Source organism: Pezoporus occidentalis, unplaced genomic scaffold (genome assembly GCF_034315485.1).
Source record: "Pezoporus occidentalis ecotype Australia unplaced genomic scaffold, CSIRO_AGI_Poc_V1 ctg59, whole genome shotgun sequence".
NCBI classification, from domain to species: Eukaryota; Metazoa; Chordata; class Aves; order Psittaciformes; family Psittacidae; genus Pezoporus; species Pezoporus occidentalis.
Window position 1 is genome coordinate 1,335,735 of NW_026915932.1, and position 72,089 is coordinate 1,407,823.

The window sequence follows — 72,089 nt, forward strand, 5'->3', positions numbered from 1 at the left end:
TTGCTTTTTGTCACTCATCTGCACAAAAGTCAGTGGTCAAATGGATATTGGAAAAAAAGAGAGATCCCAACTTAAGAGGTCTATATGATACCACTGATTTGAGAATGCAGATCTGAAAAAGCTGATAGTGAACTCTAGAAATAGGGGAACAAAGGCAAAATGTTCCAAAAAAGAATAGGTTAAAGACATGACAAGGCAGCAACAATGCAAAAAAAGGATAAATACAGCATGTAATTTCCTCTCCCATACATGTATTTAATTAAGAGATTAGGACATAGCAGGTGATTTAGTAAATGTTGCAAAGATAATCAGAATAAAATGCTTACAAAGAGATTTAAATAATAGGAAATCTATCCGGGCTCTGATTAAAAATAATATCATGTGTCACTAAGTTCATGTTTCCCTTAGACTGTATATCCAAAAAGTGTTAATTTTCATAAATTCTCAAAACTAAATTGGCATATGACAAAGTAGTATTTGGCAATGATCAGACTCAGGGACAGATGCCCTCCACAGTATTTAGCACTGATTGCAGCACAGTGATGTCTCAAGGCTAGATAAAGAATTTATCAGGGTGAGAAGCAGGAAGGAAAGAAAAAATCTTGAATATTGCATTAATGGAAACAGCAGGCAGGTGGCAATAACCAAATAGCTTTAATTGTCCAAGGAGCTCATGGGAATCAATTTGCTGTGATTATTACCCACATGTTCTAAGGAAGAAATAGCAAATTAACTAGAATGACACAAATGGTAGTAAAATATACCATAGGATTCCTGTAGAGAGCTCACAGCAGTTCTGTCCTCAAGGACACACTGGTTTAGGTAATTTTGTCCTGGAGAAAACGGTGGAGATGGCAGTCAGGCAACAAGGCACAGTTATTATTAGTACATACATGCAATCTGACCTAGTAGACCAGTTGTATTTTGGTTAGAGCAAAAAAACTGCAGATCTGGATTTATTTCACCTTTAAAACACCATCAGATTATTTAATATCTTGCCATGAAACAGAATATTGTTATTCTCTTCCCTTCTTGCCTATATAAAGCCATACTAGGAGACCACTCTAGATCACCTATCTCCAGACTTGGCTGACCTAATAGATTGTTAGTTTTCCCATCCATCCAGTTTTCTGCATTAAAAAAAAAAAAAAAATCAAAACCCAACAAAAAGCATATATTTAATTGAAGTTTACCTGAGACCTACTAAGATTTTGAGAGATGGCTGATTCAGAGCAGCTAGTATTCAGCTAACTCACTTCATTGAGAGATGATATGGGCAATATCTTCAGCCTTTTGGCTTGTCCACTTCAGAGTTGCATGAGGAACTCTAAGTGGGATTTAGCTGACTAAACATAGGCAATTAGTGCCACTGAAGATGTCTTAAGCTCTCTCATCTGACTTCCACTGTTGCTGCGGTTGGGCACTGGTTATCTTCCAGGTCTGCAGTTCTCTTTATCTGCAGAAAAGATATGTCATGCAAAGGTATTTGAAAGGGCAATTAAGAGTCCCATATTTAGAAAGCTGGATGCTGTCTCAGCCTTCTATATGCAATATGGGTGCCTCAATCAATATACTGTAGGCTCTTCAATAGCTACAGTTTCCAACAACAGTCTAGGGATGAATTTCTCTTAAGTATTTGCTATTAGCGTTGCTCTGTTCTGCATAAACAAATATCCCTTGATAAAGGAAGGACTGGTTTCCCAGACCAAAAGGTGAAGTATTTGCTGGGGATACACCAGTATCTAGAAATACTTGGTGTTTAAATTCTTGTTCTGTATCAGGCAGACCAGGTTTGAACCCGAATCTTCCATATCCTCAGGAAGTGCCTTAATCATTAGGCCTTCAGCTAATCACAGGCCCCGAGTGAATTTGTGCCAGACCTTGATTATTTGAAAGTATGCATTTCTGCAGAGAAGCTTTGATTTTTAAAGAAATAAGAGTTCTAAAATGAAAAATAATTTTCAATGAAAGCGTCCTAACTAATTAAGACATTGATTGCTATGGGTATCTCAGACAGGATATTCCCTCTTCTTTCAAACGGGAACATTCAGGAAATAAGGACAGAGTTTGTCTTTGGGGAAAAAAAAATAAAAGATTAATGATTGGATCTTTGCTTCTCAAGAGAGAAACTTTTAAAACAGTTTAGAATGGTTGGGATGTCCAACTAGAAAATCCCGTGCTGCATAACCAGACTCATTTCACAGTTCAACTTTGGGTACATAGATAGCTCAGATGCCAGGCTTGCTGGCTTTTTATTATTGTTTGTTTGCTGGTTTCTTTCCCCGGCATTTCCCCACATTTTCCACAGGGTAATAGCTAAATGTATTCTAGTGAAGCATCTGTGCAACAGCCTTCAGCAAATGTAAAATCTACACAGTCGATTTAAAACTAATCCTAATTTTTATCTCTGAAGTATTAATTGAAAATCATACAATATACATATTATTTAGTTTGCCTGACAATGTGCTAGGTCTAACAGACATACTAAAAAAGCATACATTAACATTAAACTCTGGAGTAATGGAATCAATTTATAGATTCACCTCAGCATATAGATTTTGGAAAACTTATTTTAGAGTCTGCACTGGGAGCATATTTAGACACTTGAAACGTATCATACAGTTTTGATTTATGGCACCATTAGCTTAAAAAAATGCACAGTAGTTTGGAAGATAAACTTCATATACCACATATCTCAAGTAACTCATGTAACTCTTTCTTCCCCCTTTTTTATATTAAAAAAAACAACAAGGTAAAACAAACACCTTCCATTCTGTTTCATTATGCTCTAAAATCAGTCTTATAATTTAAGTATGTCTGATGGTGAGTCGTCACTTATGAAAGCTTCAATTTTTTGCACTAAATAAATAATTCTTAATTATAGCTACCACTTCTGACAACTATCCATCATTCTTAAATAAGCAATAGCATGTAATTACAGAATATACAGTAAAGAATTTTGAAATTAAGTACTAGAATCATAAATAAATTGCCTGGTTTTCATATCTCAGCAATTGTACGAAGTATGACAGGTTACTCAACGCTTACACACAGTAGGTGATATCTTAGCATATCCTGGTAATAGCAACATTACGTGCAAATAGCCTTCTCTGTGTTTGTGTCTAGAAATACCTCATGTTGTGATAACAAAATTACAATTTAGAATTGAATTAACTTTGTGTTTTAGAATTGCCTATTCTGAAAAGAGAACAGAATTTAGGAGATAAGGAAACAAAATATCTGTCTTTTCATTCTGCAAGATATTTGTGAATAAGGGCAGACTTATTGTCTTCTCATACTTTAGTCATGTGCACTGACTTCTGACACATAAGCCAAATCTCAGTATAAGCATGAAGATACTTAACTGGTGGACTTTCACAAGAAGAGCACTCAGCTGACAAAAAGAAGAACCGTAGTGCCTTAGGTACATTTCACATTTCTTCAGAATCCTCTGTTTCACAGCTGTTGTGGGGCAGGAATAAACAGTTGCAGCTGTATTCACCATAACATCAGCTCTATTGGAGGCGGCCTAGAATTCAACATTACTTCTAGTATGTATGAATAACTTGGAAGAGACTGTCAGGTGGAAATCTCATCTTTGCCTTTGCACTCAGCACAGTCTCTCCAGTCTCCCAATGAATTTTCTTTCCCTTGTGCCCTTATTGAACCTGTTCATTGTCAGCATATGCTGTTGAACAGGAATATTTTTACCCAACAGACAGCAGATAAAAATACATCTAGGTTATTACCTGGTAAAACAATGCCTAGGCCAGGGTAACACAGAGTAACTTCTGTAAAACCAGCCAAATGAAGATCTGCTTTGCTGATTTTTATGGATTATTAGAACATTTGGTTTTGGTTGTGCTTTGAGAGAGTGGCAGTGGATGGCTGTTACATTCATTATGACTGAAATGTGGATATTTATCTCAAGAAAAGGCATGGCAGAAGGAAGATGCATTTCTATTCACTAATATAGTCCTCTAATGAGATGAGATGTTGTGCTTTGTATTTGTGTTTGCTTGAGGTATATGTTTCTTAAAAAATCACAAACTTAAAATGTGTAATCTAAAAGATGTACTCTGGTTGAAGGAAGTGTGGCAATCTGTGCCTGAAGTGAACTGAGACTCTTAATTCTTCCCACTATGTAAAGATAACAATAAGTTTAATTCTGTAAAATGCATAGTAGCCTAGTGCTCTAGGGTCTAAATCTGATGTCATTGATGTCTGGTGTAACTTTGAAAATATTCTACTAGGAAATATGTTGTGGGAGGAAGACTGTCAATGTTTAGCACCTTGTTTCACACCCTGCTTAACATCTTTTGGTTTTTTTTAATGATAAAAATGTTTGCAGAATTTTCATTTCATCATGTGATCATTTCCACTACAGCTGAGATACCACAAATAAGGAGCTTTGACAGTGAGCTACCAGAGTTACTCTGGTTTTAACAAGAGTTTGGGAGTATTTCATAAAAATTCTATTATTAATTATCACTTATAACTAATGCTACATAGCTAAGGAAATAAATACAGAAATTATGGTGCAGATCTTTTAGTCCAAAAGATCTCTGCAGACTTTTGAAATAATGTTGGCACAGACATTAGGAAATCTGTATTCTATGTGATGCATACTTACAAAGCCTCTCTTGGTACTCTTTTTTGAAAGGGCTGAAGATCTATCTTGATGAAAACCTTGACTAACTGGGAAAACATCCAAAATGTTTTGCAGAGTATGTTTGAATTTTTTGCCTACATCCAGTTCAGGAAGCTTTGGGAATTATGAATAGAAAATGAGCTCTTTCTGAGTTGGTTAAGAATACAGTAAAAATCAGCCTTAATATAGAGATGAGACAAATATTTAATAATAATTATTATATTAATAGGGAGAAGCATAAAAATAGGTTAAATTTAAGAATTTTTAAATGTTGTATATCTTGGTTCCATGTTTGACTTTTCTCATATTTGCTTGACGCAGCAGTGAGCAGTCTATAACAGAAATGGATAGATTGTGTTTATTGCCTAGGCTGATGGTTTTTATATTATCCTTAATACATTTCTACAGAACAACCTGATATTTAGCATAATTTTGTATAAATGTTTTATGGGAACTGGAGGGTATTTATTTATCCCAATTCCTCTGGGAACTGAGGGTAAAAGCAGTGAAACTACAAGTCTTTTGTAGGTGAAGGCAGATGAAAGAGATTTAAAGCAAAACATGATTTTATTTGGAGTAATGCATGTTTGAATTTCACTTAACTGTAATAGCAGTTTAGAATTAAAAAAATGTAAGTTAGGTAAAGGAAAGAAACCCAAATTATTGCCCAGGGAGAATATGGCAGAAAGAATTCATCCATTTTGTATTTTGTTTGGCAGCAGTAAAGGACACAAACTTAGAAGAAACTAAGTTTTGTTAGTTCTGCTTCACATAGAAAAACACTGTGCTGAGGTGAGAGCTGTTTTCTTGTTATACCGATGTTTTGCTATTTACTGAACATAAAAGGTAGTAAAAAGGGGGGAACATCCTAATATTTTTGTACTTTTAGCATGCTTTTCTAATATGTGTAAATATTCTTTTATACCTTTTTCTGCTCCTATTTTTTTTAGACCAAAATAAAGTGTAAAAGCTTTCCAAAGTTACTAATGAGCAAATGATAACTGAACATGATGGAATAAAGAGGAAATTTACCAGTGCTCTTTTCAGTATTATTACTGGGTAAAGCCTTAGTGCAGCTAATAAATTATTTGGGAAATATACTATTTTACAAATACCTTAACATTTTATTGGAACACTTTGTCTGCTGTGGCTATGTCAGTAAAGCAGTGTATGCTAAAGCACTCCTGATCTTTTATAATGCAGATACCTATGCCAAATGAAATAAACAGGTGACGTGCTGTGTACAACTGATAGCACGATTAACAGTAACCAATTTGTTGTGCTGTAAAAGCTATGTAAATAATTTCAGGATATGCTCCTTAAGGTTTTAAACCCTGTTCATATGATAAATATTTGTTTCCTGTAAGGATAGTTAAAATGTCACTGCTTTAAAATCTTGTAACCTTCAGCGTTGGAAACAAACACTCTGAAATCCATTTGGAAGCTGGCAACATTTAATCGCTAGAGGAAAAAGCTCCCATTTCTAGCTCTGTGGAGTGACATAATACTGATTTTTAAACCCAGTGCTCAATCTTTTTGGTTCAGCATTTGGGGCCAATGTAACTTGGGCAGGGAAATGTAACAGAGGTGTTGGTGAGGAGGAGGAAACCTGTTAAGGTGACATCGTCAGCCCAAGTGTCTTGCAGGTCTTGAATATTTGGTATGTTCAAAATACTTCTGGCAGAAAGGGATTAACAGATAGAATAAAAAGTCGAAAGTGTCTGGTAAATAGAATTCATTACCTGCCTCTGATTGTTTTTTTTTGTTTTTTTTTTTCCAGGGATAACATTTCCATGTATGTCTTTCAAGAGAACTGGGATCATGCAGAGAGCTCTCTGCAAAATCATCTTAAGGGAATTCTGCTATGAATCCCTAGTGGACCCTAGGGAAATGGCGGTGGTACATCCCATGCTTTGGACTGGGTATCTTGTGTGAGGTCCTGTAAGGTGATACAAAGCTGGCTTGTATGGGTTAGCATGGTGTTGCAGAAAGTCAATGTAGGAGGAATATCCTCAAACTCAAGTGTGCAACCTCTTCTATGATTTTGTCTTTCTACAGTTTTGTTCATTTCTGTTTCTACAGTTATACTTATTTCTTTTCCTATGAATGTGCCTGTTGATGTTCACATTTCTGTGCTTTGAAAGCTTTGTTTCATTTCTTATTATCTCGCTTGTAAACTAAGGTGGATTGTTGAGTCTAACAGTCATTGAAATAAAATGCAGGATTGAAATTTAGTTTTTGTAAAGAAAAAAAAATCACTAAATTAAACTATATATCTCATGTCTGGTCAGACAAATGTCACTTTTCTTATACACGTCATTGAAAATTTGCCTCAAAGGAAAACCTGAGTAGTTTTTTCCTAGTTTTGTTTTATTTTTTTTTTTTTAACTAATTTTGGCTTATCTAGCAAGTCCCAAAGTACTAATTATCCAGGTCTATCACCAACCTTATGTTTACTGTCTGATGCCAGAGTTCAGTACCTTGTTAAAAAGCCAACAAAAAAAAGAACAAATAGACTGCCTCATCCATGAAGGGTGATTATGTTTCTTCGACTTGCTTGGAGGAAAATAAAGACAAATCTTTGCCATTCACTCTGGCCTGCAGCTTTTTTGAGTTATGGATCTTTCATAATGAGGGAAGAAACTTAGCACTCACCCTTCATGGGTGAAATAACCTATTCATATTCAGGAACAGGTGGCAAACAATTATAAATGGATTTAAAGAGATGCCAAGATTATAGTCTGGAAATATCAATTGTTATAAACTGGTTTTAGTCTCTTCCTCCTCCTCTCCTTGTATTTCATGTACAGGATCTAGCAGTGGCACCTGGACAGTTAGTATTGAATAGAACACTAGAATCATTAAAAAGGCTGCAGAAACAGCATTAACTTTAAAATAAAATAAAATTAAAAAAAAAAAGGAGAAGGGAGACACACTTAAATTCTTCCTTAAGGATGAAGTAGACAGGTTACTATAGTAAATTTCAGCTACATTTCAGCTGTATCTGACTATGATCACATTTTGCAGCACTACAGCCAGTGCAAGGTATCTTAGAGTAGGTTGCCTGTGACTAAGAGAGAAATTAAGAACTTTGTGGCATCTGGATTGCCATGAGCTACAGTGCTTTAATGGCACTGCAGTTTGTGCTTCCCTATATACCACACCCTGTTACCATGTTTATGGTAACTTGAAGATGGTGAGATGAAGATGTGCCCTTACTCTACAACTGATCATAAAAACGTAACATCACAGTATGCCACTAACAACAATAGTGTCCTCTTCAAGTTACACTTTCCCTGAGAACTGTTTCTAAGGGGACAATTCTTCTTGAGCAGGATTTTTTTCTGTGCAAATGAAAACTACAAGATACAACCTAGATTCATCCAAGCCATCTTCAAGCCCTTAACTGAGCTCACAGTCACTGGAGAGAGAAAAATAGCCTGCTCTTTCTACTGATTAGGATCCTAACCTAGATGTCTCTATTATCAGTCACCAGGATAAAATCTCATTGTATGAAATATGTTAAGTTCAGATTCAAAGTAGGATGGCCTGAAAGCAGATTTTTTTAGCTAGTGATAATTAACATGCAAATGGCACTTGCATGAAGTAGATTAGAGTCAACCTGTCATCTTTCTCAACTGCTCACATAAGAGAACATCATTACGAGGGCACCAAGTAAAACAGCCTGAGGCTTCTTTAGGATACATTTTGCAGAATTGCTGTGTAAGAATGGGAACAGATGGAAGTGAGTGGATGGCAGCTGCATGAGGCACCCAGTGGCAGTGTAGCTACTGCCTCAAGAAAAGCAAAGGACGAGAGTCTGGGGATGGTAAGTGAACTTGCCAGGACATAAAATGAAGGCAAAGGTGTTTCTGTCAGGATGTGACAAGGCACACCTGGAATAGCACTGTCCCAATTTTTGCTAGTTTACAGATAATCTGCAAATGACATTCTGCTATACATTGGTAGTAAAAGAATTGCTACTTTTCCTGCTCTGTTTCCTCTTCTCCTGTATGGGATTAAAAATACTAAAAGGAGGATCAGAGCAAGAAAGATGAGGAGCTGTTTCTTGACTCTTTAACCCCGTCCGAAAAGCCCACAGGGCAGTATGACCATTCTTGCAAAAAACACAAATTGGTTTCTGACAACACAGTGAATAATAATCTTTCAAAAGCAAGTTCTCTCTAAATACTGAGTTGCACTAGCTGTGAAGTAAACTCATTTGTTTCAGAGGTACAATACTACCACTACAGAAGAATATCTTGACTACCGAAGCTCTCTAGAAGTGAAGTCTGTCTGATTCTCAACAGGGAAGGAAGCCTCTTTTAGTAACTGTGAACTTGAAGCTTTAAAAGAGCATCTGGCAGGTCTGAGAGTTTCTTATTGACTGCTTTGCTTGATATTGCAAAGATTGGCTTTGTGTGCTAAAAAACTATTGACCTACTTTATAAGTTAATTCTTTATGTCTTATTGAAAAATGTATGTATCTGTTGTGTCTTGTGTTTGCATATATACATATATTTGTATTTACATAGACTGATATGTGTATACTCAGGCATATATTTGTGTATATTTGCAATATGTATTTCATATCTGCGTAAGTTTTATGGATATAGGTATATCTACATAAATTTATTTAATTTTCCTTCTCAATCCATTTTCTTCTCTGTTTTCTGCATTATGAAGTAGACCACCTACATATGTGTTTGAAATGGCTTTCAATCAGTCACCACCATAATACTGAGGTGGTAAAAGTGCATTACTTACTAATAGGTTTAAGCAACTGTCTTTGTTATGCTCCTGGGCATAATTCTTGGCAACAGCAAATTGCTGAAACTCTGCTAAAATTGTTACACTGATTTTTCTGGAGCATTTTATGTGCTCTGAGGGTTTGGCCTAAAGGCTGGAACTAGAATATACAAATATCCACAAGGCATGTCGGATAACTGAAACAGCAGAATGTTTTTTTTGTTCTTTCTCCTCCTCTTTCAGGTGTTACTTTGTGAACCTCTCAAATGAGAAGTTCCTTGCATGTATTTATATATATTTAAATGCTTGGAGCAATGTAGATCTATTCCAGCCGCTCCAGCCAATGAGCCGGCTTCAGTTGGAGCTCGGCTCAGATGCCTCTATACAAACGCCCGTAGCATGGGGAACAAACAAGAGAAATTAGAGATGTGTGCACGTCTACGGGGGTATGATATAATGGGAATCACAGAAACATGGTGGGATGGCTCCTATGACTGGAATGTTGGAATGGAAGGTTACAGGCTCTTTAGGAAAGACAGACCTGGCAGGCAGGGAGGTGCAGTTGCCCTTTATGTTAGGGATAGGCTGGAGAGTACGGAACTCTGCCTGGGGACAGATGAGCAGTCCACAGAGAGTTTGTGGGTCAGGGTTAAAGGGAATATAGCTATGGGGGACATTACTGTGGGGATCTGTTACAGACCGCCTGATCAAGGAGAACCTGTGGATGAAGCACTCTATAGACAGATAGGAAAATCCTCATGCTCACAGGCCCTTGTTCTCATGGGTGACTTCAACCAACCTGACATCTGTTGGAACAACGGTACGGCCCGGCACAAGCAATCCAGGAGGTTCCTCGATTGTGTGGAAGACAACTTCCTTCTGCAAGTAATAGAGGAGCCGACAAGGAGAGGTGCCATGCTTGACCTTGCACTCACCAACAGGGAAAGGCTCGTTGGAACTGTGACGCTCCAGGGCAGCTTTGGATGCAACGATCACGAGATGCTTGAATTTGAGATCCTCAGGACAGTGAGAAGAGCGTGCAGCCAGCTCACTGCCATGGACTTCAAAAGAGCAGACTTTGGCCTCTTCAGGAACCTGCTTAGTAAGGTTCCATGGGATACAGCCCTAGAGGGCAGAGGGGCCCAAGACTGTTGGTTGATATTCAAGGATCACCTGCTGCAAGCTCAGGAGTGTTGCATCCCAACCAGAAGGAAGTGCAGCAGGAGGGCCAGGAGACCTCCTTGGATGGATAAGGAGCTCCTGAGGAAAATTCAAATGAAAAAAGAGGCTTATAAAAAGTGGAAGTAAGGACAGGTGGCACGGGAAGAGTACAGGGATGCTGTCCAGGAAGCTAAGGACCGGGTTAGGAAAGCTAAGGCCCAGTTAGAATTAAACTTGGCTAGGGATGTTAAGGATAACAGAAAGGGATTCTACAGGTGCATAGCAAATAAAAAACAGACTAGGGAGAACGTAGGCCCCCCCAGGAAGCTCTTGGGAGAACTGGCTACACAGGATTTGGAGAAGGCTGAGGTTCTGAATGACTTCTTTGCCTCGGTCTTCACTGGCAATGGCTCTGACCACACCACCCAAGTCTTGGAAGGCAGACGCAGGGACTGTGAGAATGAAGACCTTGGGCCGACTGTAGGAGAGGATCTGGTTCGAGACCATCTTAAAAATCTGAATGTGCACAAGTCCACGGGACCTGATGAGATCCATCCGTGGGTCCTGAAGGAGCTGGCGACTGAAGTTGCTAAGCCGCTGGCCATCATATTTGAGAAATCATGGCAGTCAGGTGAAGTTCCCAATGACCGGAAAAAGGGAAATATAACCCCCATTTTCAGGAAGGGCAAAATGGATGATCCGGGGAATTACAGACCAGTCAGTCTCACCTCTGTGCCTGGCAAAGTCTTGGAGCAGATTCTCCTGGAAGGCATGCTAAGGCACACGAAAAACAACAAGGTGCTTGGTGACAGCCAGCATGGCTTCACTAAGGGGAAATCCTGCCTGACCAATTTGGTGGCCTTCTATGATGGGGCTACAGAACTGATGGATAGGGGTAGATCAGTTGATGTCATCTACCTGGACTTGTGCAAAGCGTTCGACACTGTCCCACACAACATCCTTGTCTCTAAACTGGAGAGACATCAATTTGATGGATGGACCACTCGGTGGATAAAGAACTGGCTGGATGGCCGCACACAAAGAGTTGTGGTCAATGGCTCAATGTCCAGCTGGAGACCAGTAACGAGTGGTGTCCCTCAGGGATCGGTGTTGGGACCGGTCTTGTTTAACATCTTTGTTGGTGACATGGACAGTGGGATTGAGTGCGCCCTCAGCAAGTTTGCCGATGACACCAAGCTGTGTGGTTCGGTTGATACCCTGGAGGGAAGGAATGCCATCCAGAGGGACCTTGACACGCTTGTGAGGTGGGCTGATGCCAACCTCATGAAGTTTAACCATGCCAAGTGCAAGGTCCTACGCCTGGGTCAGAGCAATCCCAGGCACAGCTACAGGTTGGGCAGAGAAGAGATTCAAAGCAGTCCTGCGGAGAAGGACTTGGGGGTGCTGGTCGATGAGAAAATGAACATGAGCCGGCAGTGTGTGCTTGCAGCCCAGAAAGCCAACCATAACTTGGGCTGCATCAAGAGGAGCATGACCAGCAGGTCGAAGGACTTGATCCTGCCCCTCTACTCTGCTCTTGTGAGACCTCACCTGGAGCATTGTGTGCAGTTCTGGTGTCCTCAACATCAAAAGGAGATGGAACAAGTCCAGAGGAGGGCCACGAGGATGATCAGGGGACTGGAGCACCTCCCGTATGAAGACAGGCTGAGGAAGTTGGGGTTGTTCAGCCTGGAGAAGAGAAGGCTGCGTGGAGACCTCATAGCAGCCTTCCAGTATCTGAAGGGGGCCTATAGGGATGCTGAGGAGGGACTCTTCATTAGGGACTGTAGTGACAGGACAAGGGGTAACAGGTTAAAACTTAAATGGGAAGTTTGGATTGGATATAAGAAGGAAATTCTTTCCTGTTAGGGTGGTGAGGCACTGGAATAGGTTGCCCAGGGAGGTTGTAAATGCTCCATCCCTGGCAGTGTTCAAGGCCAGGTTGTACAAAGCCTTGGGTGAGATGGTTTAGTGTGAGGTGTCCCTGCCCATGGCAGGGGCGGTTGGAACTAGATGATTTTAAGGTCCTTTCCAACCCTAACCATTCTATGATTCTATGATTTCTTCCCCATGGTACATGAGAATGCTATGACACAAAAGTCAAATGAGCCTCTTCAGGACTCACAGTCATGGTATAAGAATAGGAGATACAGTTCTGTCACTGCAGTAGAAGAATTCTACTATATGTTGGTTTGGTGTTTTTTTTTTGCCTTGAAAAGTCATAGAGAATCCGGGAGGACTGTCTTACTGCAAATAAAGCAATATCAGGAAATGAAACTCTATTCTCTTCTTGTAATGATTGTAAGCTTTTTCATGCTTGATGAGCTTCAATCAAAGGTGGCACTAAGGGATCACAAGTAATAGTCTTTAAATACAACACTGTTCTGCATTTGCTCCCTATAGTTGTCTTCTCTCCTTAACTCCTTTTCCTCCTCACTTTTTCAGGTGACATTTTCTAAAAATGGACAAGTTGTCAATTTGACAGTCTGCAGATAGAGGGAAGAATGGTGAGATGGAAACCTGATGGTAATATTTTTCTTCATAATACTGAAGGGAGATCTACTTACTTTGTGTCTATCTGTGCAGGATAGTATTAATTCTGGGAAGAAATGTATCTGGATTAAATTATGTTTACAAAAATCCTTCAGGAGTAAGGTATGTAAAGATAGCAGTAATTTCTCCTCCTCTACATCATATTTGCCAGACTTAAAATCCTTTCAATCCTCTTGTGCTCCAACTCTGTGTATATTGAGAAGACTGCAAAAAACACTTTTTCACCAGTAGAATTTGACAGCTGACCACTACCTGTTTGGAATTTAGCAAAGTTCTCTCAGCTCCTTTATGCTTATCTGTCTTTAAGTTGAATCCTGGAGAACAGAGTATACACTGCTGCTGAAAACACTTATGAGAGCTCCTAAACTGTTAATCTTTGTGTTAAAAAAAAACTGGAAACTGTAGGTGATGAAGCAGTCTACTTAAACAGAGTGTATTTCCCATGGAACTGTAAAAAAGTCACTCATTCTCTCTGTTTTGGTTCCCTGTCTGAGCAATAATTCTTCCTCCTTCATGATTTGTTAGGACAATAAATCAATTCTCTTACATGCTGCAGATCTGGGTGACATACAAAATTCTAGACATTCTGTTGAGCGAGCCCCACATCCTTGTGGGGTTGTGATCTTCTCCTGTTATTCAAGGCCTGTTGCTGCCTGGTCAGTAAGTTTTGAAGTAGAATGGTTGAATGAAAAGCCCAAAACTGTTCCTAATCAGCTTTGGCCTGTTAATCTCTGAGTAAATCTGGTCATCTCAGGGTCCTGGGTTTTAATCATACTTCTGACACAGATCTGAATGAAACCATTAACTCTAATTTTAGAACTGCTTAATAGCTCAAGATTACAGATTTATTATTTCAAAAGCACTATGGAAATGATCAGGTCTTGGACACCTTGGGGCTTTTGGGGAACTCACTGAAAAAAATATCTGTGTCTTCTGATGAGTAAATTTGATCCTGAATGACTTTGCCTCAAGTTTCCTAAAAGTAAGAGTTGATTTTATTTACCTATCTACAAGATTCTTGAAAGCCGTGAGGAAATAATATGTGTGAAGTATTATTAATTTTAATCCATATGAAACGTGTTTTGAAGACCAACACCATGTTAAGAACAAGTTAGATTGAATCAAACATTTTGTCATGTCTTAGTAAACAATATAAAATCACCTTCATGTATGTCACCGTCTTCTAGTACTTTCTCTCCTTAGTTTTACTTGTCCTTGAAAGTAATGTAACATATAAGATGCATGCTGCTTCCATCAGAGCACAACATCCAGCTTTATGCTATGTATCAGCAGAGAGGTGAGAACACAGATTTACTAATGGCTTGGTATGTCATCTTGAGCTTTGACAGATACTTCTTTTGACTTGCATTTCATTGCGTAACTTCAACATACACAAAAATGCCTCATTAATTTTATTTTTTATAGGGCAAGACATCATGTTCTCCACCCTAATGTACTCCCTGTCTCTACTTGGGACTTTGTTCATTACTTGTTTCTGTTAAGAATTCACAGGCACAAAGGGTTAATATACTGCATGTGAAATGGTGGCTGCATTTATTAAAAAATATACGAGATTATGTTCTCTGCCCACAGTATGTGCTCTGGAGTTGCTCGCACATTCCCAAGATCTTCCTGAAATGTAGGCAGCATGCCACCTCAGTGTGTGCAATGTGGGAGAAATTTCTGATGAATGGGGTAATAAGAGAAACTCCATCGTATTGTGGGAAAAAGCCAACCTTCCAAATGAGAGTGGGAGAGCATGGAAAATGGGGGTTTTGTATAGGTCTCTTCTGCTTCCTTCCTTCCCTCCCTCCCTGCAAGCCCCCCCCCCTTCTCTCCACACCTCTTTATTTGTTTAAAGAATTTGTATGGTATGTGTGAACTACACAAGTAACGCCCTCCCCCCTGCCATGTGCTAATGACACAGTTTAAATCACTACCATGTGCTATGTTCTCAGTTCTGTTTATCAGACCACAGTAAATACATACTAATAATGTTAAGGGCCTGATATAAACTCAAAAAAGCAAAGAAGATACGCAAACCTGATCTTGAGTATTAGTCCTCACGTATCATAGACAATTTTGTCTTTGTTGTCTCAGAGAGGTTGGAGAAACTGTCAAAAGTGCAGTGGGTGTTGGTAAAACAGTGTTTCAGATGATCATGGACTTTTCTGAGAAATAACATTTTTAAAAAGAGCTGAAGAAATCGTTTGCTGACATAAATGTGAGTGTGGGTTCCCTGACTGACCTTGGTTTTATAGATCTCTACAACTAAAGGGCTTGTTGCTGTCATGGTCAGGATGAAAACGCTGCAGACCTGCTGCTTGCTTTTTTGCATCATTCACCTGCCTTTTTGTGAAGTGAAACAGAGGAGAGCCTGGCCTCTGCCCCTCCCAGGCTGAGCAGCAGAGCTGTGGCCTCCCCACTGCAAGAAAGCGCTTGGCTTCTTGCGAAGAAAACTGTTTGAAAAGGTCTCCAAGAGCAAAGCAGTGAAGACAATTGTCACAAGATTTCTGCTTAGTGCTGATCGTTATTGCAGCTTTTATACTATTAGAAAAGGGTGCAGTGTTGGTGCTTGAGAATGGAATTCTGCAGTTTCAGAGGGAAAGTGCGTGGAGAGCCTGGTGTCTGTGGTGGGATTATGCCATTCAAAATTCAGGTACTGCCCATTTGGGTGGGTATTTGTGATAGCGGAGATAGCAATCCCATTTCTCCAATTTCTTTGCTTTGTTTTTCCTCGAAGATGTGTAACACAAGGTAAAAATTTCTGATGCATGTAGCTCTGCAGTCAACAGAGATAAAATTAAAGCTAAACTGCATTATGATTTGCCCTGTAAACTCTGTTTTCTGAAAGTATACATTATTTATGGATTTTTAAGCATTGCATGTGTACCTCTGGAATGCCTTTCACTCCTTTTTGTGCCATTCTGATTATTATTTTTTACATACATAATGGGATAAGACAGATGTTTTCAGTTCCATTTCAAAAGTTGGCATAGAGTCATTGCCAGGATCTTCTGATCTAAAGCTCTCTGAAGCCAATTAACTGACACCTTCTTATATCTCAATGGTCTTTGGATAAGGCTGCAAGTTAGTGAAGGACAAAGCTCAAGAATGTAAGTTTTTGGCTCTTTTAGGATGATGTTCTCCTTACAAACCACTACTTAGTAAACATGTTCTTCTTCACTAGAAAATCCTTCACTGACAGGAGACAGATTGAGTGTTTGTAATCATACAAGGATTTTGTTGTATAATGTCCATCACTTTCACATCCTGAGTTTTTTGGAATTCTTCCACTGCATAATGCAAAGAAGAAGGTGGAAAGGAAGAAGCTCTACATTTGTTGATCTTCTGAAGCTGTCAATGTTTTTCACCATGTGCATTCATACTTTTTTAAGCTGCTATTGACTTGACAAAGCTTGTCCTCTAAATCTGAGGGATGTAGTCAGCTACTAGGGTAAAATGATGGAGTTTCTGCTTTCTGATAAGATTAGGAGATCAGAACTGAGAACTTGAAATGACTTAGACTAAGGACAAAGTGAGGAGACAGTGCAGGATGTGAGCTGGTTGAGGGAAGAAAAGCAAAATATTTAACTGTATAGTGTGGATCTCAGATTTTAGTAACTTCTTCTTTTTGACTCAGAGAAACTAAGATTTGTTGGCTGTCTCCCAGTTTTGTCTTATATTCCCACCACATAACTGTATGGGTGGTGTTATAATGAAATGCTTCCAGGCTTGCTCTATAGAGCAAATGTACAGACTATATGAACAATACAGTTTATGCCTGAACACCAATTCACATATAAGTTCCTTTTAAAAATCAGAATTCTTGCTAGTGTAAAACCTCTCCCTGATCAGCTCTGCTTTCTAAAGTATTCTGGCTTTTACACTTTTACTCAAAACCAGGTAAGAGTTAAAAAAAAAAAAAAATTAAAAAAGAGCAAGCCAACGTACAAACCAGTGCTAAATCAAAAATAAAATACAGGCAGAATTTAATAAGAGACAATTACTATAGGAAGCAGCAATTTTTCTTTTCTTGGAATTTAGGGTGGAGTTTTGAAATAATTATATTGAGCTGTAATATTTTATATAAATAAACAGTACGCTGTCCTATCTACCTCTTACCCCAGACTCACATTCTTTCTTTTGTCTCCTAGGGAAGAAGAGAGAAAAGAGGAAAGGAATATTTCACAAGGTTAAGATTTTTCTCTCAAGAATATACCCTTGGTTTATATACCATTATTTTACCCTATATACTGTAATCTTTGCATAGGTTAGTCTAGCCTGTGTATAAAGCAAATGATATTAAGAGTCTGTGGTTCCTTTACATAGTTATATCATGTTTTGTGCCTAGGCAAGATAATCTTCTTGTATGTTATCCATAAATACAATAAATACATTTTAGACAGCTCACACGATCTTTGAGAATAGGGCTTCTGAGGCACATGGGGCTGGGAAAAGAGGTATTGTATCTCCTGTTGCAATTTGATGGACTTTTACACATACACACACATAGAGTGGTAAATGCGGAGTATTCTCAGCCCCTGACTTCTCACACTCTACAATACTCCCAGCTTTTCCTAACCTTGGGTCATCTTCAAATTCTAATTGCTGAAGAGAAGCTCAAGTTACTTACTGCCTGGAATTTGTATGATGGTGTTAGAGCTAAATTATTACTCAATTTTATAGGCTATGTGTTAAAACTTATGCCTTCTTATGATGTCAGGCAATGGCTAGCTGCCCCATCAGTGTTCATTTCCGCAGTAAGCTCCCAGCTGATTTTCCTGATATAGAGACTACAGTCAAATCTGTGAATAATCTTACAGTTTTACATGCATGTGTTATTAAATTATCAGAGCACCCTACAGTTTTAATGCAGTTAAACCCCAATGATTAGGTAAATGTTTCTATCCTCATTTTACAGACGAGAAAATGAAGCAAAAGGGTGAAGGCTTATATCTTCACAATGTTATATGTGACTAATTTGTACTGATTTAATCTAGTACCTTTTAAGTTTTGGCTTAAAATGCTCTTCCACAGTCCTGCAGCAAGTCTGTTGTGGAGCAAGGTTTTGTGAACTTCCTGGGATGGTAACTTAACTTTCTCCTCTGGTTGACATTGTTTTCCTTTGCATCAGGAGAAAGACTGAATGAACATGAACTCAATCCAGAGTCAAATTAGTATCCGGAATAAAGTCTGCTTTATAAAGTCTACTAAAGCATGGTGAGTAATACTCACCCTGTCTGTGTTGGTAGAAGTAAGAGGTGAAATATTTCTGTCCAGCGTCTTTCTCCCCTATTAATAATTGCATGGACATCATCATGACTACTGCCTATTTGCTTTTGGTGAACATATCATAATATTGTCTCTGGCAGAAATTAATTTCTTTTCAGCAGTTGAAAGCTGAAGTGAGATAGACACCTATTACAAATTAAATAAAACTTATTACAAAGTTTTAAACATATAAAGTCCCCTAGATGCCAGTTGCTAGTAATTCTTTGACTTCTGTCCTACTTCACTGTACGCTGTCGTCCTTTTATAGACGGAACATGGGAAATGATCAGTCTTTTAAAATATACGGTATTTCTGGCTCAAGGTAAAAGCTTAAGGTTTTTTTTTTTTACAATCCACGTTTTAAACTACAAATAATTCTTCATGTGCTTATGTTAGGGCTGAAGAAAAAACAGGACCGAAATTAGCATTACTTAAGGTAGGGTTAGAAGGAAAGCATACCCTCAAATTTCTTGGTTGGTTACAGAAATGATTTTTGTTTTGTTTGTTTGCCTTCCAGGAGCATACTTTCCTATAGAGACTGAGATGGATGTAAATGTAAATTGTTTTTCATACTTCAAGGCAATTTTATATCCTTAAAGTTCAGCTGTTTGTGTTTTCTTCCTTATAGAAATTGCATCTGAATGGCCATGGTAAATTATTCCAATATGTACTCATCTTAGCTTATTTTAGTCCCTCTTTCAAAAACAAGTCAGAATAAGGTGAATTTTTCAGGTGTTTGCAAAAAGCACAAATTATTATCCTTTTCAGTCAACTGTAAATCACATTCAAGTTTAAATAATTGCTTGAAATGCCTTACATTGCAGCCTGGTAAGATACTGACTGTTCTCAGGGTCAGTTAAATTCTCTAGAATGGCCAAGTCCCCAGAAATCATACTCTGTGTACAGGATTGGGACCAAAAATTTGTTTTGTCTCCCCATATAAAAGTGAGGGGGGCTAGACATACCAATGCATGCCTATTTCTTCAAGATTCAGTCTGCATGATGGGGAGATACTGGAAACCCAGAATAAGCGTTAGCATGTTGTTTTCAAGAGAGAAACAGGCAGAATCTCTGCTGAGGTATTTGGAAAAGGTGCTTTGTTCAGACTGAAATATAAAGTAGTTGCAGGTGTCTCAATTAGGCAAGAATTGTCTGGACATTTGGAATCTAAGGGGAAAATATTAATCCATTAATCTGGTTGAAACACTGATATTTCCTTTGAACAGAGGTGCAGATATTGTCACATTTAGTTTAGAATCAGAACAGTCTGAGGTCTTGTGGAACTGCTGATTTTGCAAGATAAGGGGTAAGGCAGATTAGCTCCATAGGGAGCAAGAGTGAGCTTTGTAACTGTAGCATATAAAAAGAAAAGTGAAGTTTAGGTATGGTAAAGACATTTTCATTTGAAAGCTAGCCATAGTTCAATAAAAGACTCATGCTGAACCTGATATTTTGCCATCTATGTGTCACTCCATTAAAGTTTATGTGAGCATGAAGGCTAAACCTGTCTAAAATGATTTATTAGATGGAAGTCAAGAGCACTGAAGAAGATTAGAAAGACCAGAATTCATGAGAATAGTTAAACATAATACTATTGAATATGGCTGTGTCTTCCAGGAATGGTACAGTGCTAATCTCAGGAAACTCTAACATGCAGGAGCAGAAATACAATGCTAGTTTATTCTTGCTGTTGCTTACACCTGATGCTGACATTAAGTATGTTATTAAAAAGTGAAACAAGGCTTAGACCAAGCCCTGGTCTGGCGAGATATACAGAAGAGTGATGTATGAATTGGTCATAGTTATTGTGTAAGGAAGAGAACATGCGTCAAAGACCAAGGGCACTTTCTCCTTTCTTTTCACTGCTTTCTTAAAGGTAGGGTTCTAGAGTGGGGGTTGTAGGATGTTTAATACAGCTGCTATGTTCTACTAAATGTTATAATGTGTTAAATGCAAGTTTTCCATCTTTTTGTTGTCTTACTTGAAAGCTAATTCAAGAATCCAGAGTAAAGAACTGCATGTCATTTCAGAGTCCTGTTGTCACGGTTATCCAAACTGCAAGGCAGTCAAAGCTTATTAAACTCTGATATGATTTGGGTTTCCTTTCTAAACAGACTAGTTGTGCAGCAGCCCCAGTCTCCTGATGTAGACGTAGCTTATAATATCTCCTCACTATAACTGCTGTAACAGCAACACTACTAGAAGTAGGCCATTCTGTAAGTGCTATAGCCTTAGTGTGATTAAATGAAGTGAGGTAGAGATGAAGAAACTTGTGAGGAGAAATGTATTTATCCTTTCCCAAAAGACATTTGTGTGTTTTCAGTATTCTAAGTTAAGGGAGACAGTAAACAGGGTATCTGTAAAAATCTCGTTGAAAGACTATAAAGCATGCATCTTCTCTGAAATGCGATACAAGATCCCTAAGGATAAAGTGCCAGCTTCATTTTCATGAATGGAACAGATGCTAAATTTTTGCAGTATCCAGAAGTCAGTGATACTCTTGATAACCAAAGACATAAGCTCCCTACTTTGATTAGACCATCCCATCTTGCAGCTGCTTCAAATTCATTTGTACAGAAAAGGAAACTGAAGTGAATAGTTGAATGACCCTTTTCCCTTTTATAAAAGAAGACAGCGTCGCCACTGTGAAAGGTCACTGAAGCACAATAGATACTTCCTGTAGGAGACCTGGGGCTTCTGTGGCATGCAGCATGTGTGTGTCTAGTGACCAAAATTCTCAAATAGAAGTAATTCTTTTCTGAGAATGATCAATTACTGGTTGTCTTGTGTGCCATTTTAATTTGGATAGTAATCTCTACTGCAAACAATAAAACTGAAAATGTAGCCACAAAAATGTTTCTCATATGTCTAGAATTATGCACTACTCCTCAGCATCTTTTGGAAACAGGTGATTGCCATACCCTGAAGACAGTGCTGGGAGACTTGGAACTGACAAGGAAAAGGCAGCTCACTGTTATAAAGGGTATCTTGGCTGCTGTCAGTATTGCTTCAGCTGGGACTTTCCGGAGCCTGCTTCTATAAATATATATCAATTCAATTGTGTAATTGCCATTACCAATGTGAATTCAATTTGTCTGTATTTTTATTCTGTAGAATTAGGTCTTACAATCTTGAACTGCTATAGATTCTGTTATAGATATCTCCAGATCTTGAGTTGCAGAAATTAAGTCATCAGAAGCAGATGGGGTATGAAATAAAGTGAAAAATGGAAGTGATTTTCAGGAAACTTGTTTTTAATCCAATATTTTTTTGTGTCAAATAATTGCCTTTGATCACCTGATCCACTAAAATTAAATCAGAGTTCTGACGCCCAAGAACTTCTCAGTCACACAATTTGCACTTGTTAAAACGTATCAGGGTGTCATAACTGAAAAGAGACTGCTATTTGGGATGGGAAAATCATTGCATACTGCCCGGCCATGTATTTCATCCCCTGAAATGCAAGAATCACTGCAAAAACTGGATAGGGTTCCTAACCTTGCTGAATTATCTTCTCAACAAGAGGATCAGATTGGAAAGATGCGGTCCAGAATGATTATCTGGTGGTCGCTCTGGGCTAGACAGACACGAATGCCTTATTTTTGGTGAGCAGTGTTTGGAATCCCAATATCAAAATAGTTAAAACACAGGCTAGCTTTCAACTCATCTAATGCAAAATGTTGTGTAAAGTACCTTGGGCCACAGTGTCACCTTAAATACTTACAGTTATTAATAGTTGTTAGAATCCCTAGTAGCTTGTGTAAGATTCCTCTTCCATTTCCTTTAATTCATGTAGAATTGTTGTTGCATTCTCTGTTGACAGCTTTGCATGTGTGCTTCACTGGCAGGGACAGGACAGGAAATAATATTCCTGCACTTAACCGTGCATACAGGAATAGCTGAATGGCATTTCTTCAAATGTGTGCACAAAGGGAAGATCTGTGAGAGAAAAAAAACGGCATTTTATTGCATGGATTGTGCTACAGGAAAACCTCCTGTGAAAGATTTTCACTGATACAAACCAACCAAAACAGGTGGAACAGAAGGGAAGTGTAAGGCCCAGGCTCTTCGTTATGTATTAGGTGTTTAAAGTAAGCAGACTCCAGAGGACTCCAGAGGTTGCAGTGCATCAGCTCTGCAGATGTCTTGTGGACTGGGTAAAGAAAGGAGTCTTCCCCACTGCATTTCTTATCACTGCCTTGGCAGGCTGCTTGGATGCTTCAGGATTTGCCTCTGAGAGTAAGCTCTTCTGCAGACAAAAAAATACTTGAAACAATAGAGAATTCTGCCCAACAGTTCTGCACAAGGCTTATTTCTGTTCCAATTGATTTGTGTGGCAGCCTGTCTTAGGTTTGCAAATACAAATCCAGATTTGTATTCAGTACAGTTAATCTCAATTTCTTATTTTCAGATGGATTTAACAGGGTTTATAACCATCTTCAGATCTGTGCAGGTTCATGTCCTTAGTTACTTCTCCATATTGATACTTACATTGTTTCAAATATAATAAATAGCTGAGTAAACAACCCTGAAAAATATATGCCTGTATATATGTATAGATATGTTCAAGATTCTATTTATTAGTCTGGCCATTGGTCAGTTGCTTAAGTACAACTGCTGTCTTAAATAAAGATTAATCTCTCATGGTCACTAGCTTTAGGGAAAATTTATCCTTCAAGAGCTTAGATCGGCCCTATGGTTCTTTGGATCATCATATTCACTGGATTGACTACTGATTTTAATAGGTCTGATAGTAAAGGAAGATTCTTAGAATCAGGGTATTAAATAGGCTTACTTGAGCAGCATATTCTGTACACTTAAAAAAATAATTGCACTTCAGACTGAGAGCGTGAATTCAGATTCAGCCCCCTATAGTATTTATGCAAGTTTAAAGTAATGTCTTCTATTGGCAGCAATTAACAACTTTTCCCTCTCCCACAGCCTCATCCATAATAGAAGCAAGATTTCCAAGTTTTGGATTTGATTCTTTAGTGCCCTAAGGATTTTCATAGGTTTAGGCTTTAGTGCTGTAATAGCACTCAGTAGATGGTGTGATGCCATGTGAAACAGTGTTAGACTACACTGCGTGACGCATTGCAAACACATTAGAATGCTTTTGCTTTCCAATCATCCTTAGACAGGGTAAGAAAATAATGTCTCCTGTCTCCTTTTCAGAGCCTATACAAGAAAGCTGCTTACATTTGTTATTATACTGTGGCCCGCAGTGCTGTTTTCAGTACCTCTTGGATGTACTGCATTATTGTTTTCTGCAGCTAATGTTGATCACCATGATTTGTGCAGCTTAGCCTCATTGGAACTATAATTAAGCCCTTCTGTTATAAACCAAATACTCTGAAAATAATTTTCTTCATTTGCTGGAGCTGCCAAGTAAGAGCTCCTGCAACCTGTAATGATTCAGGTAATCCTATTACTGCCAATACAAGTACACCATTACAGGAAGGCTGCAGAATCATAACTAGAACTTGCTGAAAAACTTTCCAGGAAGCTTTTGCTTCCCCTCCACATCAATGTTTGAATATTTTGTAGAAAAATATCCTCTGTAGAAAAAAATCCTCTGAAGCAGGAGAGATCAGTGATCAGAATAGCCAGTAGCATAGATTGAAGGATTCTCACAGGGGCATGGAAATGCAGCTTCAGATGTTTACTTCAGAAAAAAAACTCAACTATCCATGGCAAATGCTATAACCATTGGGCTACTGCCAATTCTGAGAAATTCTGTTCACCTTTCCATTCTCCAACCCCCACTGAGAGGTTTTGTTTTCATTTACCACAGAGCAAAGCATCAAGGTTTTTGTAGACAGAATTCTAGTTTCCAGTGAGATAAATGATACCTTTGTCTTGATCTCAATATAATAGGATTATAGAATAGTTTGGGTTGGAAGAGATCTTCAAAGGTCATCTAGTCCCCCAGTATACTCTTTTCCCAGGTGGTAAGGTGTCAGTAGGTGCCTAAAATACTGCAGCGGTAGGGACTTCTTTGTGAAAGCCCTGAGAAAATGCCATCAACTTTGTTATATGTTCATGAAGTATGTATCCTAGTCACGACAGGAAAGTAAACAGAGACTATGATTTTCATTTCTACACTTTAATACTATGTTCATTTTTATCTGTTAGGTCTGCTGCTGCTATAGCTGATTGGAATTCTAAACAGCGTTGGATATTTATTTTTGTAAACCTGTGCCATTCATCTTTAATATAATCATGTAATTTACTCTATTAATGCCAGCTGCTATATTTGGCACAGGTCATCTGAAGGGTTTGGAACACTATATTAATTTTTCCTTGAACCCATTAGCTAATTCTAAAAATCCATAGAAGTCAGAGCACTCCTCCTCCATAGTCAGGGAAAGTTTATTTTTGTCCTCGTTTTGGAACACTGCCTTAGTTTGACAGAAGAAAAATCCAGTAGGAGATGGACTATCATTTTTCTGGGATTTATTTGTTTGTTTATTTTCTTCAGAGCTGTCCTTGGAAATCCCAAGATTTCCAAGACTCGGGTAAGACTTTTCAGAGGGAGTTATGCACAGTGTGGAGGATTTATCTCACCTAATGTCTGCCTGAGAACACTGGATCTAATCAGCTTGTGGGAGCTTGGAAGCTAAGCATATGTCTTACATGTATGTAATCTTGCACTGTTTTTTTAATCCTCCTTTCTATGAGGCTTTATGATGCACAATTGGTATCTAGCTCTTGATCTCGGAGCTTTCTCATGACGGTCCCTTCATCTGTTCTCTTTCATACAGAATTGTGTGGTTATGGGGACATCTCTGCGTCACAGTTTTCTGGGAGTGTCCACTTAGATTTTGCAAAGCAAAACAGTCGCTGTCTTGAAGGGAATGTTTTTCAACTGGTTGGTGCCTGCTTCATCCCTCTCTTGTATATGAAATCTTCTAGGATGGGCTTTTATTGCTGAGGTAAGAGTTTGAACTGTTTCGTGTTTCTGTTTTCTGGCAAACCTGGTTTAACAACCCCCACCCCAACTCTGGTCTCACAGAAAGTGGTGGCAAGGTTTGGAATTTCATAGAGGTTTGTACAAGTTAGTGCAAGTTCACTCTGAGAACACAGCAGAAAAGAAAGAAAAAAAGGAAAAGGAGTGATGGCCTGAGCAAATATAACACATTCAGTGTAGTGTGGAGCAACCATGGTTTTTCTTCAGCTGTGATTTTATATCTTTTTCATGCCACAGATAGTAGTATAGGTCCCGTGTCCTTCCACCTCACTCCCCAACTGCTTTTTCTTAATCCATGGAATGCACTGGTTTAGCCGTTGTCCAAAACAAACTCAGCTAGAAAACTAAAATAAAACATGACATTGAAAAATGCAGATTTTAATAGAAGGCTGTACTTTAAGTACTGAAAGAGCTTTTCATTTGAGGAGGAATTTCCAGGAAGTACAGTAAGTGCAGGCCTCTGGCAAGCATATTCAGACTAGATTACCAGTCTGCTGTAAAGGCAGGGATCCTGATCTCAGAAAAGCCTATTTTCCCCTTGTAAAACTGCTATGGATTTATTAAGACCAGACAATAATATAAGACAGTTTTGACTAGCTAGATGCATTACTGAAGGTGATAACATAATTAGGCCATGGATTGTCAGAGGCTGATACAGTATCTAAAGGGAAAACTTTTTCATTTCTCAATCTTGATCACAGAGAGAATTTGAAATCCTGCTGCTTCTTCTAACAAATCAAATTTGCTATAGGCACACACCTAATGTGCAGCTAGTTAGCAGAGTGCTTCAGAAAGATCATTTGAGGTGTCCCACCAGAGTTCTCCCAAGTAACATAGTTCTAGCTCACAGCATATCTTATCAAACATTTTCTAAACTATCAGACTTCCAGAAAAGATTGAACAGAGTGTTCATGGTCCGTAAAGATGCTGTTTGATCAATAATGGTTCACTAGTTTAGGTCCAATCCCCATGGAGAATAACTTGAAATTGGATTGTAGTTCTTGGAAAATTTAGCACAACTAAGCCTACTGTAAATTAGTAATCAACTAGTGTTGTTACTTCAAATGTAAAAGTCCTTCTTAATAGAGTAAAATGCCTCTTATTTAGTTTTGGACATTAACAGCTATCTTATCTCTAGCACACTACTGTGAACAGATCCGTACCCAGAGGTTCATGCTAATTAGAAAAGAATACTCTGTGAGTATGTATATGTTTCAACTTTGTGTTTAACCTCCTCAGATTTCTCAATGTTGATGTCAAAAAGGGGCTTTCTTTTAGCCTAACCTCTTGAAACTACTTATCCTAATATTTATCCTCATGTTATATTGCACACAATCCCATTTATCTAGCAAGTAATTAATGTGAAGCTGTGTCACCAAACCCTGAGGCCTGTCACTGTTGCAAGTGATTGTTAATTTAAAGCATGTTTTATTCCTCAAATGATCTCTTTTGAAGAGAATCTCTCTGCCAGAGTTGTGTATTGCTTTGTTTTCAAAGTAATCATCTACAGTCCAGATTTCCTTTGGGAAAGGAAAAACAAACAAACAAAAATGAAAAGCCAAAATAAAGAGCTGGAGCCAAACCCTTTCTAATTAATGAGTTAAAGACTTCAGACTTTTGTATTGTTAACTGATGTTGAGGCATTAAGCTGTCTCCCATAGTTTTCTGGCCCCCCTTGTTAGCTAAAACCGCTTTTTTCTTTTTAGGATCAGTTTTTACAAGTTTCAGTTTTTCATCTTCATCAAAAATAATATGTTAAAGTTATTAAACCAGCAAGGCTGAATAGGGTTTCAGGCTTTTTTCACTTCCCAGTCCTGTATCAAAAAAAAAAAGGCAGTGAGGGTGAGATCATGCCCTTTTAAGGCTAGAGTAAATCTTTTTTCCAGTTCTAACAAATTTCAAACACATTTGAACAGAAAAGATCGTGTTTCTGTGCTGTAGGTAGATGGCTCCAGCATTATTCATCTGATTCTTTGTATATGTCTGTAGCAGCCCTTTAACAAGAGCAGTGGGACAGCTCTGAAATACAATAGCACTCAGGGCCAGCCTTTTATGTTTGTTTACTCATTTTTATGAGCCTTCCTCAGCTATTTGATTCATAGGCCTGAAGCATGCCAGAAGACAGCTCAAGAAATTCATCAGACTTTTAAAAAGAGAGGCCTACTAAGCTGACCTTGTAGTACCAGGATACTAGAGCTTTCTTATGGAACTTAAAATCTGTTAGTTTTCACTATGTGACTGATTAAAGATGGAAGATCCCAACTGCTCTGTATACTAGCTTGTCTCCAATGATTTTAGTAGGTCTCCACTAGCATAGATCTGTTCTAGGCAGCACAATTATCATGTCTTGTTCACTGTTCAGGATAAGAAAAATAAGGCAAGATTAGCAAATGAAATGGACAGGTAGTTATGGCACTTTAGGCAGAAGCAGCGGCACACGTCACTGTAGTAGAAGCGTCTATGGAATTATGGACTGTGTAAGAAGTCACACGAAAGAAATGGACAGGTGAGGAAGCAGCATTGTGGCCTCAATCACAGCTATATGGTATGGCAGACTACACTAGAGATCATTTCAAGTTTCCTATTTGCATATTCCTTGCGGGATGTGAGCTTTACTAAGATCTCATTGTGCCAGATGCTGAATATTGCACAGGTGAGCAAGATACAGGCTGTAAACAATAGCTACATGAAAAAAATTCAATTTATGATTTAAAGACTTTGCAAGTGAAGGTCACTTGGGGGCCATTGGGTATCAAGCCTAATTCTGCTGATGATAGAAAAAAGATTTAAAAGAGAGATAAATTAACCTTTGGAACACTTTCTCCGTTGCTTCATTTCTTGTATCATGATAGTCTTTCTGAAAAGCTAACCATAAATAAAAGTTATAAACCTTACTAATTGCTGTAGTCTTATTGCAGCAATTATTTATTTGCAATTTTCACACTTTCTTTATGGAGAAGATTAGAGAGGTACAATGTGACCTAGCTGAAATAAACCTAGATTTAAGCCCACTTGTATAGATGCTTAATTATAAATATATAAATCACTGTTCTCTGTGAACCTGTACCAAATAAAGACATTGATGACTCCGGTCTTTTGAGTATTTAAAATCTAAGCAAAAAGAAAGTGGTTAATGTATTTATTCTTTGGGTCAAGAGCCTTCTTTTTATATGTGTGTGTATAGTTCCATGGACAAAGGGGTTGAATCATCCAGGTGCCACTGTACTAGAAGTAATTAATATTTAGAGGGTAAGCATGGTTTCTCCTCCCATAAATTGATTTAATTTTCATATCCTGATTGCCTAGAGTGCCTCAGTTCAGCAACTTTGCAGAATTTGCTGTGATTTTGATTTATTCTACAACATCCTTCTACACTTCTAATCCTTACAGCTTTTACATATATGGAATTAGTTACAGATTTAATGCCCCATTGTTATCAGTGAAAATAATTAATTTTCTGATATCTTTAAAAGGGACCAGATCAGAGTTTTGAGTATTTTCCCACTTGCTAATTCTCGTTTAAGTATAATTTCTACTCCAAAGGTAACATAGGACTGATATGTGAAAAGTAACAAATATGCATATTGCAGGTGTAGAGAGCACCTCTACAAGAAAAGGGTAAGAGAATAGTTTTACACTAATTTACAAGGACTCATTGATATGAGCCCCTAAGATGTGCAAAATGGAATGCACATTGCATGGTATGTTCCTATTAATTTTTTTCTCTTATTTTAGGGATCTATGAATCCAGTCCTACTGTAGTATAAATTCAGGCCTAATAGTATATCTGCCAATGATGCTGACATTTTCTAGGCTACATCTGTAGGAAATATGCTTTTAAGATTTTATATATATATGTATATGTTGTGGAGTTTTACACAGCCTGGTTTCTGAGGAACTGCATGAGAGGAGATGGGATTCTTTCTTACGAAGGAGCCCTGTAGAAAGTTACAATTTTTATCCTGTTGAACAAGTCAGAGAATTAGATTTTTACTCTTTATCTGTATGGTTTTGATTGATTATTTTGTAAAAAAAAACAAAAAAACCCCACAAAATAACAAAACAAAAAAATAAATTAACTTACTGGTAGTTTCTGTCACATCTTTCATTGAAAATTATTTCTTTTTAAAGACACCAGATTGTGTGTTGAATCCATAGCTATTTCAAAGAAAATTCCAATGAAAATATATAAACATTTTTGGAAGATTTGCTGGCTTATTCTAATATTTCTTTAATATCATAGAACAGTTTGAGTTGGAAAGGACCTTAAGATCATCTACTTCCAACCCCCCTGCCATGGGCAAGGATGCCTTGCACTAGACCATGGTATCTGTAATAGCAGATGACTGCACAAACATAATAAATTTTATTTTTACAGGGTATGGGGGGGTTTTAAGTGCTCTCTTCTTGGATAAAAATAAATTTTTATCCAGGTATTTATTGTCCAGGGAAAAAGGTCATGGGTCCTCCACTTCTAGGTTTAGAGTACTATAGACAGAATAATATTTTCTAATAAATTGTGTGGATATTCGAAATAGTTCCATTTCTTCTAGCTGGCATAATGTAACTAACCTCTTGAGGGCTTGCACTGTCTTTCTGGAGGTAGACTAACAGATCTAAGTTTATATATTATTGACATATTTGAAATAGGCTATTCTGGATTCTGAAGTCATGTAGTAAAAAGAAGATAAATATTAATGTAAATATTTTGCCTTTGTGTTAGCATGCTGATAACTTGAGTGAACGATTAAGGCAGATAGCTACTTCGTCGGTGAAAAATTTTATTTAAGCAGGCATTTCTAGGTAGGCTTGGACAGAACAGTCTCGCTAAGCATTTGCCCTTATCACATTTAGTTTAATACTGAAATTGTATAAAAAATGCAAAAGTTATTCTGCCTATATTCACTTAAATATTTCAGAAAACATGATGGCTTCTGTGTTGATTTCTCTCTAAAATTTGCTTTAACAATAAGATTGTCTGTTTTATTACTTTTTCTAATAAAATGTGGGGGAGGAGGTGTTAGGGTTAAGTGAGCAGCTGTGTGGTACTTAGTTACCAGCTGGGGTTAAACCACAACGCAAGGAATAAAGCAGTGTGTCCCAACAGTTCTGATTTAATTCCTGGGTCAGATTTGTACTAGATGATAGCTAAATATGTGGTGGGACTTTGAAGGATACCAAAATAAATAGTTCCTCTTTGAATATAAGGCCATTTATTCACATAGATTTGAAGTGATTCTAAAGTACATGGATCCTTAGGTGAAACAGACTCAGAGCTGTCAGTAGTTATTGTTCAAACTTAGTATGGACTATAGGTTAATTAATAAAAAAAAAAAAATGAAAAGGCAAATTTGATGCCTGTCTTTGAAATGGGGAAAACTAGAAAATTCAGGGGATTTTTAGAGTGATCAGCTTAATGGCAACTTCGTAAAACACACCAAAAATAAAATCCGAAGAGAATATTTGTAAATTGTGTTGAAGCCACCTTGGGTTTAAGATTTTCTGTTTGTATCATGCCTTGTGGATAAGAAAGAAAAAGCAGGTGCCATATAACTTGCGATTGGTTAGTTATTTGTCTCTTGTGATGCCCTCCTAAGCAAGCCAGAGAACCAGAATCCAATGAGACTGCTACAGAATCGTGCAATATTGGCTAGATAGCTGTTTAATCTGCAGCAGTTATTGGTGGTCAACTGTCACAGTACTAATGGGGATTTCATCATGTTCTGTCCTATTTCCTCAGCCCATTTTTTTTTTTTTTAATTGAAGATTGAACAAGAGTATTGACGTAAGAAATAGGTAGATGATTTGAAATGGCCTATGGGAAGGACTATAGGAATCTCTCTACTTCTCTATACACCTGCGTACTTATATTCAGTCTGACTGACTGAGATGAGAACTTTAGAGTCATCTGGCAATGACTAAAATGGAGGAAGAAATCTGTTCCTGTTGGTCCCAATGGAGGCAAAAGCAGTGAGAAGGCTTTATTTTCGTAGAACAGTTCTGTGCATCATTACAGAGAAGTGCATATGCTTTTAAATAAAGACAGAAGGAATTCTGCTTATATGCCGAAATTTGGTACACTGTGTTTTGTACAATACAGTTTTGCACTGAACTCTATTTTTGTTTTGGTTCTTTTTTTTTTTAAATTTTGTTTTGTTTTGGAATGTAGGATATCCTCTCTTGCTAGTTCTCAGATAGCCCACAGGCAGGAAAATCAGAAGTGGTCAACATGCAAGAAAACATACTGTAATTAAAAGCTGTTCCCTCTTGTTTTCCTCCGCAGATTTCAGTAAGAAAAATATTAAGAATAAACTCTTGAGGAAAGCTGATTTTTTACAGGCTTTTTCATTTATAAAGGTACAAATATCTGAATTTGTCATTGACAGTAGTAGTAGCAGAAACAGCTATTCTTAACTGAAGAAAAACTCTTCTGATATTTTCTTCTAGAAATCAGACAAAACCAAACCCTGAACCTGCACAACTCTGAAATTTCGTAGGTTTAGAGAAGGATCAGGCTGTGAACTTCGCATCTTGTCCATATCAATATAAGAAGCCAATCTGAAAAAAAGAGAAAAATCAAAGCTCGTTTAGAAGCCATGTGTATATTAAAACTTATTTCATTCATTCTCTTTGAAGGTTGTACATTCCTCCCAGTTCCAAGAGCCCAAGATTGTTCAACTTGCTTTCTAGGAAGTTGAGTTACCGCACAGTCTTAATTTGAAAGCTTTTTAGAGATGGGTGGTTTTGTCATAAAGAGAACAGGCAAACATTTATGGATCAAATAATTTGAATGGCTGTCCTAATGAAATGATCTAAAGGACCCGAGTGAGATTTTAATGATATTCATTTGCTTGGCAATTCTTGGTGCCTGATGCTGTGGCAGTATGTGCATTTATGGCGTATGTGCATTTATGGCAGCCCAGATCCTTTTCAGTAGACTGAAGAGGAGTGGAGCTTGGCCACCATTTATTTGCCTTGATGGGGTAGTGTTCCTCATTGAGAAAATTATGAAAGATTGGAAAGAGCTGTGAAGATCAAATCCTATACACTATAGATATACATATATGTGTGTGTTTGTATTATTATTCCCTCCCAGAATAATAAAAAGCAGTCCTTTCAAATATCTGTCTGTTCATCAGAACACTGGGTAGGCATATACAGTCTTTTGGGACATACTGCTATTAGACCCATCCTATTACTCATATGTACTTACTCATTAAAGACTTTTTTTTTTTTTCCGGAAGGGCATAGCTAAAGAAGCCGTAGAAGTGCTAAGGGAGAGGTTACCAATTTACCTTTGCTGAACCCACACTTGATTAAGGTGAACTGGTTTTCCATACGCTAAATATTAGTCTACTTTATTCTGCCTGTGCTTACCTAATGCATACCAAGTACAGCAGGACTCAGCTAGGGGGAAATATAGGCTGTAAGAAAGACGGGAGATGGGGAGACAGGCTGTAAGAAAACCATTACAACCATTTTTATGAGTCTCTGCATGCAGATGAAGTAAAATTGAAGAGCTCATCCATATATGAGCAACTGAAAGCAAAACTAATATAAACATTCTTGCAGAACTAATCAATAAACTAATATGTCTTCATTAGCAAGGTGGCATTTTGTGCTATTGATATTAAAGATCTGCTTTTTGTGCTGGGTTTCACTGAAATTGTTATTGATAAATAAACCCTCATGGGCTAAAATTGTTGTCTTTTAACATATATAACCTTGATTAGATGGTTTTATTTTTCTAGTGTTGCTTCTAGCCGCATCTCCCATTAAGCCGAAAAATATTGAGTTTATCATTTCACAAGTCTCAATTATGGCTCATACTGGACACTGCATGCATGAGACAGTAGCAAAATGATGAGGCTATATTGGGCTATGTGTTTCATTTAGGGTTATTTTAAGAATGGATTTTGACTTGTGTCATTCATAGTTTAAAAATTACTTGCTCAATAACAAGTTCAGTTGTAATTAGAAAATTTAATGTCTACTGACAGGTCTTTTGTGACTGAGACCCAATTTTAGCTCTGCATACCAAGGAGCTTGCCAAGGAAAAGTAACCCGTTTTACTCAGTAAGGAAGGATAATGGGTAACTTCTGGAATTAAGTGAAAAATTGAATCCAGCTTCCTGTGTGCACTTTAGGTCCCACACTGGAATTACAGAACTAACTCTGAACTGCTTGGCTGCCGACAACAAAGATTTTATGTATGCCATGTTAAATTCTCAACAAAGTTCTCAAATCAAAAAGGTAATTTTTACATTGAGTTCAGGCTGTTTGTTTAGAAATTTAAGTGCTTTGCACTGGCTTATCTTCTCTGTAGGACCCAAGTTTTGGTAGTCATTTTTGAGAAAAAATGGTAATATACCAGTTTAAGGAAAGGGGAGAAGGAAAATAAAGTCATATGCAAACAGAATTTTAAAGTGTTAGCCTACTTTCCATCATTAAGAATTTATCCATTGAAGAGCTCATATTGGCAAAGTACTTGCTTGCCAATGAGTTCACTGTAAGAGGAATTTTATGAACACAAGAATCATGTCATTTCATTATACTATTATGTATTAATATCTATCCATATATCTATATATATAAACAATGCATAATTGGTATCTTTACCAACAAAGGTGCTTCTGTCCTTGGCATGAGACAACAAATTAAAGCAAAGATGCTTTTTCACATAGTCTATGTTTTAAAATATGTTGCCTTCTGTGGCACATAACCTATTGCATTATAAGTCATCTTTTCTGTAGAGTCATTCTGAGAACCACTTGACTGTGATGTGTAATCACAGAGCAGACATGTGAGACCACGACAAAAAGGAAATGCCACAATTTCTAACCTGTGCATATAAATGGATCATGCAAGACTTAAGACTTGTATAAATATCCACTTAAAGTCTGTATTAAAAGCTTCTTGCTTTTAATGTAGCATGCTCCCACAGATGCTTTCTGCAATGCTTCATTAATCAAGAAAAGCTTCATTAATCAAGATATAGTCTGAATTTCTGAAAACATATTGAAATTAAATACTCAATCCTGCTAGAATATATTTTCCAATGTATTTAGGCAAAACTGTGTGAAACTCTCAGTCAAGAGATCAGTTGATCTTGACACAGACTCCAAAACAGGGTGTCTTTAACTTTGAATTTTAGGTTCCTTTTGATCTGAAACAGATTTACGATCTTCGTATTTGGAATTTGTGTTTATATTTTATATAAAACTCCCGTGCATATTGATGGGAGAATATTGTCTTTGAAATTCCAGTGTGTGAATTCCACAAGAAAATAACCAGGAAGCCCTGTGATGTGATATTGTAACCAGACTCTCACTTAACTACTCATTTGTCTTTCAACTTGGTCGTGGGAACAGGAATTTACTAATCTAATTCAATGCATTTGCTGCCTTTAGAGATCAATTCTGCTCCAAGCAAGGTCAATAACAAAACTTTATTGATTTTACTGGGACCAGATCAGCCCCTTTACACAAGTGAGACTTTATACCATTATATTTTTGTGTATAATTGCTGAAATACTAACCAATATTTTTGTCCAGCACAGATCCTCACATACTTTGTAAAAGGAAATTCAGAAGGCAGATGACTTCTCCAAAGAGCTGTAACAAGTCGAACATACAGCCAGGATTTCTGGTGCACTGGACCACAGTGCATAGGAGGGCTCCCCTGTGAATGGCATGGAGAGGTAAATTACTAAACATATTACTAACATTACCAAACATGTTACTAACATTGCCAAGCATGTTACTAATGTATTTGATATTTATTGCTTTCAACTACTTAAATGATTAATTTTTCTTTCCCAGGCATAGATAAGGGCTCAAGTTTTCAGAAGAAATCAAATGCATTGTAAAAAAAAAAAAAAATCTGGGGAGGAAGTCTAATTTAGTACAAGGATTATCACCTTTTTTGCCAAGAAGTAAGAACTAGTGTATGGTATTCAATGTACTGTACATCTAGATTCTTGTTGGAGTAAACACGCTAAGAAATAAGGGACTGAGACTTTGATCATGATGTTGATGCTATGTCCTTCTCATTTTCTGGCTCTTGATCAGTTGTAGGACTTAGCAGCTAGCACAGAACTGTTCTAAATGCCATCAATTATGTCTGTAAAAGCATTAACAATAATACATCAATAACCCAGGAGCTCTTTAAGATTTAGACAGAAGGTCATAGGCAGAGATGCACCAAAGACAATGAGGAAACTGCTGGAGGATGTTAAGTAAAATTCAAATAGATCAAGGTACATAGTGAATAGCCTGAGGTAACAGCAGATACCTAAATAGTTATCTCAACATACAGAGCTGAAGAGGAAAAGAACTATCAGTAAAACATCTTTTAAGATAGACTCTCCCTGTTGGGATTACTGTGAGAAGAAAACCTGGATATGATAATTAAAAACTTTAAACAAAGAATATGCAAAATACATAGAAAAGCATGTAGTCTGGGAATTGAGTCAATAAGAACGCATACAGAATAAGATTTGTCTACAGTCTAGCAGCTTTTATCTGAACTGCCTCAGCTCTGTAAAAATGACTGTGAAATGATTCATAAGCCATTCTGAAGTTTCTGATCAGGGCCTTACAGAACCAACAACAGTGCACAACCTCTGCATTTTCAAAAAATTCTAGATTTGTTGAACTGTAAGGATTGTCACACACGTGCTCCCTGGAAGGTCTCATATGCTGTTTCAGTTTAATTGGGCTATTAAAAAAATAAATACAACAAATCTGTTCTTGACATTTATTAATATATAGTGTTCTGTGGGTTTTTTTCTGAAGCAATTTCATAGCTTCACCCTGTCTCCATTTTTTTCTTTGTTTGTACAGATAAACTGTGTTTGCAATTACCCTTTATTTTCTAGAAAGGATTTGAACCCAGTAAAGTATCTTTTTTTAAATAACATTTTAAATATAAAGGTCTTGCTGATGTGTGACTAAATATTGTGAGAACTAATCTATTAAGAACAGAGCCATTAATTTCTTTACTAGAGAATCCTACAGCTTTACCACATTGTGCTACGTTAATGTAATGATGCATCAAGCTCCCCATTAGTTACTGAGAAAGAAACCCTTAGGGCAATTGAAATGAAACAACTAATGTACAGAGTACCTGGCAAAAAATTACAAGGCTAGACAAGAAGAATGTTGCTATGCTGGAGGTCTGTAACCACAGTCTCCAGGAGCTGTGAGTCCTTGCAGCACAAGAGCAGTTGTTATGGATAGGTCTTCCATGTAGCAAAAAGATCTTCTGTCTATTTAAGAATATGAGCTGTGTTACCTAAGCAGTCTAATGTATTTGTAAATTATATTTGAAAGTGTCTGCACAAGACAGATTTATTAATTTATTTAAATATGGGATATTGAAAAAATTCCTAAAACTCTTAATTAGCCTTTGATGTGGCAAACGCTTGTTTCATAATCTGAAAATAAAGAAGTTGTCTAATAAAAAAGTTAACAGTAATAAATAAATAAATGCTATTAGTTGTATTCTGGAAAGATTTCTGTACATTTAAACTGGTCAAAGAACCTGGATATCAAAGTTTGTTGAAAAATTATTTTTCTAAAAAACTTCAATAAGTCCTCTTGTCAGCTTATATTTGCTTCTACACTTGGAATTGCCCAGCCTCTCGAAGAAATGAAGGTAAGTTTTCACAAGCCAAATTATGAATATGGAGATTAAATGTATTTTGTTTGCTGAAAATACTTTTTTTCTTTTTCTTTGACAAAGAACGAGTTATAATGAAATTAGATAATTTCTGTTTCTCGGGATTCATTCCTAAATCATCATTAGCAAATGTGTCTTCTATGGAATTTCTTTGTGAGATTTCAAATATGCCCGATTTTTAAAGAGCAAAATTTGTGCTGCTAATTACTTAAGTGAGTAATTTTATGCGTGGCAGTGGGCAGGAGACAGAAATGGGACATTTTATGAAGAAACATAACACATTTTCTACACTCAAATCACAGATAAAGACAGAAAATTAATAAAGAGTATGAAAGAAATATAAGTGTGAGGACTCTGCTAATATGCTTCCTATAGAGGTCACAACTGTGCTCAGGCCTTTTTTGTGGGTTCCCTAAGTATTTTGATATTTTCTGTGAGATGACATTGCTGGTAATTTCTCTCTTCATTAAAATATTATTTGTCTACCACATACCCTGCTAGGCACCTGTATTATCCTTCATTGCAATTAAAGTTATATTTGCAGAACTATACATGTTCTATATATACATAGTATAGGACAACTATATATGTAGAACTAGTAGGCACTTGCAAGAAAAAATACAGGTTCAGTTATTTTTGCTTGCTTTGTTGCTTCTGAAGACAGAGAAGCTGACTGACTATTGAAAATTACTCAAGAGTGGTGGATTGAAGTAGCAATTACTCTTACACTCTCAACTGGAGTCCTCTCTCATGTTCTTTTATAGTAACTGGTATGTTTCTTTCATTGATGATGTACAGCATGAAAATTCACAAGAGACACTGTATTATAATTTTGCTGAATTTTTGTCAGCATTTCTGTGCTGACACTCCAGTTATTTTAATGTTATAAATTGAATTAAAATATTAGTATCAATATAACTTTCTTACACTTTTATCAGAGGCAAGATTAATTCCTGTATTAATATGTACACCTGAAATATGCTGTCAGGTGCTGCCTAAGGTTGTTTACCTCTTAGATCCTAGGACTTGAAGTTTGCAGAACTGTTCTCTCTTAGCAGCAAGGTACAAATATTTGTCAATAGAAGTAGGACTTACCCGGTATTATAGTCTCCTTTCTGGGATCCTGAATTTAAATTTGAATTATCTCTAGAATCAGATGGAGCAAGCCTTATGAGTAACAATGTGTAGGGAGGGACAATATGCTTTTTCAAAGGGAGCTTTATGGTCAGTAATTAATTGTAGGGAGAAAAGTAGGATTCAGAATGTCTCTAAAGTCAGGTGTTTGTATCATTACTGTTATTTTCACCAGGATCTGTGATTTAAATACCAGAACAGCAACAGATGTGTTATCATCTTTAAATTTTACAGCTTTGTTTATAATTGCACCTGGTTAAAATTTTAATACTTTGAAGTACATTGTACAAGTGCATGCGGCTATTGCTAGAATTACTTAAGGGGATTTAAAGATTTCTTTTCTTAGGCATTTCCTACAGGGAGCCTTTCAAACTCCCTTTACTGACTCCAAACCATTTCAGTTTCTATTTGTATAATTTTACAAGGAATATGACAAATGTAACTGTTTTCCCAATGTTTTATGTCCCTAATGAGGAGCAGAAGGTCAAGAGCTTTGGGATGGAGGGGGAAGCCAATTACCCTTGCTACTGTGCTTTGGAATACTGTTTGCAACTTGCACTCATTTTCTACCAGCAGGATTACAGGACAGTTAATTTCCTTAGAAAGTTTATGAGGCTCAAAGGATTAGGTTTGGGGTTTTTTTTTATGGTTTTGGTTCTTGCTTGAAAGAGGCTCTGAAATATTCCCGCTTTTTGGAATATTTAGAACTTTAGGTTAGATTATTTTTAAAGTCATTAGGTGTTTTAAGCTGCAGATAGGTATCTGACAGATGTTCAAAAGACTCTTCAGTCTTGTTTCCCCAAATGGCTAAAGACTGCAGAGAGCTGTCTAGGATTTGCAGCCCTGTACAGCCTGCAAAGGGATTTCCATTCACCTTTGGACTGAAAGTGAAGGTAATGACTCCCATTTCACTTTAATTTCACTTAAAGGTAAAATACAGGCATGATTGATCAGAGAAAAGAATGCACTCATGTGCTAACCATGAGCATGCAGGTACGTTCTTTTGGTTCCACCTACCTTACCTTTTTTTTTGTGGCATGCTGTAGTACAGATTCCTGCAGAAGGTAGGCTGTGCTCACAGCTTAAGGGTAATTTAGTGTCATTGCCAGAGCACTCTAGTGAGGGGAAGAGTTGGGAATCAAATTTGCAGCTCTACTCAGACAAGGTTTCCCTTTTCTGGACTGAGTGCTCTTACCTACTCATTTGCAATATAAAATATGGTGTCCAAATTCTGCTGTACTAGGAGTTAAAACACTCAACAGATTAAGATTCTCTGTGAAATATGCAAAAGATGAAAGATACCTGGATTCTGGCCGGTTTCGGGGTACTGAGGAGTTCAGCATAATGGTAAAAGACAATGTGCTGTGCCAGAGAATGGGGATAGCCTGGAAAGATGAAGAACCTTTGAACAAAATCCATTTGTCTGTGGAAGCACTTAAACTAGTAGAGACTTGTGATACTTAAGCCCTATGAAACTATTTATCAAAGTAATTTATTTCCAGTAGTTATTTAGTAGTGATGCAGGACATTGGGTTTTGCTCTACTGTTTCATTAAATGCACACTCATATTTGTACACATTCATTGATACTAACTTTTAGGTTCCTCTTTTGATACAGTCTCAACCTGATATGCCAGATGGCCAGTAAAAACACATGGTTCCATCAGACTGGAACAGAGCTGCTTAATGCACTAGTAATTCTTCTTTTCCATTGCTAAATTCTCTTCCTTTTCCTATCACATATCATGGCCAAAGTCCATAGCTTATCTGAAAATTAATACATTTAAATGTCAAAGCCATCTGAGGATTTACACAGTCCCTCTATTCCTTGGGTTTGTGTGGTTTTGGGTTTGGTTTTGTGGTTTTATTTGTTTGGTTTTTATTTATTTTCTCTTACTTCAATGCCTCTGCACCTAACTAAAATAGTACTAGTAGTCCTAGAAATAGAAATTGGTGGTACAGCTTTTAATATGCCTGTTGTTTTACCTACTCCCCATTTGAAAGTGATTGATATGAATCTTTTCTAAATGTTATGTGTTCTGTACTCACCTAACCTTTTTCTAACTTTAACACAACCATAAATAATTTAAAACATTTGAAAACAAGCATTTAGAGAAATCACTAGGTGAATGTGGCTATTTAAGTACCATACCAACCAATTCAGGCAAATAAGAGTGGTTTCTTTCTGAAATAGCCTAGTACTTTGGGTAGAAATTTTGTCTGCAGGGGATACCATTACATGAGATGCATGCTGTGGTAGAATTAGGCAAACTTCAAACCATGATTCACTGAAAAACCAGAAAATTGTATCATCTAAGATCTAGAGTTTATATATAAAGAAAGAACTAAACTCTCTCCTAGATTAAAGACTGTGCAGGTGTCCCTCTGTGATGTGACTAAGTTTAGTCACCAATGAACTTAATTCCTATGATCCAAAACCTTTGCTGAGTTACTCTGGTGTAAATGAGCAGAAATTCCAGAGCAACTGTAGCTAAATTTCAATGTAATGGAGAGCACAAACCTCAGTAATGGTAGCACAATATGGCAGGTTTTTGACTCCAAATGCTGTTTTACTTGACCTTCAAATAGCACAGTCCCTTTCTGACAGTGTTTGCATTGCTCTTACTGAGTTACAGTGTTCTATTTTTGTATTTGATTGTAGAGATACTCCACTAAAAAGACTAGGAGATAAATGGACCAATAAATGGTAACTGATTACTTGAGTGGAGTTTAACTAGCAGAATCTAAGTAAAGCAGTGGAGTGATAGGAATTCTTTTGGTTGGGCTTTTCTTTGGTTTTACTGCCAGAGTGACAGATCAAAGTTTTCCTGTGAATGGGGGTTGAGAGAGATGGATGGATTTTGGTCCTTTGTTTGGTTTCAATTTAATTGAATGGCTTAGGAGGATGCATTGTTTATTAGGCACAGACCACCATCAAACAAACAAATAAATACAAAACTCCTGGCAATTCTTTCTGCACATTTGGGGTTTCTGTTTTTTTTAAGTTTTTTTTTTTAATATCTCTAAGAACATAAGAACATAATTCTGGCTTTGGTTTCTGCAAAGATTTGGAGTAGAGTTCCAGTGGCTTTTTTGTATAGAGGACATATTCCAGCTTTGCTTTGCAAAACATGCCTAATGTGACCCTGAGCAGGAATGCTGTAACATGAAGGCAATTCACTTTTCAACCATGGCAGTCTCCAGACTAGATACTGTCCACAGCAGCAATTATGCACCTTAGACCCAAGAAATAAAGTCTTTACTTTGCCCTCTCTTTCTCTCCCTGTTCTTTGGCAGAGGAGTCTCCTGTATTAGCACTGCATATGGTCTGTCCTCACCTTTCCTCACCTAAGGTAGGGAGGAATTTTGACTTTCCTGGTATGAAAGTATATATTTGCAGGTGTGTAATATATGCACACCCATAAATATTGCATTTTTAAAATATCTCACAAATGCAGTATTAAAATGATAACCATAATGTGTTATGTTTGCACCATTACCTGCTATTCAGTTTATATAGTTGTGTCACAAATATATCCTCAGTAATGACATCTATTCTGTGGAAGATCTGTCATGCAACACTTTACCCTGTGATAAGAATGGCCAACTACTTTTGTTCCCTTTTACAGCTGTCGCAACCTGTATGAACATACCGGAGAGCCTGGCAAATTGACTTATAAAATATGAAGGAGTTTGGTGTATTACTATCTTTCACAAACTGCACTTGGCATTACGCTTTGGTGTCTCATTCCAGTAACAGATACAGTAAAAACAACAGAGTACAACAGTTTCTAAATCTCTTGTGTGACGTGATAAAAATGGGAAATGATGCAGTATAAACCTTAATATTCTCAGTACAGTCTTTGGATTGAGATTCTTCAATAGTGTCCTCCTAGATTCAGCATTCTTCTGCTGTCATAATTAGGACTAGCTACAGACCTGCAGTTTATGAGAGTTCTCTGGGTAGAGCTGCTGACTGATGAATTCCCAGGGCTCCTGGCAGATGTTGTTGTGCAACTGGGTTTAATGCTGAATGCCTTTGTTCCTTTCCAAAATCATGAAAAGAAAAAGAGAAAAGACTGCTTCTGGAAATGGTGGTTCATATCTGCTGCCACATTTAGAACTAACGCATCCCACCAGAGTGGTATGTTCAGGCAAGGAATTAGACCTTTCCCCCTTCTCCCCCACCCTTGTAGACAAGAATCTAGCTAATTTTTCAATCAAGAGAAAGTGGAGAATCAAGATAATAGTTGGGTTGAATTGGCTTGATCTAATGTCTGTTAGAGATTCTTTATATGTATGCTTGGGTTTAGGTTCTCTGACTAACCATCTACCCTCACCCTTTGTTCTCCTAGCCCTTTGCCAGCTCTTTTCTGGTGGAAAAAATAGCACTAAATCCAAATCTTGTCTTATTTGAGTCTTTAAATTAGCCGTGCATATACTGCCTCCTATAATTCTAAGCCTACTGCTTGCATTTGCATCTGCTAGAAAATGAATATGTGAAGGTTACTAATCAGGTAAGTCCCCATATGGCTTCTCTTTATGTTCTTCCCATTAAATAGCTTTCCTGCATTTCTTAAATTAAGTGTTTCATATTTGGAGAGTAGATCAAGCTGGCCATGCTGCTGTAATTGTCATCTTAAAAGAACAGGTTTTATATGAGAGCTCATATAGCTAATAGCAAATTGCAAATGCCTGAGGAACTGCCTAGCATGTTTCGTCAGCATTTTCACTTGGCCTTCCTAGAAGTGTTATGCCAAATTTGTCTTGTCTTTTGTGGTTTTGGCTTCTAAGTATCTATCTTCTCAGCTCTCATGCTGTAAATTGCAAGTTTAGCATGTTAGCTGGAGAGGAAGTAGAACTACTTAAGTAGTAAAGGTGATCATGTGTCTTGGTTTCAGCTGGGGTAGAGTTAATTTCCTTCCTCGTAGCTGGTACAGTGCTGTGCTTCTATTGTGGGATTGCTTAAGTACAAAGAACAAGTGCCAATCATGACCACACTGGTGGGCTGGCTGCAATATTGCACTGGGACCCCCTCATTCTTATCCATAAGCTGATTTGTCAGCTGGAACTGGAGAGGACCTTCTCACCCTTTCATAGCCCCATATGGCCAGTGCGAAAGTCTAATGGAGAGTGGAGACTAACAGCAGAATATCATGGCCTGAATTAAGTCACACCACCATTGAGTGCTGCTGTACTGGACATGCTAGAACTTCAATATGAATTGGAGTCAAAGGCAGCCAAGTGGTATGCCACAACTGATATTGCCAATGCATTTTTCTCAGTTCTTTTGGCAGCAGAGTGCAGGCCACAGTTTGCTTTTACTTGGAGGGGCGTCCAGTACACTTGGAACTGACTGCCCCAGGGGTGGAAACACAGTCCTACCATCTGCCATTGACTGATCCAGACTGCACTGGGACAGGGGCAAGCTCCAGAACACCTGCAATGCATTGATGACATTATCATGTGGGACTATATAGTGCAAGAGGTTTTTGAGAAAGAGAAAAAAATAATCCAAATCCTTCTGAAAGCTGATTCTGCCATGAAACAAAGGTCAAGGGACCTGCACAGGAGATCAGTTTTGGGGAATAAAATGACAAGATGAACATCGTCAGATACCAATGGATGTGATCAACAAGATAACAGCAATGTCTCCACCAATTAATAAGAAAGAAACACAAGCTTTCTTGGGTGTTGTGGGGCTCTGGATGCGTTCTGCACATCCTGAATTGCAATTGATTGTAAGCGCTCTCTATCGCGTGACCCTGAAGAAGAATGATTTTAAATGGGGCCCTGAGAAACAACAAGCTTTTCAGCAAATTAAACGCGAGATAGTTCATGCAGTAGCCCTTGGACCTGTCTGGACCGGGCCAGATGTGAAAAATGCGCTCTACACAGAAGCTGCGAAGAATGGTCCTCCCTGGAGCCTCTGGTCAGCACCTGAGGTCAACCTCTTGGCTTTCGGAGTTGGGGGTACAGAGGATCTTGAGGCCAGCTATACCCCAACTGAGAAAGAGATACTGGCAGCCTATGAAGGGGTTCGAGCTGCTTCGGAAGTGATTGGCACTGAAGCACAGCTCCTCCTGGCACCCTGGCTGCCCGTGCTGGGCTGGATGTTCAAAGGCAGGGTCTCCTCTACACATCATGAAGCTGATGCTACATGGAGTAAGCTGGTTGTGCTGATCACACAATGAGCTGAAATAGGAAATCCCAGTCATCCAGGAGTCTTGGAAATGATTATGGACTGGCCAGAGGGCAAAGATTTCAGAATGTCACCAGAGGAGGAAGTAACATTTGCTGATGTGGCCCCACCATATAATAAACTGTCAGAAAGTGAAAAGCAATATGCCTTGTTTACTAATGGGTCCTGCCGTATTGTGGGAAAACATCAGAGATGGAAGGCAGCTGTATGGAGTCCCCTATGACGAGCTGCAGAAACTGCTGAAGGAGGTGAATTCTCCTCTCCATCCTACAGGGGAGGCTGAAGGTGAGCAAGAGGCTGCATGGTACTCAGGTGCTAGCTGGGGTTAAATCACAACATCATGGAAATGAAGTAAAACAATTCAAGTGAAAACATTGGGTAGCAAAACCTCAACAGGTGCATGATGTGTTACCATAGGAAACAGCTTTATGTTACAACCTGTGCCTTCAGTCTCATGCTTAATAAAGCACCTAGACCTATATTCTACTCCCTATTGTGTCTTGCTGCTTAATTATACAGTATCTGTTTGATATTTGATCATATTTTTCTGCAGGAACGGTTTTGAAAATAATTACTCCACATGAGCACAAGATTATTTTAGGGCGGTTTACAGAGACAATCTCCTGACTGACATTTCTGCAGAAGGAAAAGCACAGTGAGTTGTCAATTCATTAAAAAAGTTGCATTTGAAGAGGTTGTGTGGATGGATGGAAGAGTGTTTTCCAAGGGCAAATTTGAGCTTTCCTCTTTAAAAAGAAAAGTGATGGGGGTAGAGGGAGGAGGGAGAGGAAAGTTACAGGCTCGGGATCCTTTTCTGGCTTGTTATTATTAGACGTGAAGAATGCTACTTAACAAAGCCCAGATATCTGAGACACAGGAGGTCTGACATATGTATTTTACTTCTTTTTTCTTGGTGCTGTGGTAGCTGTCACAAGGCCCATGAAGGCAGAGGTTGTTGTGAGTTCTGTGGCAGAAGTGAATGCTCTCTGCAGATGGAAGAGCAGGCCAAAAGCCCCAAGGCCTGGGGCTTCTGTTCTAAGGGCAGAGATATTGAAGGCTGTGCTGTTTCCTCACACCTAGCACTCATTTTTTTCTGCTGCAGCTCTACTATTTTCTTTTCCTTTGGTCTCTATTTGCCAGTTCTAAATGCTGCCACAAGATTGTAGATGCCTCTGCCTTTATTTCAGTGTTTTGTTTCTTTAAGGCAGGCAAGGGTGCAAAGAATGATAGCATCAACACTAAGGGCTGTGAGAGTGATTCCAAATTTATTGCTTATTTCTCCTTAAAAAGACATTGGACAGCTGTAAATAGTAACGAAAAAGCAATTAGAAAAAAGATACCTCTTTTCTCTAGAAGACTGACTAATATGAATGCTTTAATTTTAACTTTTTGTCCCCATCAAAATGACAAACACCAAAAGTGTTTTTTCTTCAGTTTTTGCGGGCTTTTTGCTTTTGTTATAGAAGACTAAGAAATATATTTCTGGGGATTTTTGTAAAAGTTTTTAAGCATGTTTTGCCTTACTGCAGCATTCCGTAATGAAAATATTGGTCTTATTAACTGTGATAATTAGAGCTGAACAAAATACCTCCAGCAACAGCTAGTGAATATGCAATGGAATAGCAATTCTGAAATTGCTTTGCCAGTGTTTACAGGAGATGAATACTGTCAGGGATAAGTTTGCTACCAGGAACATTGTGAGAAGAGAGCATGGTAAATATTTGAACACTTTACATTTTAAATTCATAATTTGGCATTAAAAGTTACCCTTGTAAAATCAAATAATGTATTTTTGTTTTTTCAAATAATCTATTTAATAGGAGAAACAGAATTAAGAATGTTTTGATATGCAAGTTAAAATCAGAATAATCCCCTGCCGCCATAGCCTATGAGTAGTGTATTTACAAACTAGAGAAGGAGGCAAGCCTTGGATAGTTTGGAACTACAAAGTGGTGATATTTGTGAAGAAATTACTTGCTATCTTCTGACAGTGACTCTGTGTACAGCATGTGATATTAAATGTTGAGCATGCACTAGGTTAACACTTTAATATATATTAAAATAGTGGATTTAGTACAGAGGAAAAGATGATTCTATAAAATATTTTGTGGAAAGACTGAAGAAGATTAAATTTACTAATAGTGTGAGGTTCCAGTGAACTTTGAAGTAGTGTCGCGTTTGCTTTTGAGTAACAGTTGTGAAATTCACTTGTCTTTTAGTAGGTGGCAAAAATGTCAATGAAGAGAGAGATTCTGGGCCCATTACATTTAGACATGTTCAGCAAGTTAAGTATTGAGATTTCACTCTGAGCTATTAAATGGTGTTCTGCAACCTTCTTTTACACTGCAAGTCTGATTCTGGCATGTGTTCCTGCAATAGAACAAACGGTTACCACTGTTGTAATGAACATTACTAAAATGTTGCAGATATTTTAAGCAGCATACACAGTACTTATTAATTCATTAGTGTCTTAATTAGTTATATTTAGTTCTAATTACTTAGTTAATATTTGTAAAGTGTTTTTCACATGTAAAATGTTAAGTACGTGTTAGAGATTTTCATTGTAATTATACATCCCTGAGGCTTGTTTTGTTTTGCGTACGTAGAGAAGAGTTGGGTTTAGACCTACTTCTAACATATGGGGCCAGAATAAAAAATGTACCAAATTTATGATGCTGTAGTGGCCAATACCAGGCAGAGTTAAATCCAAAGTCTGGCATGTGCTCTTTAAAATGAGGCATTTTGCCATGTTTTTGTTGGAGAAGCATTGACTATTGGGTAATAAGAATGAAGCTTCTTAATTAATAACATCAACTCTTGTGTGATTTTTATTTTATTTTATTTTATTTTATTTTATTTTATTTTAATTTTTATTTTAAACACTTACTTCATTGGCCTGTGTTGTGCTGTGTGTTTATGTTCCAGCATCTCAGTTCTTCGTGTACTTTCCAACCCTGGTTCTACAACTCCATTCCAGAAATGGAATTAATTCATAATGGTTTCATTTTTAGGCACCAATTCCACACAGTCTCTGGCATATGGAATGTTGATGGGATGATTCACATACATAAAATTAAGCTTGTGTTTAACTAATTGTAGGATCAGAGCTCTAATCACTAGTGGAAATATATATTTGAATTAGCAAAACAGATAGGAAAAGATATTACTCCTAGTGGGAGCGATAGAGAGAGACCGATCAGGGAACAGGGAGAAGTTCCTGCCCCTCAAGGGCTTCTTCAAATTGACAATTTTTCTTGCAAAATTAGAGACTTCAGTATTTTTTTCTTAGTATTTATGATTATTTTAAGAAGAAACAAAAAAATAACAATGAGGTAGGATGGTTGGCTAAGACAGACCAAAAGCTTGTGTTTGCTAGCTAGTTGTTTCTCCCTTATAGGATTCCTTCTACCATGTTTAGAACTAATGACAACAAAAGCTGATATCAGACTTAGCTCTACTGTCCATCTGCTTTTAGCACTAAAAACAACAGCATTCGTACTCTCATTCTGACCTCTGGATGCTCCAATTCTGTTTCTTGAATTTTACATTCATAGATGTTGTTTTCATTATTATAATACTCATAAGAGTATTCCTGCTGTATATGTTTATTATTCATGTGAGGCCCTGACCTATACCTGAATACGTACCTTAGTACCATTGCGCCATCCTTATGTTAGCTTTTAGCTGCTCCATAACGTCTCCATATTTCTTCCCTGTTCTCATGCAACGGTCAGGTGTGGCCTTGTGTAAAGCAGAGATACTGCTTTAGTGTTCTTCTATCCATTCTTTATAGGAATTTCTTGTCTGCTTTATATCCTATATACTCTGTGGTTGTCTTAGCTGAGTGCTGGGTCTGGATATTTACTAGCATGTTTCAGAAACTTCCCAGACTCTGTGTTAGTCTCCTCTGATTATATTTTGTTAGTAAACTCAGAATAGGTTTGGTCCAACTGCTCTACAGTTGTGTATTTTTTATGATCCTTCCCAAAGATTTCATTGATATTTCTTTAAAGAATAAACCATTCATTTGTCCCTGAGCATTTGGGGCTTGAAAGAGCAAGCAGAGACAGAGACAGACAACCAAAAGGCAGGAGTTGTTCCAGCAGTTTCTGATCTGCTTCTGGAGAGAGCTTCAGGGAACATCTGAAAGCTGCAATGCCTGGGAACTCCTAGCTTGCTGCTGTCAGTGAGGTTTAACTTCCAGAGGCTTTTGCTTCTATGAACTCCCTGTTAGAGAGCCTCTGTTGGCTGTTTCTTGTTTAGGAATAGCTACAGCTATTGTCTCCAACTGACAGTTGCTCAGAGAAAGTCAAGCATCTTTCAGCTGGCTATATAAGAGCACTGCTCTCAGCCTGTAGCTAGTGGAGATAAGAGTTGTAGTAGCAGTTAGTGGGGTTGCAGAGAGTCCCAGAAATTGTGCTCAAGACAGTATGGGACTACTTAAAACTGCCCAGTGATAGTGTCAGTGTGCCATCAGGCATGATCTCCAGCATGAACTGGAGTGACTTTGCACATCAGAGGCCTGTTATGGTTTAGCTCCAGCTAGCAACAAAGAACCACACAGTATCTTGCTCACTCTTCCCTTGCCTTCCGCACATGGGATTGGTGAGGAGAATCAGAAGAAGGTAAAAGCCACAGGTTAAGATAAGAGCAGCTTCATAATTGAAATGAAGTATAATCATAATAGAAATAATAACAACAATAGTAACGATAAGAAAAGAGAGAAGGGAAAAGAAAATTCAGGAAACACAAGTGATGCACAATACAGCTGCTCACCACCTGCTGACCGATACCCAGCCTGACCCAAGAAGTTACCTGGGCCTTCTGGGTAACTCCCCCCAGTTTATATACTGGGCATGACATGGTATGAAATACTCTTTTGGCTAGTTTGGATCAGGTGTCATGTCTCTGCTCCCTCCTGGCTTCTGCTGCCCCTCCTCACTGGCAGAGCATGAGAGACTAGAGGAAAAGCATTACTTAGCAACAACGAAAACATCCATGCATTATTGTCATACTAAATCCAAAATGCAACACTGCACCAGCTACTAGGAGGAAAATTAACTCTATCCTAACCAAAACCAGGGCAAGGTCTCGACCCGTATAAGACTCCAGTGAGAGGGTGCTGCCATCCAGTCCTTGAGCTACAGGGGGGCGTCTGATGCCTTTCCCTGAGTAACACAAGTTGCAATGAGATTCCTATTTGATATAAGAAAATTTTTTTTCCTCATGAAGGTTATCAAACACTGGAATACGTATCTGGAGGGTGGGCTCCTCCCTGGAGGTATTCAATGTTTAGCTAGACAAAGCCATGAGTAAACTTTTCTTGGTAGCCCTACTTGGAATGGTAGATTGGAATACGAAGGTCCTCACTAAGTTAATTATTCTGTATTTCTGTGTTTTTATTAGAAACATTCTAGTTGCATAGAGGCTGTGAATATTAGCTTGGGGATTGTTCATATTTGACTACTTCAAATGAAAACCTAAAAATGATGTTTATATGGGACAGTAAGGAGCTTCATTTACTGATTTTGTTACTCAAAGTAGTGCTTTATCCTTTCTCCTCCCACCACTCAAAAGGCTTTTGATTTTATCATTTTAGAACAGAAATGGAAGGTGGCTCTCTGATCACTTTTCATGAAACGACCCTTTTAGGTTTGAAGTGATATTGATTTAAGTTCATAGAGGGAGGGGTAACATTGCAATCCATCTGATGTGGCAACCTCAGTAGACTCAGAAGGATATGATTATCATTGCCATTAAACTCTAATTAGTACTGTTAATTAGTCAAGCACTAGAATAAACTTGTTTTGTTCTCCTCCTTTTGTTTATTTATTTATCTAGGGGAAACAGGGAAGGTAAAATAATCTTAGGAAAATTTAATTTGGTTCCTCTCACGAGGATCCTATTACTGCTTGTCTCTCTCTGTTTCGTGAAACCACACAATATAGTTTGTAGAACAGCTGAAGAGCAGCAGCTCACCTATGTGTGTATCTGTCCTTCAGAGGAAGATCCTTGCTCTTTTACAATAGCTCTGATCTGTAGCATAATAGTCTGTGCCTGTTCAAGTCAAATGAGGGTTTGTCTTTAACTTCAGTGGCAGCAGTAACAGGCCCTAAATGTCAGAAATGTACTTGCCTGTCTCAGAAACAGAAGTGACAAGTCTAGAATATGATTACATTTTCAGATTACTCTGCAGTGATTATGTTGAGGGTTTTTCTTTGTGTCATGTCAAGAAGCTCTCTCAGTGAGACAGTTCTCTTGGGTCTTGAAAGATGAGTTTGTAGAAGTATTTTATTTCCCCTTATGTAGATATGTGCTTTGGAACAGTAGTTGGTAAGAGAGAATAATGACTTATGGTGCCCTGAATTGCCAGAATTGAGGAAAACTGAAGTGAGTAACTTTGCTCTGTAGCTATGAGAAAAAAATTATATTGATTCTCTTTCAGTCTTACAATTTGGGGCACACAATTTTCAGAAACTCAGGCAAAATTTAGAAGTTCTGGAATTGGTATGGGAACCATACCTTCCAAGTAATTTCAGGGTGGTGCAAGGATGGAAACATGAAAACTTTCTCCTGTGGGAACATGCAGGCTAGTCCAAAGACAGAGTTACCTGGGGGAGGAGGTGTTTTACTGGCATACATATATAATCCTTGTTTAAAAGCTATTCAAAACAGGCAGGGAAAGGTCTGTAATGCTCCTACAAAATAAAGTCATGTAGGTCCAGTTGTGAGTAGCCTTTTTCACCTGTCATTTTCTTCTGAAAAGAGAGTGTCTTTGCTGGATGAAAGTTTTAGGTTGTTGCCTCTCTGAACCAGAATTCTCTGTTGTCTTTTGTAGATACTTTATCTCAAATATGGGCATCCTATAGGTGTCTGGAGCCATGGCTATGCAAATACTAATGACCAAAGGTGAAAAAAATAGTTATCATATCTGAGATAACACAGCAGCTAAATAACTGTAAAAGAAGAAGAAATATAAATTGATGAGGGGAAAATTATGTGTCTTTGTGTAAATAAAATGTCAAATATCATCATGCATATAATTTCCAGAATTTCTGTTGTAAGATTTTTTTTGAAGTTACTTTTTCAATTTTAATTACTTAATTTGTTATTTGAACTTGTTTTTTTCTCATCTGTACTGTAAACACTTTATAACCATTCAAGGTTTTATGTGAGTTGATGGCTGGAAACATATGCTGTGCCTCACGCCACTGTCTGGAACACTATCCTGGGCCTTGAAAAACAGATTTTGTGGAGACATGGCACCCCAGAGAGAATTGAGTCATACAATGGGACTCATTTCCAGAGCAGCCTTAGAGACATTTGGGCTAAAGAGCATGGCATTGAGTGGGTATATCACATGCCCTACCATGCACCAGCCTCTGGGAAAATCAAATGGTACAATGGGCTGCTAAAAACTACACTGAGAGCAATGGGTGGGGGAACTTTCAAGCATTGGGATACACACTTACCAAAGGCCACCTGGTTGGTCAACACCAGAGGATCTGCCAACAGGGCTGGCCCAGCCCAGTCAGAACTTTTACATATTGTAGAGGGGGACAAAGTTCCCGTGGTGCATATGAAGAATTTGCTGCGGAAGACAGTCTGGGTTATTCCTGTTTCAGGTAAAGACAAACCCACTCGTGGGATTGCTTTTGCTCAGAGACCTGGATATACTTGGTGGGTAATGCGGGAAGATGGGGAAGTCCGATGTATATCTCAAGGGGATTTGATTTTAGGGGAAAACAGCCAGTGAACTCAATTGTATGCTGTTGCTTGCTGTGTAGTACTTTTATAGTCCACCAACTAGAATTCTTCAGATCACCAGTGACTGGCCCTGACTTCCCTCCGACCATCATCCCAGCAAAGAATGAACTTTGATGAAACCAGACAAAATTCTGTGGTAAATGAACGATCAGCATCAGTAGACAACGATCAAGCACTGCACACAGCCTCTCCTGCTCTAAAAGACTGTTAAAAGAGATGGAGCCCAACATCATGGACCGAATGGACTCGGCAGCTTTATAGGGATTGGTCCATCACTAAGGAATGATCTGTGTGTGTGTGTGTGTGTGTGTGTGTGTGTGCGTGTGTGTGTGTGTGTATGTATATATATGCATCTATATGAGATAAGAGTGACAGTATATTGAAAATCATAGAATCATAGAATAGTTAGGGTTGGAAAGGACCTTAAGATCCTCTAATTCCAACCCCCCTGCCGTGGGCAGGGACACCTTACGCTAAATCATATCACCCAAGGCCTCGTCCAGCCTGGTCTTGAACACTGCCAGGGATGGAGCATTCACAGCCTCCCTGGGCAACCCTTTCCAGTGCCTCACCACCCTAACAGGAAAGAATTTCCTTCTTATATCCAACCTAAACTTCCCCTGTTTGAGTTTTAACCCATTACCCCTTGTCCTGTCGCTACAGTCTCTAATGAAGAGTCCGTCTCCAGCATCCCTATAGGCCCCCTTCAGATACTGGATGTCTTCTCCAGGCTGAACAGCCCCAGCTTCCTCAGCCTGTCTTCACATGGGAGAATGTGAGATCTCAGCATGACGTGAATGGTATGGAATAAGGGGTGGATACTGTCCTGGGTTTGGCAGTAGCAGTCATTTTTCTCCTTCTTAGTAGCTGGTGAAGTGCTCTGGTTTTGACTTTCAGCCTGGGAACAGCGCTGATAACACTGATGGTTTTAATTGCTGTTCAGTAATGTTTACTTCAACCAAGGACTTTGTGAGTCGCATGCTCTGCCAGGGAGGAGGGGAAGCCAGGAGGAAGCAGAGACAGGACACCTGACCCAAACTGACCAAAGAGGTATTCCATACCACAGCAGTTACCCGGAAGGGCTAGGTTGCTGCTCAGGTCGGCCTGGGTATCAGTCGGGGGGTGGTGTGCGGTTGTATTCTCTTCCCTTGTTATTTCCCTTATCAATATTATTATTGGTGGTAGCAGCAGTGATTTGTGTTATACCTTATTTACTGAACTGTTCTTATCTCAACCTGTGGGAATTACATTCTTTCGATTCTCCTCCCCATCCCTCTGGGAACAGGGGGGAGAAGGAGGAGGAGTGGGTAAACAGCTCCATGGTTTCTGAGTGACAGGCTGGATTTAAACCACGACACTCTCTTTTTCCAGGTCACTTGATCATGAAAAATGTGCAGAATCCATCTTTACTTTCTGGTGTTAATTAAACTTTCCATTTGTTCATGTATGTTTGCTTTTTTCCTTTTTTTTTAAAAATTTTTATGTGTTCTACTGATTTTCCAGACATGCAGGCCCGGGTTTTGAGTATATTAACTTTTTTTTTTTTTTTTTACTTTACAAAATAGAAGTTCTCTGTCTTTTTGCCCATATTGCAACCAGATGTATAACAAGCGCATTACAATATATAGTAAGAGTTTTAATAAGCTGCTGCATAGCACTAAGTAGTTGATTATCAGAACAAGTACATGATGAATGATTAGTTGTACCTGGAGAACTCTATATGATAATAACCTATGAACTTCTTGTTTTTCAGTGGGGTAGAGGGAGAACTAATGCAGCTATATTCAAATTTCATACACTCCTGTCTCTCTTCTAGAAACACTGGAGAACTGAAATCTTGATTACCAACTTCCATTTCTTGTTCTGGACTCAATGGAAAGATTTTCTGAGAAACACCTCCCTTTTCTGAAGAAGACAGCTGCTGAACACCATACCTCACCATTTTTACTGGAACAACAAGACATGCTTTCTTTGATTTTTGCAAGTATCATAAAATCACATGTGACAACAGAGTCACAAATTAAGGGAGTAATTAGAAACTAAATATTAAATATGCACTAGCAGGTTTCCTCCTTTGAGAAAGTTTGAGCTGCTGATAGATCCTAGTAGTGGTGCTCTTTGTCACTGGTGCCATTGTAATGGGTATGATGTAGGAGGAAAAATACAATGGAATGTGCAACTACCATTTGGGCTATAACTCTGAAAGACTATATACTAGCATTAGCTGTATATGTCAGTGGTCTTGCTTTGATTGCTTTGTGTCATTGTCATCCTAAAATTACATGAAAAAGATTTTTGGAGTGATTAGTGTTAATGTATTTTACAGTGTGATTGATTTAACAGAACATACTGCAATGCAATCTGACTCATAACAGCAGAAACAGAAACCAGAGAAGGGCTCTTCATTTCCGGCAGACAAAAGCGGTGATTGCCAAGACTTCCTGAGCTCCTACACCTTGATTTTGTCACATTTTGTTGATTTGATTGTGGGTTATGATTTGCAATAGTAAAATAGGTAAGTCTTGTAATGGTAAAATCATTAAGGGATAATAATGGTTCCCACTGAAGCCTTTGACAAATGCCCTCTTGATGCTAGTGGGAACATTAGTGACGTGTATACCTCTAATTTGAAGTATTTAAGTTACGAACAAAGACCCGTCTGAGTATTATTTAAATTACAGAACTTTCAACAATGAATACTTATTTCCATTATTTCCCCAACTGTCATCAGCTCTGTTGGTCTCCAGTAACCAAAGCCAACCTCAAGCACCTTTCTTTTGGCCCTGCAGAGCACAGGCTTGCTGCAGTCAAGGCTGCTGGCTGGAGTCTGTGCTTTTTAGGTGCAGGCTCTGTGGTACCTCACTATTTACAGCTGGAAGTTAGAAATGTGGAGGAAAAGAGTTGTGGATTTTTTTCTGAGAAAAGAACAGAGAGTTTTCAAAGAGAGGAGGCTTTCTCAAATGCTGCCTGATTGAGTTAGAATTCTGGCTAGCTGCTCAGGCTTGCTGATATACCCATTACTTGTTTTTAATCCTATAATATGCATGTCCTGGGTTCAGCAGTAGCAGTCATGTTTCTCCTTCGTGGTAGCTGGTGCAGTGCTGTGTTTTGACTTCCAGCCTGGGAGCAATGTTGGTGAAACCGATGTTTTCAGTTGTTGCTAAGTGATGTTTACCCTGACCAAAGACTTTGTGAGGCTCATGCTCTGCCAGGGAGGAGGGGAAGCCGTGAGGAAGCAGAGACGAGGCGCCTGACCCAGGCTAGCCAAAGAGGTATTCCATACCACAGCACGTCATGCCCGGGGTGGGGGGTAACTGGGAGTTACCCGGAAGGACACGGGCTTCCGGGTGGGACTCGTTTCTTGGCTGGTGGTATCGTATTCTCTTCCCTTGTTATTTTCCCTTATCATTGTTGTAGTTGATAGTAGCGGTGGTGATTTGTGTTGTACATTGGTTGCTGGACTGTTCTTGTCTCGACCCGTAGGAGTTGCATGCTTCTGATCCTCCTCCCCGTTCCTCTGGGGGGGGGGGCCTTGATTGCTGTCAGCCTGGCACCACTCACTGGGAGTGAGTGAACAAGTTGCCTGACTGGGTTTAAACCATGACAGTTCTTTTTGGTGCCCAATGTGGGGCACGAGGGGTTGAGATAACGACAGATCTGACCAGATTAATAGTCACTCGTCACAATGCTGATTTATTGGCTCTCAAGGTTGTTCCTCTTGATCTCACAGTTTCAGTATATCGTATCTTACTTCCATCCGGTATTTGCTGGATTAGTGTTTTTCAAGTGTGGGGCTTGGACTAAGGTTTTTGTCTCATTGTACTTTATGGTAATGACTTGTAATACAATAGAATCATTGATCATGAAACTGATCTGGCTTATGTTCCCAGTGTGGTCACCACCTTTATACTTTGGGAGGTATATAATAGAAGTGCTTAGCAATTACACATCTTTTTTCTCCTTCTCAGGTGCTCAACCTGTGAAGGAGACATCCTTTTATCCTCCCAGTCCTCCCCCCCAGACCATTTACATTTGAGAGTTTTGAAGTTTTTGAATGGCCTTTTAATGCTGTTGAGACTTGTTTGCTGATGGTGATGGGAATCACCATGCTAGCATGCATACAGAGTGTGTTTTGCCCACAACTGATTTCAAGAGTTAAGCAGGGTCAGGTTTGGGTCTTGTCTGGGGTCAAACGAAGATGTAGGAGGACCAAGAGATTTTCCCTGAGGCTGGACAGCCATGAGTGGCAGGGTGTGTGAGATAGTATGGGCAAGTGTCTAGGTCAGTGGGCCCCTCCAGTACTTTGGAATTTCACTACCGAACAACTGCAAAATCCAGAAGAATTAGTAAAACACTTAAATGAGGTGTGTGGTCATTCTGGCCATACCAGAGATGGACAAATCATGGCAACGTGCTGGGGCTTGGCCTATGCTTACAGGGCCTTGTTCAACACTATCCAGCACCTTCAAAAGGAAAAGAATGTCGGCGGATCTGAAGGCAAAGCAACAGTCGCTACTCAAACTTTGGCTGCAGTGAACAGCGCAGCTACCCCAGTGTCAAGTACAGCAGCTCCTCAAACTTCCACTGCAACAGACAGCGCGGTTACCCCAGCTCCAAGCACAGCAGCTGCACCACCCCCAGCAACAAGTACAGTTGCTACTCAAACCACAGTGATAATCACTGCAGCCAAACCAGAGGACCAATTCGCACCAATATCGGTTGCCCCTGTATGCAAGAGAACAAGCAGAAACGAGGCAAGAAGGATGAAGCGAGATGAAGAAACAATGAATTCACCACCCGGTCCAGAATCTGATCAGGAGTCATCATCACATGACGAAGAAGAAGAAGAAGAGGTAACTTCTCGACCTCGGACCTCAACCGAGCTGCGGAATATGCAAAAATATTTTACCTGTCAACCAGGGGAGCACATCATCACCTGGTTACTCCGATGCTGGGACAATGGGGCCGATGGTCACGAACTAGAAGGTACAGAAGCCAAGCAGCTGGGATCACTTGCTAGAGAAGGGGGAATTGACAAAGCAATTGCAAGAGAGAAAAAGTCCCTCAGCCTTTGGAGGCGGCTCTTGGCAGCTGTGAAAGAAAGGTTTCCATACAAGGACGATGTTACGAGTCGTTCGGCCAAGTGGACTACTATAGACAAAGGCATCCAGTCTCTGAGGGAATCGGCCATCGTAGAGATGATCTATCACGTCAAGCCGAATAACGGGGATACACCCATAGATCCAGATGAAGTTGAATGTACATGACCCATGTGGCGAAAACTTACACAGAATGCACCGTCATCATATGCCCATTCACTGGCAACAGTAACCTGGAATGACATAGTACCACTAACAGTGGATGAAATGGTTCCTAAACTCCGAGAGTTCGAAGACAATCTCACCCCTTCCATCATCTCAGCTGTGAAAAAACTGTCCCAGGACATCGAACAATTGAAGGACAATCTATCTGATTTATCCAGCTCCTCATGTGTACCAACACACGTCTCAGCTATTAACAAAAGGCGTCCTATTGTTCGAGAGAGGAGATACAGGAGGTATACACCACGGGGTACCCTATGGTTTTACCTGCGGGATCACGGAGAAGACATGACAAAGTGGGATGGAAAACCTACTTCAGCTTTGGAGGAACAGGTGAGTGAACTGAAGAGGGGAGGAAGGGCCAAGACTGATCATCCTATGAGAGCTACGGCTTCAGTCTCTGGTGAGCAGTTTCCCAGACAGGAAGAGCTGATTTTACTCCAGCTCCTGTGATATTATTCCAAAGAATAATCCCTTTCACCACAGCTTAAGTGTCCAACGCTGTGATGACCATTAGAGGGGCCCTGCCTCCAGCCAGGTGGAGGTAGGGGACAATCGGATTTACTGGACTGTGTGGATCAGATGGCCTGGCACATCAGTCCCACAGAAGTATAAGGCTCTAGTAGATACCGGTGCACAGTGTACCCTGATGCCATCAAGCTGTCAAGGGGTGGAACCCATCTATATTTCTGGAGTGACAGGAGGATCCCAAGAATTGACTGTGCTGGAGGCTGAAATCAGCCTGACTGGGAGGGAATGGCAAAAGCACCCTATTGTGACTGTTCCAGAGGCTCCATGCATCCTCGGCATAGACTACCTCAAGAGAGAGTACTTCAAAGACCCAGAAGGGTACCGGTGGGCTTTTGGTATTGCTGCTTTGGAGACTGAGGAAATTGAGCAGCTGTCCACCTTGCCTGGTCTCTCAGAAGATCCCTCTGCTGTGGGGTTGCTGAAAGTTGAAGAACAACAAGTGCCAATTGCGACCACAACAGTGCACCGGCGGCAATATCGCACCAACCGAGACTCCCTGATTCCCGTCCATCAGCTGATCCGTAGACTGGAGAGTCAGGGGGTGATCAGCAGGACCCGCTCGCCCTTTAATAGCCCCATATGGCCAGTGTGAAAGTCTAATGGAGAATGGAGACTGAAAGTAGACTGTTGTGGCCTGAATGAAGTCACACCACCATTGAGTGCTGCCATACCGGACATGCTAGAACTTCAGTATGAACTGGAGTCAAAGGCAGCCAAGTGGTATGCCACGATTGATATTGCCAATGCATTTTTCTCAATTCCTTTGGCAGCAGAGTGCAGGCCACAGTTTGCTTTTACTTGGAGGGGTGTCCAGTTCACTTGTAACCGACTGCCCCAGGGGTGGAAACACAGCCCTACCACTTGCCATGGACTGATCCAGACTGCACTGGAACAGGGGCAAGCTCCAGAACACCTGCAATACATTGATGACATTATTGTGTGGGGCGATGCAGCGGAAGAAGTCTTTGAGAAAGGGAGGAAAATAATCCAAATCCTGCTGAAAGCTGGTTTTGCCATAAAACGGAGTAAGGTCAAGGGACGTGCACAGGAGATTCAATCTTTTTGGAATAAAATGGCAAGATGGACATTGCCAGATCCCCACAGATGTGATCAACAAGATAACAGCAATGTCTCCACCAACTAATAAGAAAGAAATGCAATCTTTCTTGGGTGCTGTGGGGTTCTGGAGAATGCACATCCCAAATTACAGTTTGATTGTAAGCCCTCTTTATCATGTGACCCGGAAGAAGAATGATTTTAAATGGGGCCCTGAGAAACAGCAAGCCTTTGAGCAAATTAAACGCGAGATAGTTCATGCAGTAGCCCTTGGACCGGTCCGGACCGGCCAGATGTAAAAATTGTACTGTACACTGCAGCTGGGGAGAACGGTCCTACCTGGAGCCTCTGGCAGAAAGCTCCAGGGGAGACTCGAAGTCGACCCCTCGGCTTTTGGAGTCGGAGATACAAAGGATCTGAGGCCAGCTATACCCCAACTGAGAAAGATACTGGCAGCCTATGAAGGGGTTCGAGCTGCTTCGGAAGTGATTGGCACTGAAGCACAGCTCCTCCTGGCACCCCGGTTGCCCGTGCTGGGCTGGATGTTCAAAGGCAGGGTCTCCTCTACACATCATGTAACCGATGCTACATGGAGTAAATGGGCTGCACTAATTACACAACAAACTCGAATAGGAAATCTCAGTCATTCAGGCATTCTAGAAATCACCATGGACTGGCCAGAGGGCAAAGATTTCAGAATGTCACCAGAGGAGGAGGTGGTGTGTGCTCAAGAGGCCTCACCATATAATAAGCTGTCAGAAAGTGAAAAGCAGTATGCCTTGTTTACTGATGGCTCTTGCCGTATTGTGGGAAAGCATCGGAGATGGAAGGCAGCTGTATGGAGTCCTGGACGACAAGTTGCAGAAACTGCTGAAGGAGAGGGTGAATCGAGTCAGTTTGCCGAGGTGAAAGCCATCCAGCTGGCCCTGGACATTGCTGAACGAGAAAAGTGGCCAGTACTTTATACTGACTCATGGATGGTGGCAAATGCCCTGTGGGGGTGGTTGAAGCAATGGAAGCAGAGCAACTGGCAACGCAGAGGTAAACCCATCTGGGCTGCTGCGCTGTGGAAAGATATTGCTGCCCGGGTGCAGAACCTGGTGGTGAAGGTACGTCATGTAGATGCCCATGTACCCAAGAGTCGGGCCACTGAGGAACACCAGAACAACCAACAAGTGGATAAAGAGGCTAAGATTGAAGCGGCTCAGGTGGACTTATATTGGCAACATAAAGGTGAATTATTTTTGGCCCGGTGGGCCCATGACACTTCAGGCCATCAGGGCAGAGATGCAACATACAGGTGGGCTGGTGATCGAGGAGTGGACTTAACAATGGACACTATTGCCCAGGTTATTCATGATTGTGAAACATGTAAATTAAACAAGCCAAGCGGTTAAAGCCTCCTTGGTATGGAGGACGATGGTTGAAATTTAAATATGGGGAGGCCTGGCAGATTGACTATATTGCACTGCCACCAACCCGCCAAGGCAAGCGCCATGTGCTTACCATGGTGGAAGCAACCACCGGGTGGCTGGAAACATACGCTGTGCCCCATGCCACTGCCCGGAACACTATCCTGGGCCTTGAGAAACAGATTTTGTGGCGACACAGCACCCCAGAGAGAATTGAGTCATACAATGGGACTCATTTCCAGAATAAGCTTACAGATATTTGGGCCAAAGAGCATGGCATTGAGTGGGTATATCACATCCCCTACCACGCACCAGCCTCTGGGAAAATCAAATGGTACAATGGGCTGTTAAAAACTACACTGAGAGCAATGGGTGGGGGAACTTTCAAGCATTGGGATACACACTTACCAAAGGCCACCTGGTTGGTCAACACCAGAGGATCTGCCAACAGGGCTGGCCCAGCCCAGTCAGAACTTTTACATATTGTAGAGGGGGACAAAGTTCCCGTGGTGCATATGAAGAATTTGCTGCGGAAGACAGTCTGGGTTATTCCTGTTTCAGGTAAAAGCAAACCCACTCGTGGGATTGCTTTTGCTCAGAGACCTGGATATACTTGGTGGGTAATGTGGGAAGATGGGGAAGTCCGATGTATACCTCAAGGGGATTTGATTTTAGGGGAAAACAGCCAGGGAACTTAATTGTATGCTGTTGCCTGCTGTGTAATACTTTTATAGCTCATCGATTAGATGTCTCCAGGTCACCAGCTACTAGCCCTGACTTTCCTCCAACCATCATTCCAACAGAGAATGAACTTTGATAGAACTAGATGAGTTCCGCAGTAAAGGAACGACCAGCATCAGCAGGCAACGATCCAATACTGCACAGAGCCTTTCCTGCCCTGAAAGATTGTTACGAGATGGAACCTGACATCATGGACCGAATGGACTCGGCAGCTTTATAGGGATTGGTCCATGCACTAAGAAAATGATCTCTTTTTCTTGGTCTGTGTGTATATGGATGTATATACGTGGGAGAGCGATGGTGTATTGAAAATGTGGGATCTGAGCATGACGTAAACGGTATGGAATAAGGGGTGGATAATGTCCTGGGTTCAGCAGTAGCAGTCATGTTTCTCCTTCGTGGTAGCTGGCGCAGTGCTGTGTTTTGACTTCCAGCCTGGGAACAGTGTTGGTGAAACCGATGTTTTTGGTTGTTGCTAAGTGATGTTTTCCCTGACCAAGGACTTTGTGAGGCTCATGCTCTGCCAGGGAGGAGGGGAAACCGTGAGGAAGCAGAGACGAGGCGCCTGACCCAGGCTAGCCAAGGAGGTATTCCATACCACAGCACATCATGCCTGGGGTGGGGGGGTAACTGGGAGTTACCCGGAAGGACACGGGCTTCCGGGTGGGACTCGTTTCTTGGCCGGTGGTATCGTATTCTCTTCCCTTGTTATTTTCTCTTATCATTGTCATTGGTGGTAGCGGTGGTGATTTGTGTACATTGGTTGCTGGACTGTTCTTATCTCAACCCGTGGGAGTTGCACCCTTTCGATCCTCCTCCCCGTTCCTCTGGGAGTGGGGAAGGGGAGAGCCCTGGTAGGGGGGGGGGGGGCCCTCAATTATTGTCAGCCCGGCACCACTCACTGGGAGTGAGTGAACAAGTTGCCTGACTGGGTTTAAACCACGACAATGCAATAAATCATTAATGAGTTCAGAGGAGACCTGTAGCCTCCATAAACAAAAAATAGCTCTTTTACCTTCATTTTTATACTAGTATGGGAAATATCCTCACCTTTCTTTGTCCTCTCCTGCTTCTCCGTATTTTTATTTCTTTCCTGTAATCCAGTTGTCATATGAATCTTTTCATGCATCCTGCTCATAGAAAACTCATCAGGTTTACTAGATATAAAAATTATAATGTCTTCTAGGAGTTTCATAATTTCTTCTGCTGTAATGGATAGCCACATGCAAAACAATGGAAACATAAGGTCATTGAAGCCACCTTTGTGTAATGGTCAAGTGAATCATGAAGCTGAGAGTTTCTAAGCAGTATAAAAGACTCCTTCAGAAATTAGGACATTACTTCCTAATGTAAGTTAGCTGGTCCAAAAAACCCAAACCAACAAACGACAAACAAAACACCCACAATAAATCAAAAGTTAGCCTTTATTGGGAGAGCCCTAGGAAGGTCTTATTTTCCAGATACTTTTTGTTGTTTTAAATTCTTCTCAGTGGCTCCTGTTCTGCTTTTTGGCACATTTAAAAGTATCCTGTCCTAAGCAGTTGTGCAGCAGCAACACAGTTCAGAAACGAGTGGATGTCAGGGCTGATCCGGGGGAGATTCCATTCAGACCATGGGTAACACACATAAATATAGACTGCCTCAGAAAAACATGAGTGTGGCTGCTATGGATGAGAATGTGACTAATTTCTTATATAAGGGCCTAAGAAGCAGAGTACTTACCCAACAAGCAAAGAAAAAGATAAAGGAAGAAAAAGCAAAGCTCCTTACTCCCCTAGCTTGAGAGTTAAACCATGTTTTGCTCCTTTCTTGGAGAATGGCCACAGAGGCCCCTGTCTGGACAGGAAAGGAAGTGAGGATGGCCCCCATCTATGCGGTTCGGGACAATGACTGGAAAAAAAAAAAAAGAAAAATCCCAAACAAAAAACCCAGCCACAACAGAGAAAGTGAGTGCATTTTGACAGCAAAAGAGTGCTCTAAGTTGTGGATAAAGTGTATTTTCCTTACTACTTTTAGAAAGCTAATATGTGAAAAAGGTTAGAACTATTCTGGTACCGCGTGTACCATACCTGATGGCTCACTTCTCAGCATGTAATATCTGTAGGTCACTCCTGAAACGTGAGGCTTCCAACCTGCTCCAGGGCTCATCTGCCTTGGGAGTGAGCTGTCCCTTCTCCTTGTCTGTAGAGGGAAGTCTGTTATTAGCTGTCCTTTTGTCATCTTCTTTGCTTTAAACCTCTTAGAAAATTCTGAATATAGTGTCCGTCTGAAAAGAGATAAGAATACTTTTGTTGTCTTTTTATTTAGGTAGTAGAATAAAATCCCTAGCTGAAAGAGTTAACAACATTGCCTAGATGTAAATGCAAAGCAAAATGAAAAAATTGCCAGCACCAAAATCCAATAAATATGTCTGTTTCTTTAGTATACTGCCAGTACATAGCTTTAAACTGCTGAAAAGCTTTGGATGCTTGCTCTGGATGGCAAGCTGAATGAGAAGTGAGACCACATAGAAACTTAAGCAGAAAACAGCTTGTTTGCAGATTGCACTTTGCTCTGAGCGAAATGTCTTCTTATTTCTTTTTGGCTATGATAACTAACCTTAAGTCTCTGCAGAGAACTATACAATGATGAGCTATAGTACCTGAGAGATAACTGTGTCTGCCCTCTTGATCTCTCTTATGCGAAATGAGACTTCAGTTCTTGAGGAAGAAAAAGAGTGAAAAAGGCCAGCCTCTCAGGGAATACTGTCAGAGTATTAGAGCAAACAATGCCTGTATCCTTTCACCAATGACACACAAACTGGTTCATCCACATCTAAAAGAATGTGAAAGAGAAAAACAGAGCTTATGGCTTGCATATCTTTATTGAACAAAACTTGTGGCCTCATGAAATTCACTTTGTTTACTACTTTTGCTAAACAAAATCATTATGGTTTGAGACTGTCTGGGATTGTACTCTAAGTTGTGCATTTAAGTACGAGAGAAGAAAGAGGATTGTGGAGACAAGTTGTTTTCTGGATTCTCCATGCTTCTACTGAGACAAGAAAGATGAAGCGTGATTCTCATTTTAAATTGGCTCAGTGGTGGCACTTTCATTCCAGGTGAATTTGAATGAGTCTTTTACAGAACTCCTTCTTCTAATCAGAATGTTTAGAAGATCAGAGTTGGGTCTGGGCTGGAATATTCTGCCACCCACCCTGTTCATTTTGCCCCATGTAGACACCTTGCCCAAAGCTTTGGTTTCCATTCTTACTGTTTCTGGCGACGCTGGGGCTGACAGCCAAGCAGAAAAAGACGGTTGTCTTTTGTTAGATGTTTTTCTCTGGAATGTCTGTTAACAATCTACCTTCATTTAAAAGTAAAAGCTGGGTACCAGTAGCCGATTTAAGACCGCATCTCTGCAGAAAAGGCAGCTTTAGGGTAAAAATCTAGATAGCCTTATTTTGTGTCTCTTTGAAGAGTCTGCCTGGTCTGAAAACTGTTTTGAATAAACATTTATATTACTCATATATAATCAACATTGTAAATTAAAGTAGCAGAAGTAGAGAGGGTATTAGTTTTTTGCCTCAATAGTTAGTGGACGGGACAGTAGCACAGACAGAAACGAGCTATAAGGTTTTTAGTCATGTGACCTAGAATGCTGATATTTTTGAAATAAAGCACTACCCTTATTGTTTATATTCAGAATATATAAAATTGTACAAAATAAGAGAAGTTTTGAGATTGTTCCTAGGTAACTCCAGCTAGCTCATCTCTTGCATATACCTCCCAAGCCATTTTCAAGACTTCCAATGAAAGAAACACTGCAACTTCCTTGGAAATTTATTCAAGCATTTCATTTTCTATACATTCAAAGCTTTTCTTATTTCTTGCAGCAATTCAAGCCCATTTTTGCTCATCCTGCCTACCACAGAGGAGCAATATCCTCTTTACAATAACTTATGTATTGACGAATACGGTCATGTCCTCTGTGCTTCTCTTCTGCAGCTTAAATGGCCTCCATTCTTTTCTCATAGGTCATGCTTTTAAAACTGCTAGTAATTTTTGTTTGTCTCTCTGGGAACATCTTTAGCTGGACTATCTCATGAAGCATTTTCCAGAATTTTACTCACTAGTCTCAGCTGAAGAATTATTAATGCTCCATTTTAAAGCCTTTCTTCATATGTCTTAAATGCAAATGTCCAATGATACATGAAAGTCACTTAGTTTTTAATAGAATGATTTGCCTTTACATAGGTCTCATTCTGGCCTTCAATAGTTGGAGTTTTAGTTCTGAAATGGGAACTGTCATTGCTGCACATATTTTGTGATCCCTTTGAATGCTTTTGGAACCATATATTTAATCTTCAGGTTTTGATGTTGGTAACTTCCATAATGTGATGTGGGATAAAAAAAAAACAAACCCTTTTTAGCCATGTTCCTCACTTTTTTTTTTTAATTTTCATTTAATGCTATTCTATACGAATGTAAGCAATGCAGGCATTCTCAAAAAAACTTTTCTATGCCATTCTTTACCTTTCTGTACTTCTTTCAGACCTTGCCAAGTCTTCTCATGTCCAAAAGAAGCACTTCTAGTCAGTCTCTCATCATGTTTGAAGCTTTCCCTTTGATTATTTCTATTTTTCTTCTTTGAGCCCACTAGTTTGGCAATGTCCTTTTAACCTATGCTTACCACCACTATGGAGGTGTCTCCAGATATAAACAAAGCATAGATTAGTATTAAAATGCATCATGTGTCTGGTAATATGGGATGGAGAAGGTTTTATATTCATCCTTGTAGAATATAATGCATACTGGAATTCTGGTGTTAGCCATGAACGCAGTCATCATACTTGGAATAGGTTTTGTTGTTATTGTAATTTATTTATATTTAATCCTCTCCTGTCTCTTTTCCAGCATTCTCCAGTGAAATGAATAGGTGATCATTATGAGCTTTCTAAATTTTTAATTAAGTCTTATAGACTAGAAAAGTGTGGTTTTCAGTTATTAAAAGCCCAAAGATTTTTCCTAACTTCTGGAACAACAATTGTAAAGGAAGTGTTACCCAGGCAGTAATATGTACACTGAAATATAAGGCCCGCTGCTTTCAGTTTTTAATATTCCTTCTAGTCTGGATTGGGCTTTATCAGTCTGTAGTTGGAGAGAACTCATGTTGAAGACATCTGCCTGTATCGATAGCAAAGATACTGGTTACTTCTGTGACCTTAAGCTTTACTTTGAAATCTCTGTAGGTCAAGATATGAATACACACATGGAGAATAGCTGTGACTGAGGTAAAGATGGGCTTGATTCCCTGCTGTGCAGCATCCTGTTATTTCTTCCATCTCTTAACATTGTAGTGCAGTTTTCTCACACAGTTGGCAGAAGTTGCTTTTGAGATAAAGTGGGTAGTGAACTGCTGTGCAGAAACCTTAAATCCATACGGATGGAACACCCTGATTGTACAGGCTGGCCAGAGGGCCACAATTTCTTTTGTTTGAGTGCTGAGTTGACATTTCCAAAGAAGGCAAGAAAAATATTTTCTGATATTCTGGTTATTTTTTTTTTTTTTAATGTAAGAGAACATCACAATTTAACATGGAATTATTATGTAGATCCATTGAATTTTAAATCAAAATTGTTGGATGTTTTTATTTCCCACTTACAGGGCAGACGTTCTGTTTCCTGATGTCTGTCCACTTTTTACAGAAGAGGCAGTTTATTTTACTTCTGTTCCTCAACTTGTGTCTTCAGATAGCTTTTGACAGACCCTACGTATTCTTTGTACTTCTCCAGTGGTGGATAGCTTCCTCAGAAGCTTTACTATATTGTCTGTCTTGTGTTCATTACAGTAGGATGCATAAAGAGCTTCCCTGAAGCTCCTGTTTGGGAAGAGAATTAGAGGAGGGCAGCAACCAACTCCTTGCCATTTCCACAGGTGCTGACATAAAAAAGGAGGACCTAGCAGGCTGGCCCATCTCTTTGTCCTGTTTGGAACAGATAATGGTTAAGGCAAGTACTCATGTCAAATGACATGCTATGTATCACAAAGCAGATTACCCCTTATTTTAGGGCTTTTGTTACACATTGTGAGCTAGATGATGATTTTTATTAAGTGCTCAGACATGTGTTGCTCCCTTCCTCTGATTTCATTAGACATCTCTATGACTATTATTTCCACTGTTCCTCTTATTCAGACACATGCATTTACCTGTCATTGGAGTATAGCTCACTAGTATTGCAAATTTTGACTAATTAAGGTTCATGTTGCCACAGAAACACTTTTACTTTCAAAATTATTTATATTTCCTTTGGGGTAACTGACCTTTCTGTATTTTTTATCATGCCTCTTATTTCATTTTTAAATGAATTTCATAGCTAGGTGCAGTACCCTACTGCGCACAATTATTGCACCAATATAAAATCTAAACATCACAAAATAATTCCCCAAATCTAGGCATTTATTGGTACCTTCACAAGAAAATCAACAGAAAAGTCCTCTTTTTTGCTTAAACTGGATCATTTACCTGACATTTAAAATATTGGTTTTAATATTTCTTTCTACATCATTAGAGAGTTAAATAATACATGAGATAGTGTGTATTAAAAATCAAATCAAAATATTGCAATATTGCTTTTAAAAAAGCCTCACATATCTACTTGGTACCTAAACTGGTACCTCGTTTGCTGGTTAACAGCCAAATTAATGGAATATTCATCTGCAGTCTCATGGAACTATGTATTACAGTCTAATTAAAGGCAAAAGATTAGGACATCCAGAGTTTTCTCTTGTAAATTAAAAGTCCTTTTTTATGTGCTGTGGTGTCAGCACTATTATCAGACTAATTAGACATTTTACAACATCCTGGTACCAGGGAGGAAGTGGTATTGTACATAGTTTAAAGATTATAAAGTGTCTTTAGCACATTGGGGCTAGGTTTTTAAGGATGCCTTCAGTACTTACCTGCTGTTGCAAGAGGAAGTACTTTATTGGCTCGTAAGAAGAAATTGGGCTTTTTGAAGAATTAAATGCTTGTCTTTAATGGCAAGCTTCCACTTTTGAAAGCCACTAAGAATGATCAAACTGTTGTAAACCGAGGGGACACAGTTTGTTCATGTCCACTTACAAATCTCAGCCACACAGTAGGGATTTAAACTCACCCATTGTCTACAGACAGCATTTCATATCAGTTTACAAAATACATTTGAGAATTTCTGTTGCTCATCTCCCCTCCCCCAGTATACACCCAGATAACTCTTCGTTTTCCTTAACAAATGTAACTAGCAGAAAGACTGATCCAACGCTGTGTGCCTTTTCATATTACAATTACATTATCCCATTCATGCATAGATTATGCTACATTTCATTTAAAATCTCATGATTTACAAGCCAGATAGCGTGATAGGTAAGGAACTAACTTGTTTCATACTTTATTTTTTAATGCTTACATTGCTGTCTCTCAGAACTTGCTTATAATCATTATCTTGCTTGATGTTTCAATTTTTACTTCTGTATTCTACCTGGTTTTATGTGCATTCACATATGTGAAAGTCTTTGAGATTTTTCCTTATTAATGTTTTGAATGCCTAACTAGGGAAAATAAAAAACAAACAAACAACAAATACAAATATGCATTCACTCACTTTGTCTTTAATTGTATAAAAATTGTAAAAATGTCATGTTAAACTTAGTATCTATAGTGTTTGTAAAAAAAAAAAAGCATTGCCCCTTTTTAAGGAAATTTTTTAGTATAGATTTATCTTATGCTTTTAGCATTTGAGTAGATCTTTAGATGAGGTATTATGAAGACATTAATCAGTGCCAGCTCTAAAGATTCATTTTAAAAATTCCATTTAGTATGTGAACTTGTTGCAAAATGTATCTTGTGATAAACTGACTAAATAAATACAGAACTAGTTTTTAGTTCTAGAGCTAGGCTAGTGTGAGAGCAATGAATGTTTAATAGACTAACAACTGTTTAAAAAACATCCAACACCCAAACATAATGAGCACTTTTGAAACTAAATTTTCGACATGGTGTTTAGGGATTTAACCGTGCAGCACACATTAGTGTTAATGGGAAATTGTCCAGTTAAATCTCTACACATTACGTTGCAAATGTACTCCTTAGTGTTTAAAGCTGGCCTGTTAACACTCATTATGAAACTGCACTCAAGGAAGGCAGATGACAAAATATGGTACCTGAACATCTCTCACACAGCAATATAGTTTCCCACTTATCCCCCACCATGTTTTGGGGTCCTTTTTTGTGGGTTTCGTTTTTTGTGGTGTTGGTTTTTTTTTTTACAGGAATTTTGCATGAAGACTGTGTGAGGATTTTCACTATGGAAAGGCATTTCCCAGGCTGGAAAATAACTGGCTTTCCTGGAGGCCCAGTTGAATCTGTTGGCATGGAACCTGTGGAGGATTTATAAATACAGCAATGTTTTTTCTTTTTTTTTTCTCTTTCATTTTTCTTTTCTTTCCATACAGTCTTCATGCCAATCCTAGCTATCCCTATGCTGATTCTGGACCTGATTCAGCTCCAGCAGAATGTAGAGGTGAGTGATGGTAATGTAATGGAGAAAGCCACATATAAATTTGCCAGTAGCATTTTTAATTTTTATTATAAAATGTTGATTTTGCAAACCTGGGCTTGTGCTGACAGCACCTAAGTTTAGACAAAATTTTCATTACTTACTGCTCAATTAATCAGTCATTAATTGAGTCATTAATACTGCTCAATTAATAAGTCGTTAATCTTCCATAGGTAGCCATAAGTAGGTTCAAGTTCTGTTTTCTCCACATTTATTTATATAAAATGGAGGGATTTCAATAGGAAATTTTGAAAGTTGGTCATCTCAACACAGCTGTCATCCTAGCAGTGAGGACATGGAATCTGGGATATAACCAAAAGCAGGAATATGAAACTGCAGTGTCATACCTTTCCTGGTTGTCCCAGCCATCTAGCTGTGAGAAGAAAAGGCTTCTGTGATATCTGTGAAAAAACAGAAAAAATCTTAGTTTTTTTCCAGGTGACTGACAACATTTTAAAAATGTCAAGTTTCCTCACAACAAGAATGTGGGCAACCAGCAACTGGGACCAGGCCTGTAGGGAAAACGAAGAATAAAGGTGCAAGATACAATAGTATTTTTCAAAAGATCTTAATCACAGGAGGTGCATCTCCATCTGGAATTTGCAATTTTGTTCAAGTTCTTGTGCTTTATTTTGTTTTGATGTTCTTATTCTTGCATCTTCAAGAAAAAATTGAAATGAGGTCGAGTAGAATATGTTTGCTGTGGAGTGACTCAGCAGAAAAGCATAATTGAAGCTATTCCTTCTTTTCACATTATTAAAATGGATAAAATATATAGCTATAATCCAAATCTACTTGTGTTAATATCTCTCCCTTGAAGAGTTATGATCTTTGGAACACAATTTCTTATGGTTTCTGCTGCCTGAGAATTTGTGCAAGGAAAGCTGAACTCAGGTTAATCCCCTATTCTGTGGGGAGCTAACACAGGATTTTGTATCTTTCGTGATAATACAGTTGTCTGATAAAAATTACATTTTATTTTTCCAGTTCACAATTGGCATTTTATTTTTATTGGTGCAGTGTGTGCTTTACAGTAAATACCGCCTTGTATTTTTTCACAACTGAAATCTTTTAAAATTGGCACACAGATTAATAACACATGCTCAAGGTGACCATTACTTATTTCTACAATTAGTGGAAAAATGCCACAGCTCATTCTAAGGACTTATTAGAGGCATTTCTGTAGGAATGTAATCAATTCTTTGCTCTGTACAGTTAGCTAGAGCTAGGAGAGCTAACTTAAAAAGTCCTTTTAAGGATCCTTTAGAGACAGTAAAACTAGATTTGAAATACCACAAAAAAGCTGTTGATCCACTAATGTGGTTGAAGCTCTGGTCTATGGTATTTGATTTTGCCTCTTTATAATACTTTTTTAAAGGATTTTGACTTATGTACAGTAGTTTCCCTTAAGTTGCTAAAGTGTCTTGTGATAATGTTTTATTCTTTCTGCATCTTTCTCTGTGATGTATGCAGTAGTAACTGCTCCTGATGAACAAATATTAATGCTCTTCTCTGCACCTGTTCTTACTATACACTATAGCATTTCTTCCCCAAAACTGTGATTACTGAATGCCTGAAGTTGGAGAAAGGGTGACAAGCTTGTCATTTCTAGCCAGCGAGAATGTTTCCACAATACTGGAAACCATTTAAAGCTGTTAAAATAGTATAAACTGTAAATCAACTAAACAGCTACAAACACTGAGCTCTGATTAAAAGAACTCAAACCTCTAAGTGGGGAGGCTTGCTGAATTAAGATAAGTATGGTAGTTAGTTACTGCTTATCCCACATGATCTTGATGCATCAGCTCTTTGCCTTAACTACATGCAGCTTTTGAGATAATTGCTTTTCAATCTGTACTTTGTTATTGTCAATTCAAATTTAATGTTGAATCCTCTTGAACTGTTATCGTAGCTGCAGCCTCATCCTGTGCTAAAGGTTCCATAGATTTTAGTAGCTGCTTTGTTTGACCCTTCTATTGAATGCTCTGAATTTTGCTACTACACAACAGAGTAACTGTACTCAGAGGAGTGGAACACTCTCCATTTACAGCACTGTAGGGGTATAGGTCCTTGGTGTGTGTGTACTATTCTTCAAGCAGAACGGCAGTCTTCTGATTCAACAGGTGAATAATTGAAATAACTGCTCATGGAAATTCCTCCCCTTGCCCCATGTAGGCACTCTGTTTCTTTGTTTAAATAACGCATATTTCACATTTCAGCCATAGAAAACAATTGAAATGGGTTGTATTCCTTCCAAATTTGTGTTCTTATATGCTGGTGGGTTTCAACTGTCCATAGCTATAGCACAGC

General features: G+C 38.9%; 2 long non-coding RNA genes across 4 annotated transcripts; both read left to right on the forward strand.

Moving 5' to 3' along the window:
• Nucleotides 1-16,563: 16,563 nt before the first annotated feature.
• Nucleotides 16,564-36,844, forward strand: LOC134174240 (uncharacterized). Of its 3 annotated transcripts, none has more exons than XR_009968565.1 (4): nt 16,564-17,309; nt 25,153-25,323; nt 34,913-35,058; nt 35,180-36,844. It is a non-coding gene; the product is annotated as an uncharacterized LOC134174240 (long non-coding RNA). The 3 variants fall into 3 exon arrangements; XR_009968566.1 differs by having other exon boundaries at nt 16,565-17,309; nt 34,918-35,058; XR_009968567.1 differs by lacking the exon at nt 16,564-17,309 and adding an exon at nt 23,984-25,026.
• Nucleotides 36,845-38,985: 2,141 nt separating this feature from the next.
• Nucleotides 38,986-55,180, forward strand: LOC134174166 (uncharacterized). The gene is made up of 3 exons (XR_009968529.1): nt 38,986-39,067; nt 51,214-51,384; nt 53,959-55,180. It is a non-coding gene; the product is annotated as an uncharacterized LOC134174166 (long non-coding RNA).
• The last annotated feature ends 16,909 nt before the right edge of the window (nt 55,181-72,089 follow it).